This window comes from Argiope bruennichi, chromosome 3 (genome assembly GCF_947563725.1).
Source record: "Argiope bruennichi chromosome 3, qqArgBrue1.1, whole genome shotgun sequence".
In the NCBI taxonomy this organism is placed as follows: Eukaryota; Metazoa; Arthropoda; class Arachnida; order Araneae; family Araneidae; genus Argiope; species Argiope bruennichi.
In genome coordinates this window covers 126,630,651-126,702,739 of record NC_079153.1, presented here as the reverse complement: position 1 = coordinate 126,702,739, position 72,089 = coordinate 126,630,651, and the positions used below count along the sequence as shown (strand labels likewise).

The following is a 72,089-nucleotide window of genomic DNA, read 5'->3' as shown; positions in this document are numbered from 1 at the left end:
TCCGATAAAATATAGAATTATTTTGAATTTATAATGTTGTTTTGATATAAATGATTTGGAATGATTCATATTAACTCTATAAATAATGGAGAAATATAGATAAAATTTATTTAAAAAAAAGAAAAATTATAAAATTATTTGTCGATCTCGAGATTCGAACAGAAGACCAGCAAAATACAATGACACACCGTGCCGATCTAGCCACCAAGACTCGTACGTCGAGGGCTTCTGAATGGTCAAAGACTCTCATTACGACTCGGCAATAAGTTTTAAGAATTGTGTAAATCTGGGTTTAAAAGCACAATGCTAAGAATATTAATAGATTCTGCGCATGTGCGCGAACTTAACTCTTAAAATTCCGATAAAATATAGAAATATTTTAAATTTATAATGTTGTTTTGATATAAATGATTTGGAATGATTCATATTAACTCTATAAATAATGGAGAAATATAGATAAAATTTATTTAAAAAAAAGAAAAATTATAAAATTATTTGTCGATCTCGAGCTTCGAACAGAAGACCAGCAAAATACAATGACACACCGTGCCGACCTAGCCACCAAGACTCGTACCTCGAGAGCTTCTGAATGGTCAAAGACTCTCATTACGACTCGGCAATAAGTTTTAAGTATTGTGTAAATCTGGTTTTAAAAGCACAATGCTAAGAATATTAATAGATTCTGCGCATGTGCGCGAACTTGACTTAAAATTCCGATAAAATATAGAAATATTTTAAATTTATAATGTTGTTTTGATATATATGATTTGGAATGATTCATATTAACTCTATAAATAATGGAGAAATATAGATAAAATTTATTTAAAAAAAAGAAAAAGAATAAAATTATTTGTCGATCTCGAGCTTCGAACAGAAGACCAGCAAAATACAATGAAACACCCTGCCGACCTAGCCACCAAGACTCATACCTCGAGAGCTTCTGAATGGTCAAAGACTCTCATTACGACTCGGCAATAAGTTTTAAGTATTGTGTAAATCTGGGTTTAAAAGCACAATGCTAAGAATATTAATAGATTCTGCGCATGTGCGCGAACTTGACTCTTAAAATTCCGATAAAATATAGAAATATTTTGAATTTATAATATTGTTTTGAAATATATGATTTGGAATGATTCACAGTAACTCTATGAATAATTTAGAAATATAGATAAAATTTATTTAAAAAAAAGAAAAATTATAAATTATTTGTCGATCTCGAGATTCGAACAGAAGACCAGCAAAATACAACGACACACCGTGCCGATCTAGCCACCAAGACTCTTGCATCGAGATCTTCTGAAGGGTGAAAGACTCTCATTACGACTCGGCAATAAGTTTTAAGTATTGTGTAAATCTGGGTTTAAAAGCACAATGCTAAGAATATTAATAGATTCTGCGCATGTGCGCGAACTTGACTCTTAAAATTCCGATAAAATATAGAATTATTTTGAATTTATAATATTGTTTTGAAATATATGATTTAAAATGATTCACAGTAACTCTATGAATAATTTAGAAATATAGATAAAATTTATTTAAAAAAAAAGCAAAATTTTAAATTATTTGTCGATCTCGAGATTCGAACAGAAGACTAGCAAAATACAATGACACACCGTGCCGATCTAGCCACCAAGACTCGTACATCGAGGGCTTCTGAATGGTCAAAGACTCTCATTACGACTCGGCAATAAGTTTTAAGAATTGTGTAAATCTGGGTTTAAAAGCACAATGCTAAGAATATTAATAGATTCTGCGCATGTGCGCGAACTTGACTCTTAAAATTTCGATAAAATATAGAAATATTTTAAATTTATAATGTTGTTTTGATATATATGATTTGGAATGATTCATATTAACTCTATAAATAATGGAGAAATATAGATAAAATTTATTTAAAAAAAAGAAAAAGAATAAAATTATTTGTCGATCTCGAGCTTCGAACAGAAGACCAGCAAAATACAATGAAACACCTGCCGACCTAGCCACCAAGACTCATACCTCGAGAGCTTCTGAATGGTCAAAGACTCTCATTACGACTCGGCAATAAGTTTTAAGTATTGTGTAAATCTGGGTTTAAAAGCACAATGCTAAGAATATTAATAGATTCTGCGCATGTGCGCGAACTTGACTCTTAAAATTCCGATAAAATATAGAAATATTTTGAATTTATAATATTATTTTGAAATATATGATTTGGAATGATTCACAGTAACTCTATGAATAATTTAGAAATATAGATAAAATTTATTTAAAAAAAAGAAAAAGAATAAAATTATTTGTCGATCTCGAGCTTCGAACAGAAGACCAGCAAAATACAATGAAACACCCTGCCGACCTAGCCACCAAGACTCATACCTCGAGAGCTTCTGAATGGTCAAAGACTCTCATTACGACTCGGCAATAAGTTTTAAGTATTGTGTAAATCTGGGTTTAAAAGCACAATGCTAAGAATATTAATAGATTCTGCGCATGTGCGCGAACATGACTCTTAAAATTCCGATAAAATATAGAATTATTTTGAATTTATAATATTGTTTTGAAATATATGATTTGAAATGATTCACAGTAACTCTATGAATAATTTAGAAATATAGATAAAATTTATTTAAAAAAAAGAAAAATTTTAAATTATTTGTCGATCTCGAGATTCGAACAGAAGACCAGCAAAATACAATGACACACCGTGCCGATCTAGCCACCAAGACTCGTACATCGAGTGCTTCTGAATGGTCAAAGACTCTCATTACGACTCGGCAATAAGTTTTAAGTATTGTGTAAATCTGGGTTTAAAAGCACAATGCTAAGAATATTAATAGATTCTGCGCATGTGCGCGAACTTGACTCTTAAAATTCCGATAAAATATAGAAATATTTTGAATTTATAATATTATTTTGAAATATATGATTTGGAATGATTCACAGTAACTCTATGAATAATTTAGAAATATAGATAAAATTTATTTAAAAAAAAGAAAAAGAATAAAATTATTTGTCGATCTCGAGCTTCGAACAGAAGACCAGCAAAATACAATGAAACACCCTGCCGACCTAGCCACCAAGACTCATACCTCGAGAGCTTCTGAATGGTCAAAGACTCTCATTACGACTCGGCAATAAGTTTTAAGTATTGTGTAAATCTGGGTTTAAAAGCACAATGCTAAGAATATTAATAGATTCTGCGCATGTGCGCGAACATGACTCTTAAAATTCCGATAAAATATAGAATTATTTTGAATTTATAATATTGTTTTGAAATATATGATTTGAAATGATTCACAGTAACTCTATGAATAATTTAGAAATATAGATAAAATTTATTTAAAAAAAAGAAAAATTTTAAATTATTTGTCGATCTCGAGATTCGAACAGAAGACCAGCAAAATACAATGACACACCGTGCCGATCTAGCCACCAAGACTCGTACATCGAGTGCTTCTGAATGGTCAAAGACTCTCATTACGACTCGGCAATAAGTTTTAAGAATTGTGTAAATCTGGGTTTAAAAGCACAATGCTAAGAATATTAATAGATTCTGCGCATGTGCGCGAACTTAACTCTTAAAATTCCGATAAAATATAGAAATATTTTGAATTTATAATATTGTTTTGAAATATATGATTTGGAATGATTCACAGTAACTCTATGAATAATTTAGAAATATAGATAAAATTTATTTAAAAAAAGGAAAAATTATAAATTATTTGTCGATCTCGAGCTTCGAACAGAAGACCAGCAAAATACAATGAAACACCCTGCCGACCTAGCCACCAAGACTCATACCTCGAGAGCTTCTGAATGGTCAAAGACTCTCATTACGACTCGGCAATAAGTTTTAAGTATTGTGTAAATCTGGGTTTAAAAGCACAATTCTAAGAATATTAATAGATTCTGCGCATGTGCGCGAACATGACTCTTAAAATTCCGATAAAATATAGAATTATTTTGAATTTATAATGTTGTTTTGAAATATATGATTTGAAATGATTCACAGTAACTCTATGAATAATTTAGAAATATAGATAAAATTTATTTAAAAAAAAGAAAAATTTTAAATTATTTGTCGATCTCGAGATTCGAACAGAAGACCAGCAAAATACAATGACACACCCTGCCGACCTAGCCACAAAGACTCGTACCTCGAGAGCTTCTGAATGGTCAAAGACTCTCATTACGACTCGGCAATAAGTTTTAAGTATTGTGTAAATCTGGTTTTAAAAGCACAATGCTAAGAATATTAATAGTTTCTGCGCATGTGCGCGAACTTGACTCTTAAAATTCCGATAAAATATAGAAATATTTTAAATTTATAATGTTGTTTTGATATATATGATTTAGAATGATTCATATTAACTCTATAAATAATGGAGAAATATAGATAACATTTATTTAAAAAAAAGAAAAAGAATAAAATTATTTGTCGATCTCGAGCTTCGAACAGAAGACTAGCAAAATACAATGAAACACCCTGCCGACCTAGCCACCAAGACTCATACCTCGAGAGCTTCTGAATGGTCAAAGACTCTCATTACGACTCGGCAATAAGTTTTAAGTATTGTGTAAATCTGGGTTTAAAAGCACAATTCTAAGAATATTAATAGATTCTGCGCATGTGCGCGAACATGACTCTTAAAATTCCGATAAAATATAGAATTATTTTGAATTTATAATATTGTTTTGAAATATATGATTTGAAATGATTCACAGTAACTCTATGAATAATTTAGAAATATAGATAAAATTTATTTAAAAAAAAGAAAAATTTTAAATTATTTGTCGATCTCGAGATTCGAACAGAAGACCAGCAAAATACAATGACACACCGTGCCGATCTAGCCACCAAGACTCGTACATCGAGGGCTTCTGAATGGTCAAAGACTCTCATTACGACTCGGCAATAAGTTTTAAGAATTGTGTAAATCTGGGTTTAAAAGCACAATGCTAAGAATATTAATAGATTCTGCGCATGTGCGCGAACTTAACTCTTAAAATTCCGATAAAATATAGAAATATTTTGAATTTATAATATTGTTTTGAAATATATGATTTGGAATGATTCACAGTAACACTATGAATAATTTAGAAATATAGATAAAATTTATTTAAAAAAAAGAAAAAGAATAAGATTATTTGTCGATCTCGAGCTTCGAACAGAAGACCAGCAAAATACAATGAAACACCCTGCCGACCTAGCCACCAAGACTCATACCTCGAGAGCTTCTGAATGGTCAAAGACTCTCATTACGACTCGGCAATAAGTTTTAAGTATTGTGTAAATCTGGGTTTAAAAGCACAATGCTAAGAATATTAATAGATTCTGCGCATGTGCGCGAACTTGACTCTTAAAATTCCGATAAAATATAGAATTATTTTGAATTTATAATATTGTTTTGAAATATATGATTTGAAATGATTCACAGTAACTCTATGAATAATTTAGAAATATAGATAAAATTTATTTAAAAAAAAGAAAAATTTTAAATTATTTGTCGATCTCGAGATTCGAACAGAAGACCAGCAAAATACAATGACACACCGTGCCGATCTAGCCACCAAGACTCGTACATCGAGTGCTTCTGAATGGTCAAAGACTCTCATTACGACTCGGCAATAAGTTTTAAGAATTGTGTAAATCTGGGTTTAAAAGCACAATGCTAAGAATATTAATAGATTCTGCGCATGTGCGCGAACTTAACTCTTAAAATTCCGATAAAATATAGAAATATTTTGAATTTATAATATTGTTTTGAAATATATGATTTGGAATGATTCACAGTAACTCTATGAATAATTTAGAAATATAGATAAAATTTATTTAAAAAAAGGAAAAATTATAAATTATTTGTCGATCTCGAGCTTCGAACAGAAGACCAGCAAAATACAATGAAACACCCTGCCGACCTAGCCACCAAGACTCATACCTCGAGAGCTTCTGAATGGTCAAAGACTCTCATTACGACTCGGCAATAAGTTTTAAGTATTGTGTAAATCTGGGTTTAAAAGCACAATTCTAAGAATATTAATAGATTCTGCGCATGTGCGCGAACATGACTCTTAAAATTCCGATAAAATATAGAATTATTTTGAATTTATAATGTTGTTTTGAAATATATGATTTGAAATGATTCACAGTAACTCTATGAATAATTTAGAAATATAGATAAAATTTATTTAAAAAAAAGAAAAATTTTAAATTATTTGTCGATCTCGAGATTCGAACAGAAGACCAGCAAAATACAATGACACACCCTGCCGACCTAGCCACAAAGACTCGTACCTCGAGAGCTTCTGAATGGTCAAAGACTCTCATTACGACTCGGCAATAAGTTTTAAGTATTGTGTAAATCTGGTTTTAAAAGCACAATGCTAAGAATATTAATAGTTTCTGCGCATGTGCGCGAACTTGACTCTTAAAATTCCGATAAAATATAGAAATATTTTAAATTTATAATGTTGTTTTGATATATATGATTTAGAATGATTCATATTAACTCTATAAATAATGGAGAAATATAGATAACATTTATTTAAAAAAAAGAAAAAGAATAAAATTATTTGTCGATCTCGAGCTTCGAACAGAAGACTAGCAAAATACAATGAAACACCCTGCCGACCTAGCCACCAAGACTCATACCTCGAGAGCTTCTGAATGGTCAAAGACTCTCATTACGACTCGGCAATAAGTTTTAAGTATTGTGTAAATCTGGGTTAAAAGCACAATTCTAAGAATATTAATAGATTCTGCGCATGTGCGCGAACATGACTCTTAAAATTCCGATAAAATATAGAATTATTTTGAATTTATAATATTGTTTTGAAATATATGATTTGAAATGATTCACAGTAACTCTATGAATAATTTAGAAATATAGATAAAATTTATTTAAAAAAAAGAAAAATTTTAAATTATTTGTCGATCTCGAGATTCGAACAGAAGACCAGCAAAATACAATGACACACCGTGCCGATCTAGCCACCAAGACTCGTACATCGAGGGCTTCTGAATGGTCAAAGACTCTCATTACGACTCGGCAATAAGTTTTAAGAATTGTGTAAATCTGGGTTTAAAAGCACAATGCTAAGAATATTAATAGATTCTGCGCATGTGCGCGAACTTAACTCTTAAAATTCCGATAAAATATAGAAATATTTTGAATTTATAATATTGTTTTGAAATATATGATTTGGAATGATTCACAGTAACACTATGAATAATTTAGAAATATAGATAAAATTTATTTAAAAAAAAGAAAAAGAATAAAATTATTTGTCGATCTCGAGCTTCGAACAGAAGACCAGCAAAATACAATGAAACACCCTGCCGACCTAGCCACCAAGACTCATACCTCGAGAGCTTCTGAATGGTCAAAGACTCTCATTACGACTCGGCAATAAGTTTTAAGTATTGTGTAAATCTGGGTTTAAAAGCACAATGCTAAGAATATTAATAGATTCTGCGCATGTGCGCGAACTTGACTCTTAAAATTCCGATAAAATATAGAATTATTTTGAATTTATAATATTGTTTTGAAATATATGATTTGAAATGATTCACAGTAACTCTATGAATAATTTAGAAATATAGATAAAATTTATTTAAAAAAAAAGAAAAATTTTAAATTATTTGTCGATCTCGAGATTCGAACAGAAGACCAGCAAAATACAATGACACACCGTGCCGATCTAGCCACCAAGACTCGTACGTCGAGGGCTTCTGAATGGTCAAAGATTCTCATTACGACTCGGCAATAAGTTTTAAGAATTGTGTAAATCTGGGTTTAAAAGCACAATGCTAAGAATATTAATAGATTCTGCGCATGTGCGCGAACTTAACTCTTAAAATTCCGATAAAATATAGAAATATTTTAAATTTATAATGTTGTTTTGATATAAATGATTTGGAATGATTCATATTAACTCTATAAATAATGGAGAAATATAGATAAAATTTATTTAAAAAAAAGAAAAATTATAAAATTATTTGTCGATCTCGAGCTTCGAACAGAAGACCAGCAAAATACAATGACACACCGTGCCGACCTAGCCACCAAGACTCGTACCTCGAGAGCTTCTGAATGGTCAAAGACTCTCATTACGACTCGGCAATAAGTTTTAAGTATTGTGTAAATCTGGTTTTAAAAGCACAATTCTAAGAATATTAATAGATTCTGCGCATGTGCGCGAACTTGACTTAAAATTCCGATAAAATATAGAAATATTTTAAATTTATAATGTTGTTTTGATATATATGATTTGGAATGATTCATATTAACTCTATAAATAATGGAGAAATATAGATAATATTTATTTAAAAAAAAGAAAAAGAATAAAATTATTTGTCGATCTCGAGCTTCGAACAGAAGACCAGCAAAATACAATGACACACCGTGCCGACCTAGCCACCAAGACTCGTACCTCGAGAGTTTCTGAATGGTCAAAGACTCTCATTACGACTCGGCAATAAGTTTTAAGTATTGTGTAAATCTGGGTTTAAAAGCACAATGCTAAGAATATTAATAGATTCTGCGCATGTGCGCGAACTTGACTTAAAATTCCGATAAAATATAGAAATATTTTGAATTTATAATATTGTTTTGAAATATATGATTTGGAATGATTCACAGTAACTCTATGAATAATTTAGAAATATAGATAAAATTTATTTAAAAAAAAGAAAAATTATAAATTATTTGTCGATCTCGAGATTCGAACAGAAGACCAGCAAAATACAACGACACACCGTGCCGATCTAGCCACCAAGACTCTTGCATCGAGATCTTCTGAAGGGTGAAAGACTCTCATTACGACTCGGCAATAAGTTTTAAGTATTGTGTAAATCTGGTTTTAAAAGCACAATGCTAAGAATATTAATAGTTTCTGCGCATGTGCGCGAACTTGACTCTTAAAATTCCGATAAAATATAGAAATATTTTAAATTTATAATGTTGTTTTGATATATATGATTTGGAATGATTCATATTAACTCTATAAATAATGGAGAAATATAGATAAAATTTATTTAAAAAAAAGAAAAAGAATAAAATTATTTGTCGATCTCGAGCTTCGAACAGAAGACCAGCAAAATACAATGAAACACCCTGCCGACCTAGCCACCAAGACTCATACCTCGAGAGCTTCTGAATGGTCAAAGACTCTCATTACGACTCGGCAATAAGTTTTAAGTATTGTGTAAATCTGGGTTTAAAAGCACAATGCTAAGAATATTAATAGATTCTGCGCATGTGCGCGAACTTGACTCTTAAAATTCCGATAAAATATAGAAATATTTTGAATTTATAATATTGTTTTGAAATATATGATTTGGAATGATTCACAGTAACTCTATGAATAATTTAGAAATATAGATAAAATTTATTTAAAAAAAAGAAAATTTTTAAATTATTTGTCGATCTCGAGATTCGAACAGAAGACCAGCAAAATACAATGACACACCGTGCCGACCTAGCCACCAAGACTCATACCTCGAGAGCTTCTGAATGGTCAAAGACTCTCATTACGACTCGGCAATAAGTTTTAAGTATTGTGTAAATCTGGGTTTAAAAGCACAATGCTAAGAATATTAATAGATTCTGCGCATGTGCGCGAACTTGACTCTTAAAATTCCGATAAAATATAGAAATATTTTGAATTTATAATATTGTTTTGAAATATATGATTTGGAATGATTCACAGTAACTCTATGAATAATTTAGAAATATAGATAAAATTTATTTAAAAAAAAGAAAAAGAATAAAATTATTTGTCGATCTCGAGCTTCGAACAGAAGACCAGCAAAATACAATGAAACACCCTGCCGACCTAGCCACCAAGACTCATACCTCGAGAGCTTCTGAATGGTCAAAGACTCTCATTACGACTCGGCAATAAGTTTTAAGTATTGTGTAAATCTGGGTTTAAAAGCACAATTCTAAGAATATTAATAGATTCTGCGCATGTGCGCGAACATGACTCTTAAAATTCCGATAAAATATAGAATTATTTTGAATTTATAATATTGTTTTGAAATATATGATTTGAAATGATTCACAGTAACTCTATGAATAATTTAGAAATATAGATAAAATTTATTTAAAAAAAAGAAAAATTTTAAATTATTTGTCGATCTCGAGATTCGAACAGAAGACCAGCAAAATACAATGACACACCGTGCCGATCAAGCCACCAAGACTCGTACGTCGAGGGCTTCTGAATGGTCAAGGACTCTCATTACGACTCGGCCATAAGTTTTAAGAATTGTGTAAATCTGGGTTTAAAAGCACAATGCTAAGAATATTAATAGATTCTGCGCATGTGCGCGAACTTAACTCTTAAAATTCCGATAAAATATAGAAATATTTTGAATTTATAATATAGTTTTGAAATATATGATTTGGAATGATTCACAGTAACTCTATGAATAATTTAGAAATATAGATAAAATTTATTTAAAAAAAGGAAAAATTATAAATTATTTGTCGATCTCGAAATTCGAACAGAAGAACAGCAAAATACAATGACACACCGTGCCGATCTAGCCACCAAGACTCGTACATCGAGGGCTTCTGAATGGTCAAAGACTCTCATTACGACTCGGCAATAAGTTTTAAGTATTGTGTAAATCTGGTTTTAAAAGCACAATGCTAAGAATATTAATAGTTTCTGCGCATGTGCGCGAACTTGACTCTTAAAATTCCGATAAAATATAGAAATATTTTAAATTTATAATGTTGTTTTGATATAAATGATTTGGAATGATTCATATTAACTCTATAAATAATGGAGAAATATAGATAAAATTTATTTAAAAAAAAGAAAAATTATAAAATTATTTGTTGATCTCGAGCTTCGAACAGAAGACCAGCAAAATACAATGACATACCTTGCCGACCTAGCCACCAAGACTCGTACCTCGAGAGCTTCTGAATGGTCAAAGACTCTCATTACGACTCGGCAATAAGTTTTAAGTATTGTGTAAATCTGGTTTTAAAAGCACAATGCTAAGAATATTAATAGATTCTGCGCATGTGCGCGAACTTGACTCCTAAAATTCCGATAAAATATAGAAATATTTTGAATTTATAATATTGTTTTGAAATATATGATTTGGAATGATTCACAGTAACTCTATGAATAATTTAGAAATATAGATAAAATTTATTTAAAAAAAAGAGAAAATATAAATTATTTGTCGATCTCGAGATTCGAACAGAAGACCAGCAAAATACAACGACACACCGTGCCGATCTAGCCACCAAGACTCTTGCATCGAGATCTTCTGAAGGGTGAAAGACTCTCATTACGACTCGGCAATAAGTTTTAAGTATTGTGTAAATCTGGTTTTAAAAGCACAATGCTAAGAATATTAATAGTTTCTGCGCATGTGCGCGAACTTGACTCTTAAAATTCCGATAAAATATAGAAATATTTTAAATTTATAATGTTGTTTTGATATAAATGATTTGGAACGATTCATATTAACTCTATAAATAATGGAGAAATATAGATAAAATTTATTTAAAAAAAAGAAAAATTATAAAATTATTTGTTGATCTCGAGCTTCGAACAGAAGACCAGCAAAATACAATGACACACCTTGCCGACCTAGCCACCAAGACTCGTACCTCGAGAGCTTCTGAATGGTCAAAGACTCTCATTACGACTCGGCAATAAGTTTTAAGTATTGTGTAAATCTGGTTTTAAAAGCACAATGCTAAGAATATTAATAGATTCTGCGCATGTGCGCGAACTTGACTCCTAAAATTCCGATAAAATATAGAAATATTTTGAATTTATAATATTGTTTTGAAATATATGATTTGGAATGATTCACAGTAACTCTATGAATAATTTAGAAATATAGATAAAATTTATTTAAAAAAAAGAGAAAATATAAATTATTTGTCGATCTCGAGATTCGAACAGAAGACCAGCAAAATACAATGAAACACCGTGCCGATCTAGCCACCAAGACTCGTACCTCGAGTTCTTCTGAAGGGTCAAATATTCTCATAACGACTCGGCAATAAGTTTTAAGTATTGTGTAAATCTGGTTTTAAAAGCACAATGCTAAGAATATTAATAGATTCTGCGCATGTGCGCGAACTTGACTCTTAAAATTCCGATAAAATAAAGAAATATTTTGAATTTATAATATTGTTTTGAAATATATGATTTGGAATGATTCATAGTAACTCTATGAATAATTTAGAAATATAGATAAAATTTATTTAAAAAAAAGAAAAATTATAAATTATTTGTCGATCTCGAGATTCGAACAGAAGTCCAGCAAAATACAATGACACACCGTGCCGATCTAGCCACAAAGACTCGTACCTCGAGAGCTTCTGAATGGTCAAAGACTCTCATTACGATTCGGCAATAAGTTTTAAGTATTGTGTAAATCTAGTTTTAAAAGCACAATGCTAAGAATATTAATAGTTTCTGCGCATGTGCGCGAACTTGACTCTTAAAATTCCGATAAAATATAGAAATATTTTGAATTTATAATATTGTTTTGAAATATATGATTTGGAATGATTCACAGTAACTCTATGAATAATTTAGAAATATAGATAAAATTTATTTAAAAAAAAGAAAAAATATAAATTATTTGTCGATCTCGAGATTCGAACAGAAGACCAGCAAAATACAATGACACACCGTGCCGATCTAGCCACCAAGACTCGTACATCGAGGGCTTCTGAATGGTCAAAGACTCTCATTACGACTCGGCAATAAGTTTTAAGTATTGTGTAAATCTGGGTTTAAAAGCACAATGCTAAGATTAATAATAGATTCTGCTCATGTCCGCGAACTTGACTCTTAAAATTCCGATAAAATATATAAATATTTTGAATTTATAATATTGTTTTGAAATATATGATTTGGAATGATTCACAGTAACTCTATGAATAATTTAGAAATATAGATAAAATTTATTTAAAAAAAAGAAAAATTATAAACTATTTGTCGATCTCGAGATTCGAACAGAAGTCCAGCAAAATACAATGACACACTCTGCCGACCTAGCCACCAAGACTCGTACCTCGAGGGCTTCTGAATGGTCAAAGACTCTTATTACGACTCGGCAATAAGTTTTAAGTATTGTGTAAATCTGGTTTTAAAAGCACAATGCTAAGAATATTAATAGATTCTGCACATGTGCGCGAACTTGACTCTTAAAATTCCGATAAAATATAGAAATATTTTGAATTTATAATATTGTTTTGAAATATATGATTTGGAATGATTCATAGTAACTCTATGAATAATTTAGAAATATAGATAAAATTTATTTAAAAAAAAGAAAAATTATAAATTATTTGTCGATCTCGAGATTCGAACAGAAGTCCAGCAAAATACAATGACACACCGTGCCGATCTAGCCACAAAGACTAGTACCTCGAGAGCTTCTGAATGGTCAAAGACTCTCATTACGATTCGGCAATAAGTTTTAAGTATTGTGTAAATCTAGTTTTAAAAGCACAATGCTAAGAATATTAATAGTTTCTGCGCATGTGCGCGAACTTGACTCTTAAAATTCCGATAAAATATAGAAATATTTTAAATTTATAATGTTGTTTTGATATAAATGATTTGGAATGATTCATATTAACTCTATAAATAATGGAGAAATATAGATAAAATTTATTTAAAAAAAAGAAAAATTATAAAATTATTTGTCGATCTCGAGCTTCGAACAGAAGACCAGCAAAGTACAATGACACACCTTGCCGACCTAGCCACCAAGACTCGTACCTCGAGAGCTTCTGAATGGTCAAAGACTCTCATTACGACTCGGCAATAAGTTTTAAGTATTGTGTAAATCTGGTTTTAAAAGCACAATGCTAAGAATATTAATAGATTCTGCGCATGTGCGCGAACTTGACTCTTAAAATTCCGATAAAATATAGAAATATTTTGAATTTATAATATTGTTTTGAAATATATGATTTGGAATGATTCACAGTAACTCTATGAATAATTTAGAAATATAGATAAAATTTATTTAAAAAAAAGAAAAAATATAAATTATTTGTCGATCTCGAGATTCGAACAGAAGACCAGCAAAATACAATGACACACCGTGCCGATCTAGCCACCAAGACTCGTACATCGAGGGCTTCTGAATGGTCAAAGACTCTCATTACGACTCGGCAATAAGTTTTAAGTATTGTGTAAATCTGGGTTTAAAAGCACAATGCTAAGAATAATAATAGATTCTGCTCATGTCCGCGAACTTGACTCTTAAAATTCCGATAAAATATATAAATATTTTGAATTTATAATATTGTTTTGAAATATATGATTTGGAATGATTCACAGTAACTCTATGAATAATTTTGAAATATAGATAAAATTTATTTAAAAAAAAGAAAAATTATAAACTATTTGTCGATCTCGAGATTCGAACAGAAGTACAGCAAAATACAATGACACACTCCGCCGACCTAGCCACCAAGACTCGTACCTCGAGGGCTTCTGAATGGTCAAAGACTCTTATTACGACTCGGCAATAAGTTTTAAGTATTGTGTAAATCTGGTTTTAAAAGCACAATGCTAAGAATATTAATAGATTCTGCACATGTGCGCGAACTTGACTCTTAAAATTCCGATAAAATATAGAAATATTTTGAATTTATAATATTGTTTTGAAATATATGATTTCGAATGATTCATAGTAACTCGATGAATAATTTAGAAATATAGATAAAATTTATTAAAAAAAAAGAAAAATTATAAATTATTTGTCGAACTCGAGATTCGAACAGAAGTCCAGCAAAATACAATGACACACCCTGCCGACCTAGCCACCAAGACTCGTACCTCGAGGACTTCTGAATGGTCAAAGACTCTTATTACGACTCGGCAATAGGTTTTAAGTATTGTGTAAATCTGGTTTTAAATGCACAATGCTAAGAATATTAATAGATTCTGCGCATGTGCGCGAACTTGACTCTTAAAATTCCGATAAAATATAGAAATATTTTGAATTTATAATATTGTTTTGAAATATATGATTTGGAATGATTCATAGTAACTCTATGAATAATTTAGAAATATAGATAAAATTTATTTAAAAAAAAGAAAAATTATAAATTATTTGTCGATCTCGAGATTCGAACAGAAGACCAGCAAAATACAATGACACCCCCTGCCGACCTAGCCACTAAGACTCATACCTCGAGAGCTTCTGAATGGTCAAAGACTCTCATTACGACTCGGCAATAAGTTTTAAGTATTGTGTAAATCTGGTTTTAAAAGCACAATGCTAAGAATATTAATAGATTCTGCGCATGTGCGCGAACTTGACTCTTAAAATTCCGATAAAACATAGAATTATTTTAAATTTATAATGTTGTTTTGATATATATGATTTGGAATGATTCATATTAACTCTATAAATAATGGAGAAATATAGATAAAATTTATTTAAAAAAAAGAAAAATTACAAATTTATTTGTCGATCTCGAGCTTCGAACAGAAGACCAGCAAAATACAATGACACCCCCTGCCGACCTAGCCACTAAGACTCATACCTCGAGAGCTTCTGAATGGCCAAAGACTCTCATTACGACTCGGCAATAAGTTTTAAGTATTGTGTAAATCTGGTTTTAAAAGCACAATGCTAAGAATATTAATAGATTCTGCGCATGTGCGCGAACTTGACTCTTAAAATTGCGATAAAATATAGAAATATTTTAAATTTATAATGTTGTTTTGATATAAATGATTTGGAATGATTCATATTAACTCTATAAATAATGGAGAAATATAGATAAAATTTATTTAAAAAAAAGAAAAATTATAAAATTATTTGTTGATCTCGAGCTTCGAACAGAACACCAGCAAAATACAATGACACACCTTGCCGACCTAGCCACCAAGACTCGTACCTCGAGAGCTTCTGAATGGTCAAAGACTCTCATTACGACTCGGCAATAAGTTTTAAGTATTGTGTAAATCTGGTTTTAAAAGCACAATGCTAAGAATATTAATAGATTCTGCGCATGTGCGCGAACTTGACTCCTAAAATTCCGATAAAATATAGAAATATTTTGAATTTATAATATTGTTTTGAAATATATGATTTGGAATGATTCACAGTAACTCTATGAATAATTTAGAAATATAGATAAAATTTATTTAAAAAAAAGAGAAAATATAAATTATTTGTCGATCTCGAGATTCGAACAGAAGACCAGCAAAATACAACGACACACCGTGCCGATCTAGCCACCAAGACTCTTGCATCGAGATCTTCTGAAGGGTGAAAGACTCTCATTACGACTCGGCAATAAGTTTTAAGTATTGTGTAAATCTGGTTTTAAAAGCACAATGCTAAGAATATTAATAGATTCTGCGCATGTGCGCGAACTTGACTCTTAAAATTCCGATAAAATATATAAATATTTTGAATTTATAATATTGTTTTGAAATATATGATTTGGAATGATTCACAGTAACTCTATGAATAATTTAGAAATATAGATAAAATTTATTTAAAAAAAAGAAAAATTATAAATTATTTGTCGATCTCGAGATTCGAACAGAAGACCAGCAAAATACAATGACACACCCTGCCGACCTAGCCACTAAGACTCATACCTCGAGAGCTTCTGAATGGTCAAAGACTCTCATTACGACTCGGCAATAAGTTTTAAGTATTGTGTAAATCTGGTTTTAAAAGCACAATGCTAAGAATATTAATAGATTCTGCGCATGTGCGCGAACTTGACTCTTAAAATTCCGATAAAACATAGAATTATTTTAAATTTATAATGTTGTTTTGATATATATGATTTGGAATGATTCATATTAACTCTTTAAATAATGGAGAAATATAGATAAAATTTATTTAAAAAAAAGAAAAATTATAAAATTATTTGTCGATCTCGAGCTTCGAACAGAAGACCAGCAAAGTACAATGACACACCTTGCCGACCTAGCCACCAAGACTCGTACCTCGAGAGCTTCTGAATGGTCAAAGACTCTCATTACGACTCGGCAATAAGTTTTAAGTATTGTGTAAATCTGGTTTTAAAAGCACAATGCTAAGAATATTAATAGATTCTGCGCATGTGCGCGAACTTGACTCTTAAAATTCCGATAAAATATAGAAATATTTTGAATTTATAATATTGTTTTGAAATATATGATTTGGAATGATTCACAGTAACTCTATGAATAATTTAGAAATATAGATAAAATTTATTTAAAAAAAAGAAAAAATATAAATTATTTGTCGATCTCGAGATTCGAACAGAAGACCAGCAAAATACAATGACACACCGTGCCGATCTAGCCACCAAGACTCGTACATCGAGGGCTTCTGAATGGTCAAAGACTCTCATTACGACTCGACAATAAGTTTTAAGTATTGTGTAAATCTGGGTTTAAAAGCACAATGCTAAGAATAATAATAGATTCTGCTCATGTCCGCGAACTTGACTCTTAAAATTCCGATAAAATATATAAATATTTTGAATTTATAATATTGTTTTGAAATATATGATTTGGAATGATTCATAGTAACTCTATGAATAATTTAGAAATATAGATAAAATTTATTTAAAAAAAAGAAAAATTATAAATTATTTGTCGATCTCGAGATTCGAACAGAAGTCCAGCAAAATACAATGACACACCGTGCCGATCTAGCCACAAAGACTCGTACCTCGAGAGCTTCTGAATGGTCAAAGACTCTCATTACGATTCGGCAATAAGTTTTAAGTATTGTGTAAATCTAGTTTTAAAAGCACAATGCTAAGAATATTAATAGTTTCTGCGCATGTGCGCGAACTTGACTCTTAAAATTCCGATAAAATATAGAAATAATTTGAATTTATAATATTGTTTTGAAATATATGATTTGGAATGATTCATAGTAACTCGATGAATAATTTAGAAATATAGATAAAATTTATTAAAAAAAAAGAAAAATTATAAATTATTTGTCGAACTCGAGATTCGAACAGAAGTCCAGCAAAATACAATGACACACCCTGCCGACCTAGCCACCAAGACTCGTACCTCGAGGACTTCTGAATGGTCAAAGACTCTTATTACGACTCGGCAATAGGTTTTAAGTATTGTGTAAATCTGGTTTTAAATGCACAATGCTAAGAATATTAATAGATTCTGCGCATGTGCGCGAACTTGACTCTTAAAATTCCGATAAAATATAGAAATATTTTGAATTTATAATATTGTTTTGAAATATATGATTTGGAATGATTCATAGTAACTCTATGAATAATTTAGAAATATAGATAAAATTTATTTAAAAAAAAGAAAAATTATAAATTATTTGTCGATCTCGAGATTCGAACAGAAGACCAGCAAAATACAATGACACCCCCTGCCGACCTAGCCACTAAGACTCATACCTCGAGAGCTTCTGAATGGTCAAAGACTCTCATTACGACTCGGCAATAAGTTTTAAGTATTGTGTAAATCTGGTTTTAAAAGCACAATGCTAAGAATATTAATAGATTCTGCGCATGTGCGCGAACTTGACTCTTAAAATTCCGATAAAACATAGAATTATTTTAAATTTATAATGTTGTTTTGATATATATGATTTGGAATGATTCATATTAACTCTATAAATAATGGAGAAATATAGATAAAATTTATTTAAAAAAAAGAAAAATTACAAATTTATTTGTCGATCTCGAGCTTCGAACAGAAGACCAGCAAAATACAATGAAACACCGTGCCGATCTAGCCACCAAGACTCGTACCTCGAGATCTTCTGAAGGGTCAAATATTCTCATTACGACTCGGCAATAAGTTTTAAGTATTGTGTAAATCTGGTTTTAAAAGCACAATGCTAAGAATATTAATAGATTCTGCGCATGTGCGCGAACTTGACTCTTAAAATTCCGATAAAATATAGAAATATTTTGAATTTATAATATTGTTTTGAAATATATGATTTGGAATGATTCACAGTAACTCTATGAATAATTTAGAAATATAGATAAAATTTATTTAAAAAAAAGAAAAAATATAAATTATTTGTCGATCTCGAGATTCGAACAGAAGACCAGCAAAATACAATGACACACCGTGCCGATCTAGCCACCAAGACTCGTAGATCGAGGGCTTCTGAATGGTCAAAGACTCTCATTACGACTCGGCAATAAGTTTTAAGTATTGTGTAAATCTGGGTTTAAAAGCACAATGCTAAGAATAATAATAGATTCTGCTCATGTCCGCGAACTTGACTCTTAAAATTCCGATAAAATATATAAATATTTTGAATTTATAATATTGTTTTGAAATATATGATTTGGAATGATTCACAGTAACTCTATGAATAATTTAGAAATATAGATAAAATTTATTTAAAAAAAAGAAAAATTATAAACTATTTGTCGATCTCGAGATTCGAACAGAAGTCCAGCAAAATACAATGACACACTCTGCCGACCTAGCCACCAAGACTCGTACCTCGAGGGCTTCTGAATGGTCAAAGACTCTTATTACGACTCGGCAATAAGTTTTAAGTATTGTGTAAATCTGGTTTTAAAAGCACAATGCTAAGAATATTAATAGATTCTGCACATGTGCGCGAACTTGACTCTTAAAATTCCGATAAAATATAGAAATATTTTGAATTTATAATATTGTTTTGAAATATATGATTTCGAATGATTCATAGTAACTCGATGAATAATTTAGAAATATAGATAAAATTTATTAAAAAAAAAAGAAAAATTATAAATTATTTGTCGAACTCGAGATTCGAACAGAAGTCCAGCAAAATACAATGACACACCCTGCCGACCTAGCCACCAAGACTCATACCTCGAGAGCTTCTGAATGGTCAAAGACTCTCATTACGACTCGGCAATAAGTTTTAAGTATTGTGTAAATCTGGTTTTAAAAGCACAATGCTAAGAATATTAATAGATTCTGCGCATGTGCGCGAACTTGACTCTTAAAATTCCGATAAAACATAGAATTATTTTAAATTTATAATGTTGTTTTGATATATATGATTTGGAATGATTCATATTAACTCTATAAATAATGGAGAAATATAGATAAAATTTATTTAAAAAAAAGAAAAATTATAAAATTATTTGTCGATCTCGAGCTTCGAACAGAAGACCAGCAAAGTACAATGACACACCTTGCCGACCTAGCCACCAAGACTCGTACCTCGAGAGCTTCTGAATGGTCAAAGACTCTCATTACGACTCGGCAATAAGTTTTAAGTATTGTGTAAATCTGGTTTTAAAAGCACAATGCTAAGAATATTAATAGATTCTGCGCATGTGCGCGAACTTGACTCTTAAAATTCCGATAAAATATAGAAATATTTTGAATTTATAATATTGTTTTGAAATATATGATTTGGAATGATTCACAGTAACTCTATGAATAATTTAGAAATATAGATAAAATTTATTTAAAAAAAAGAAAAAATATAAATTATTTGTCGATCTCGAGATTCGAACAGAAGACCAGCAAAATACAATGACACACCGTGCCGATCTAGCCACCAAGACTCGTACATCGAGGGCTTCTGAATGGTCAAAGACTCTCATTACGACTCGGCAATAAGTTTTAAGTATTGTGTAAATCTGGGTTTAAAAGCACAATGCTAAGAATAATAATAGATTCTGCTCATGTCCGCGAACTTGACTCTTAAAATTCCGATAAAATATATAAATATTTTGAATTTATAATATTGTTTTGAAATATATGATTTGGAATGATTCATAGTAACTCTATGAATAATTTAGAAATATAGATAAAATTTATTTAAAAAAAAGAAAAATTATAAATTATTTGTCGATCTCGAGATTCGAACAGAAGTCCAGCAAAATACAATGACACACCGTGCCGATCTAGCCACAAAGACTCGTACCTCGAGAGCTTCTGAATGGTCAAAGACTCTCATTACGATTCGGCAATAAGTTTTAAGTATTGTGTAAATCTAGTTTTAAAAGCACAATGCTAAGAATATTAATAGTTTCTGCGCATGTGCGCGAACTTGACTCTTAAAATTCCGATAAAATATAGAAATATTTTGAATTTATAATATTGTTTTGAAATATATGATTTCGAATGATTCATAGTAACTCGATGAATAATTTAGAAATATAGATAAAATTTATTAAAAAAAAAGAAAAATTATAAATTATTTGTCGAACTCGAGATTCGAACAGAAGTCCAGCAAAATACAATGACACACCCTGCCGACCTAGCCACCAAGACTCGTACCTCGAGGACTTCTGAATGGTCAAAGACTCTTATTACGACTCGGCAATAGGTTTTAAGTATTGTGTAAATCTGGTTTTAAATGCACAATGCTAAGAATATTAATAGATTCTGCGCATGTGCGCGAACTTGACTCTTAAAATTCCGATAAAATATAGAAATATTTTGAATTTATAATATTGTTTTGAAATATATGATTTGGAATGATTCATAGTAACTCTATGAATAATTTAGAAATATAGATAAAATTTATTTAAAAAAAAGAAAAATTATAAATTATTTGTCGATCTCGAGATTCGAACAGAAGACCAGCAAAATACAATGACACCCCCTGCCGACCTAGCCACTAAGACTCATACCTCGAGAGCTTCTGAATGGTCAAAGACTCTCATTACGACTCGGCAATAAGTTTTAAGTATTGTGTAAATCTGGTTTTAAAAGCACAATGCTAAGAATATTAATAGATTCTGCGCATGTGCGCGAACTTGACTCTTAAAATTCCGATAAAACATAGAATTATTTTAAATTTATAATGTTGTTTTGATATATATGATTTGGAATGATTCATATTAACTCTATAAATAATGGAGAAATATAGATAAAATTTATTTAAAAAAAAGAAAAATTACAAATTTATTTGTCGATCTCGAGCTTCGAACAGAAGACCAGCAAAATACAATGAAACACCGTGCCGATCTAGCCACCAAGACTCGTACCTCGAGATCTTCTGAAGGGTCAAATATTCTCATTACGACTCGGCAATAAGTTTTAAGTATTGTGTAAATCTGGTTTTAAAAGCACAATGCTAAGAATATTAATAGATTCTGCGCATGTGCGCGAACTTGACTCTTAAAATTCCGATAAAATATAGAAATATTTTGAATTTATAATATTGTTTTGAAATATATGATTTGGAATGATTCACAGTAACTCTATGAATAATTTAGAAATATAGATAAAATTTATTTAAAAAAAAGAAAAAATATAAATTATTTGTCGATCTCGAGATTCGAACAGAAGACCAGCAAAATACAATGACACACCGTGCCGATCTAGCCACCAAGACTCGTACATCGAGGGCTTCTGAATGGTCAAAGACTCTCATTACGACTCGGCAATAAGTTTTAAGTATTGTGTAAATCTGGGTTTAAAAGCACAATGCTAAGAATAATAATAGATTCTGCTCATGTCCGCGAACTTGACTCTTAAAATTCCGATAAAATATATAAATATTTTGAATTTATAATATTGTTTTGAAATATATGATTTGGAATGATTCACAGTAACTCTATGAATAATTTAGAAATATAGATAAAATTTATTTAAAAAAAAGAAAAATTATAAACTATTTGTCGATCTCGAGATTCGAACAGAAGTCCAGCAAAATACAATGACACACTCTGCCGACCTAGCCACCAAGACTCGTACCTCGAGGGCTTCTGAATGGTCAAAGACTCTTATTACGACTCGGCAATAAGTTTTAAGTATTGTGTAAATCTGGTTTTAAAAGCACAATGCTAAGAATATTAATAGATTCTGCACATGTGCGCGAACTTGACTCTTAAAATTCCGATAAAATATAGAAATATTTTGAATTTATAATATTGTTTTGAAATATATGATTTCGAATGATTCATAGTAACTCGATGAATAATTTAGAAATATAGATAAAATTTATTAAAAAAAAAAGAAAAATTATAAATTATTTGTCGAACTCGAGATTCGAACAGAAGTCCAGCAAAATACAATGACACACCCTGCCGACCTAGCCACCAAGACTCGTACCTCGAGGACTTCTGAATGGTCAAAGACTCTTATTACGACTCGGCAATAGGTTTTAAGTATTGTGTAAATCTGGTTTTAAATGCACAATGCTAAGAATATTAATAGATTCTGCGCATGTGCGCGAACTTGACTCTTAAAATTCCGATAAAATATAGAAATATTTTGAATTTATAATATTGTTTTGAAATATATGATTTGGAATGATTCATAGTAACTCTATGAATAATTTAGAAATATAGATAAAATTTATTTAAAAAAAAGAAAAATTATAAATTATTTGCCGATCTCGAGATTCGAACAGAAGACCAGCAAAATACAATGACACCCCCTGCCGACCTAGCCACTAAGACTCATACCTCGAGAGCTTCTGAATGGTCAAAGACTCTCATTACGACTCGGCAATAAGTTTTAAGTATTGTGTAAATCTGGTTTTAAAAGCACAATGCTAAGAATATTAATAGATTCTGCGCATGTGCGCGAACTTGACTCTTAAAATTCCGATAAAACATAGAATTATTTTAAATTTATAATGTTGTTTTGATATATATGATTTGGAATGATTCATATTAACTCTATAAATAATGGGGAAATATAGATAAAATTTATTTAAAAAAAAGAAAAATTACAAATTTATTTGTCGATCTCGAGCTTCGAACAGAAGACCAGCAAAATACAATGAAACACCGTGCCGATCTAGCCACCAAGACTCGTACCTCGAGATCTTCTGAAGGGTCAAATATTCTCATTACGACTCGGCAATAAGTTTTAAGTATTGTGTAAATCTGGTTTTAAAAGCACAATGCTAAGAATATTAATAGATTCTGCGCATGTGCGCGAACTTGACTCTTAAAATTCCGATAAAATAAAGAAATAATTTGAATTTATAATATTGTTTTGAAATATATGATTTGGAATGATTCATAGTAACTCTATGAATAATTTAGAAATATAGATAAAATTTATTTAAAAAAAAGAAAAATTATAAATTATTTGTTGATCTCGAGATTCGAACAGAAGACCAGCAAAATACAATGACACCCCCTGCCGACCTAGCCACTAAGACTCATACCTCGAGGGCTTCTGAATGGTCAAAGACTCTCATTACGACTCGGCAATAAGTTTTAAGTATTGTGTAAATCTGGTTTTAAAAGCACAATGCTAAGAATATTAATAGATTCTGCGCATGTGCGCGAACTTGACTCTTAAAATTCCGATAAAACATAGAATTATTTTAAATTTATAATGTTGTTTTGATATATATGATTTGGAATGATTCATAGTAACTCTATGATTAATTTAGAAATATAGATAAAATTTATTTAAAAAAAAAGAAAAATTATAAATTATTTGTCGATCTCGAGATTCGAACAGAAGTCTAGCAAAATACAATGACACACCCTGCCGACCTAGCCACCAAGACTCGTACCTTGAGATCTTCTGAAGGGTCAAATATTCTCATTACGACTCGGCAATAAGTTTTAAGTATTGTGTAAATCTGGTTTTAAAAGCACAATGCTAAGAATATTAATAGTTTCTGCGCATGTGCGCGAACTTGACTCTTAAAATTCCGATAAAATATAGAATTATTTTAAATTTATAATGTTGTTTTGATATATATGATTTGGAATGATTCATATTATCTCTATAAATAATGGAGAAATATAGATAAAATTTATTTAAAAAAAAGAAAAATTACAAATTTATTTGTCGATCTCGAGCTTCGAACAGAAGACCAGCAAAATACAATGAAACACCGTGCCGATCTAGCCACCAAGACTCGTACCTCGAGATCTTCTGAAGGGTCAAATATTCTCATTACGACTCGGCAATAAGTTTTAAGTATTGTGTAAATCTGGTTTTAAAAGCACAATGCTAAGAATATTAATAGATTCTGCGCATGTGCGCGAACTTGACTCTTAAAATTCCGATAAAATAAAGAAATATTTTGAATTTATAATATTGTTTTGAAATATATGATTTGGAATGATTCATAGTAACTCTATGAATAATTTAGAAATATAGATAAAATTTGTTTAAAAAAAAGAAAAATTATAAATTATTTGTCGATCTCGAGATTCGAACAGAAGTCCAGCAAAATACAATGTTACACCCTGCCGACCTAGCCACAAAGACTCGTACCTGGAGAGCTTCTGAATGGTCAAAGACTCTCATTACGACTCGGCAATAAGTTTTAAGTATTGTGTAAATCTGGTTTTAAAAGCACAATGCTAAAAATATTAATAGATTCTGCGCATGTGCGCGAACTTGACTCTTAAAATTCCGATAAAACATAGAATTATTTTAAATTTATAATGTTGTTTTGATATATATGATTTGGAATGATTCATAGTAACTCTATGATTAATTTAGAAATATAGATAAAATTTAATTAAAAAAAAGAAAAATTACAAAATTATTTGTCGATCTCGAGCTTCGAACAGAAGAAACGCAAAATAAAATGACACACCCTGCCGACCTAGCCACCAAGACTCATACCTCGAGAGCTTCTGAATGGTCAAAGACTCTCATTACGACTCGGCAATAAGTTTTAAGAATTGTGTAAATCTGGTTTTAAAAGCACAATGCTAAGAATATTAATAGATTCTGCGCATGTGCGCGAACTTGACTCTTAAAATTCCGATAAAATATAGAATTATTTTAAATTTATAATGTTGTTTTGATATATATGATTTGGAATGATTCATATTAACTCTATAAATAATGGAGAAATATAGATAAAATTTATTTAAAAAAAAGAAAAATTACAAATTTATTTGTCGATCTCGAGCTTCGAACAGAAGACCAGCAAAATACAATGAAACACCGTGCCGATCTAGCCACCAAGACTCGTACCTCGAGATCTTCTGAAGGGTCAAATATTCTCATTACGACTCGGCAATAAGTTTTAAGTATTGTGTAAATCTGGTTTTAAAAGCACAATGCTAAGAATATTAATAGATTCTGCGCATGTGCGCGAACTTGACTCTTAAAATTCCGATAAAATAAAGAAATATTTTGAATTTATAATATTGTTTTGAAATATATGATTTGGAATGATTCATAGTAACTCTATGAATAATTTAGAAATATAGATAAAATTTATTTAAAAAAAAGAAAAATTATAAATTATTTGTCGATCTCGAGATTCGAACAGAAGTCTAGCAAAATACAATGACACACCCTGCCGACCTAGCCACCAAGATTCGTACCTCGAGATCTTCTGAAGGGTCAAATATTCTCATTACGACTCGGCAATAAGTTTTAAGTATTGTGTAAATCTGGTTTTAAAAGCACAATGCTAAGAATATTAATAGTTTCTGCGCATGTGCGCGAACTTGACTCTTAAAATTCCGATAAAATATAGAATTATTTTAAATTTATAATGTGGTTTTGATATATATGATTTGGAATGATTCATATTAACTCTATAAATAATGGAGAAATATAGATAAAATTTATTTAAAAAAAAGAAAAATTATAAATTATTTGTCGATCTCGAGATTCGAACAGAAGTCCAGCAAAATACAATGACACACCCTGCCGACCTAGCCACCAAGACTCGCACCTCGAGGGCTTCTGAATGGTCAAAGACTCTTATTACGACTCGGCAATAAGTTTTAAGTATTGTGTAAATCTGGTTTTAAAAGCACAATGCTAAGAATATTAATAGATTCTGCGCATGTGCGCGAACTTGACTCTTAAAATTCCGATAAAATATAGAAATATTTTGAATTTATAATATTGTTTTGAAATATATGATTTGGAATGATTCATAGTAACTCTATGAATAATTTAGAAATATAGATAAAATTTATTTTAAAAAAAGAAAAATTATAAATTATTTGTCGATCTCGAGATTCGAACAGAAGTCCAGCAAAATACAATGACACACCCTGCCGACCTAGCCACCAAGACTCGTACCTCGCGATTTTCTGAAGGGTCAAAGACTCTCATTACGACTCGGCAATAAGTTTTAAGTATTGTGTAAATCTGGTTTTAAAAGCACAATGCTAAGAATATTAATAGTTTCTGCGCATGTGCGCGAACTTGACTCTTAAAATTCCGATAAAATATAGAAATATTTTGAATTTGTAATATTGTTTTGAAATATATGATTTGAAATGATTCATAGTAACTCTATGAATAATTTAGAAATATAGATAAAATTTATTTAAAAAAAAGAAAAATTATAAAATTATTTTTCGATCTCGAGATTCGAACAGAAGACCTGGAAAATACAATGACACACCCTGCCGATCTAGCCACCAAGACTCGTACCTCAAGAGCTTCTGAAGGGTCAAAGATTCTCATTACGACTCGGCAATATGTTTTAAGTATTCTGTAAATCTGATTTTAAAAGCACAATGCTAAGAATATTAATAGATTCTGCGCATGTGCGCGAACTTGACTCTTAAAATTCGGATAAAATATAGAAATATTTTGAATTTATAATGTTGTTTTGATATATATGATTTGGAATGATTCATAGTAACTCTATGAATAATTTAGAAATATAGATAAAATTTATTTAAAAAAAAGAAAAATTATAAATTATTTGTCGATCTCGAGATTCGAACAGAAGTCCAGCAAAATACAGTGACACAGACTGCCGACCTAGCCAACAAGACTCGTACCTCGAGAGCTTCTGAATGGTCAAAGACTCTCATTACGACTCGGTAATAAGTTTTAAGTATTGTGTAAATCTGGTTTTAAAAGCACAATGCTAAGAATATTAATAGTTTCTGCGCATGTGCGCGAACTTGACTCTTAAAATTCCTATAAAATGAAGAATTATTTTAAATTTATAATGTTGTTTTGATATATATGATTTGGAATGATTCATAGTAACTCTATGAATAATTTAGAAATATAGATAAAATTTATTTAAAAAAAAGAAAAATTATAAATTATTTGTCGATCTCGAGCTTCGAACAGAAGACCAGCAAAATACAATGACACCCCCTGCCGACCTAGCCACCAAGACTCATACCTCGAGAGCTTCTGAATGGTCAAAGACTCTCATTACGACTCGGCAATAAGTTTTAAGTATTGTGTAAATCTGGTTTTAAAAGCACAATGCTAAGAATATTAATAGATTCTGCGCATGTGCGCGAACTTGACTCTTAAAATTCCGATAAAATATAGAAATATTTTAAATTTATAATGTTGTTTTGAAATATATGATTTAGAATGATTCATAGTAACTCTATGAATAATTTAGAAATATAGATAAAATTTATTTAAAAAAAAGAAAAATTATAAATTATTTGTCGATCTCGAGATTCGAACAGAAGACCTGCAAAATACATTGACACACCGTGCCGATCTAGCCACAAAGACTCGTACCTCGTGATCTTCTGAAGGTTCAAAGATTCTCATTGCGACTCGGCAATAAGTTTTAAGTATTGTGTAAATCTGGTTATAAAAGCACAATGATAAGAATATTAATAGATTCTGCGCATGTGCGCGAACTTGACTCTTAAAATTCCGATAAAATATATAAATATTTTAAATTTAAAATATGGTTTTGAAATATATGATTTGGAATGATTCATAGTATTTCTCCGAATAATTTAGAAATATAGATAATATTTATTTAAAAAAAAGAAAAATTATAAAATTATTTTTCGATCTCGAGATTCGAACAGAAGACCTGGAAAATACAATGACACACCCTGCCGATCTAGCCACCAAGACTCGTACCTCAAGAGCTTCTGAAGGGTCAAAGATTCTCATTACGACTCGGCAATATGTTTTAAGTATTCTGTAAATCTGATTTTAAAAGCACAATGCTAAGAATATTAATAGATTCTGCGCATGTGCGCGAACTTGACTCTTAAAATTCCGATAAAATATAGAAATATTTTAAATTTATAATATTGTTTTGAAATATATGATTTGGAATGATTCATAGTAACTCTATGAATAATGAAGAAATATAGATAAAATTTATTTAAAAAAAAGAAAAATTATAAATTATTTTTCGATCTCGAGATTCGAACAAAAGACCAGAAAAATATAATGACACACCCTGCCGATCTAGCGACCAAGACTCGTACCTCGAGAGCTTCTGAAGGGTCAAAGATTCTCATTACGACTCGGCAATAAGTTTTAAGTATTGTGTAAATCTGGTTTTAAAAGCACAATGCCAGGAATATTAATAGATTCTGCGCATGTGCGCGAACTTGACTCTTAAAATTTCGATTTAATATAGAAATATTTAACCTTAAAATATGGTTTTGAAATATATGATTTATAATAATTCATAGTAACTGTATGAAGAATGGAGAAATATAGATACAATTTATTTAAAAAAATGTGGAAAAGTTCTGGAATTGTTAGCCGTTTTCCATATTCGAACCAGAAGAAAACCTGAAAAACTTAATGACACACCCTGCCTATCTAGCCACCATTCCTCGTTCCTGGAGTGAGTTGAATGGTATAAGATTTTTATAACGACTCGGCAATAACTTTTATGTACGGTGTAAATCTGGTTTTAAAAGCACAATGCAATGAATTGGAATAGATTTTGCGCATGTGCACGATTTTGACTCTTGAAATTCCGATTAAATATAGAAATATTTTGAAATTTAAATATATTTTTGAAATATATGATTTGGAATAATTTATTGTAATTTAATGAATAATGGAGAAATATAGATAAAATTTATTTTAAAAAAAAGGAAAACTATTTTTCATTCTCCAGATTCGAACAAAATACCTGGAAATTATAATGACAGACCCTTTCGATGTAGCCACCAAGCCTCGTACCTGGTGAGCGTCTGAGGGTTGCCGAGTCGTTATGATTCTCACAACGACTCGGCAATATGTTTTAAATACAGGTGTAAATCTGGTTTTAAAAGCACAAAGCTAAGAATAGGAATAGATTTTGCGCATATGCCTCGAACTAGGCTCTTAACGACCTCTACACTTCCTTTTTGAAATCGTATTTTGCAGATATAGTTACAGAAAGAAAAAAAAAAGAGATTTTAACGATTTTAGTTTTTATGTGTGTACTTGTGCCCGATAACCAAATAAATAAAATATGATATGGCCTTTGGGATCTAAACTTTTGATTAGCATAAGATTTCGAAGAAGTGTTAATGTAAATATGTATAGCATTTCGTTTATACATACTTTCTTTCATTATATACTATGAAAATAATTAACTATTTAACTATATTCTATTTTTAAAATCTGAAGATAAATAAGACTGGGATATATGAACTAAAACATTTGCTCTTCATGTATCAAATATATTTATGTGCTAACCATCGTGTCTAACCAAATATATTTGTTTACCGCCACAGTTACCAGTAATTGACTTACTTCAGAGAATACTTTTATCTTTATATTAGGAATCATCCGTGACGGATATCTAAATAAAAATCAATTAAAAATTGTGAAACCCAAGAACAATAGCGCGATAATAAACTGGATCTATAGAAAGGATATTTTTTGACAATGGAAAATAAATCGATAGATCCCAAACAATTGATGCGTAAAAAAACATTAAAATTAGGAAACAAATAAATAAAAAAAAAATAATGAAAATCCCCAAACGTAACTTTGGATACTTTTAGAGGGCTGAGATTTACTGACCCCAGACGAACATGTTTAAACGCAAAATAAACATTCGTAGACTTTTTTGACCTCGAATTGTCAGAGACATCTTTTTGAGTGGAGATTGAAAATCGAATCGTTACCGCTTTTATAACTGACATTAAATATAATGAATTTCTTTACAAGATACGTGTGGATAACCTTCAATCTCTTCACCATCAGGAACAAGGATGCTCGCCTGCAATCTGCGAATTTCCTAAAACGTAGGAAATCCTCCGACGTGAAATCATGAAGCAAGACAGGGCGATTTCCTCTTCTGTTAGCTATTTTAAACCGGTCTCATTTAATAATCGTCATTTCAGAAGAGTGTTTGGTGTGCCTGGCTTTGATTTAACGCTTGAAAATGAAATGGAGTTCGAGTATTGGGAAAATTCTCCTGTTGTTGGTACCGGTCCTTTTAGTGGAGCAAATAATCGCCCAAAGTGAGCACTATTTGAAATGCTTTTTATTTCAAAGCAGTTTAATTTACAGACATTTTAAGACATCAGAATTTGTTTGCATCTGTTGTATCTTTAATTTTAATATGAAATTCACAAAATCGTATATTTAGTATGCCGCGTTGTATTTGTTTCTTGAAACAGAAATGCACAATAGTAATTTTATCGGCTTAAAGCGATCAAGGATTTTAAATAAATATTATTTACATTTTCTATTTTTGAAACTGAAATTTTGCAGGCATTAAGAGGAAAACTACAAAAGATAGCATATAAAATCTCATCTCGAATTATACTTTTTCTTGAAAAGGAAATACATAATAGTAATTTTATTCGCTTAAAGTGATCAAGGATCTTAAATAAATAAATAATTATCATTTAAATTTTCAACTTTTGCAATTGAAACTTTTCAAATTCTTAAAAGATTAAGAGGAACACTACAAAAGATAACGCACTAAATCACATTGCAATTTGTTTGTTTTACAGATATGGGATTAATTGTAATAATTTATAACAATGGTCCTTAATGAGATACATTCTATATAATCTAAAATTATTGGAAAGCTTTCTAACTTTTTATATTTGTCACTATAACCATTTTCACGCAAGAGCTGGAACGAAATTTTTTTTGTTTTGTTTCAGAAGAGAACTTCATAATGAATAAAGTTATAATAATGCGAAATTATTGTTTTGGGAAAAAATATGCCCAACATTTTATATGAAGGGAAATATATTTACAAATATAATTCAAATAAATTCCTATATTTCAAAATAACTTCTACGTGTATGTCAAAATCTCATCCCTATGAATTTCTATATATTTATATCAAATTTAAGCAGTTTGAAAACTTCTTAGCCTTTGGAAGATAGAAGTTTCCTTCCCACTTTTCTTGTTTCGTGATCGTTGAGTCTTTATAAAATAATTATTTATAAATTTAAATAACAGTAATAAGATAATAAAATGTTTTCTTCATGTATTTAAATTCTTTGCATGTATTTAAAGCATAACATGTACATTTCTGCAGAAAAATTCTAATGAAAATATAATTTTAAATATGATTATAATTTTGTAATAAAAATGAGCTTTAAATCATAAAAATTCTGAATTTTATTACAAAAATATATTAAAAATTAATAAATAAGGATTTATTTCAAATTTAAATACTATTATAGTAATAAAAATATTTTTTATATTAATGAGCCATTTAAAATTTTTTAACTGTTAAATAATGGATATAGCATTTAGTTTACAAATTTTAATTGATCATAACTTGGCCCAAAAGTTTTATTTTCAAAATTTTAATATTGATGCCCTCTAAAGTTCAATTTTAAAAAAATTGCTTTTTTTTAAATTCAAAAATGGCTTGGAGGAATCTTTTTGGTCGCTTGATATTACTTTACCGCCTAATGTTGCTATCTAAAATAAGTCTCTAAGTTTCCACCTGGATATGTTTTCAGATAATGGGTTGAGTGCAAGATTTTACTCTGGCTTTTCACGTTTAAATGGAAAGCTATTGACTTGACGAAAGAACTCTAAATTAAAAAAATGTATACATATAAAATGAGTTGCTGAATGTTATGATAGCTTTATTAGTACAAGAGTTAAGTTTAAAAAAATGCAAATTAAAAAATATATATATTTTTTCTTATATATATATTTTTTAATTGAACAAAGGTTTTATTTTAATGAGGTATTATTGTGTGAAATAAATGGTAAACCTTTTTGGGTTAAATATCTGCAATATTTTTGGTGAAAAATGGCAGAGTTTGAAAAATGCCCACAAGAACTACTTTTCCATCGGTCAGAATCTGTGAATCCAAAAAGAAATTCTTCTTCTGGAAACGTTATTTTCCAATTTTACATTATATTCTGTTTTCGATTTTTAAAGAAAATGGTGAAATTAAATTTTTAAAGGAAGAAAAAGTCTCACAAAAATTCTCGGGAACGGGAATCGCGGAAAATGAATTCAGGCTTGAGAATTAAAGTAGTATAACGTTAACTTCAAATTGAATTTTCGCCACTTTTTTTTAAATCAACAATTATGACACATTTTAAAATCGCAGAATAAAGCATTAATAATAATTTTTTTTTTCAAGTTCGCAAATTCTGATACATAGAAAAGTACTTAAAAGACATTTTACAACAATTTTAATTTTTTTCTAAAATGTCGAATTTTTTCAAAAGAAACGCATTTATTGACTTGAACATTTTACTAATTTTTCTTTCTTTGTAACACGTTTACCAAGTGGAATTCCAAAAAAAATTCTTAAATAAAAAGAAGAAAATATTTTTTGAAATTTTCATTTTTTTTAAAAAGTAACTCCTGATCCAATTGAGCTATCATAACAATTGTAAGCTTATTTAACTTATCTTTTTAATACTTATAAGTTCTTAAGTCTAAAGTCTTTTTCGAAGGTTAATGGTCTTTTACTTAAGTGGAAAAACTTGGTATAAAATCTTCCACAGCCCTTGCACCCCTCTTATCTGATAGCATATTTGGATACAAATTCAGAGGCCTATTTTGAATAGCCAACTCAACAACTTAAGCCAATAAAGTTGCAGGTACGCCCTCTCCACATTTAGTTATTTTTCATGATAGTTTTATGAACTATTTACAATAAACGATTATAATACTTTTTTATTGTATATTTATAATATGAGAAATAAGACGGGGAAGGAATCCTAAAGATTCAACTTTACGAATATTTTAAGCAGTAAAGTTTATAATCAGTATTAAGGGTTTGTAATTAGTAAGCCATTTTTCTCTTTCTCTCGATATTGTTAAGACAATCGTTCAACAAGAGTACGATGAAAAGAAAGTCAGCTTTTGATGTGAAACGACGTCTTATTTCTCAGATATTCTAGATAACACAGACAATTAAAACAGAGACAATGAGTATAAAAAGAATAGTACTTGTAGGCATTAACAATACAGTCAGCAACAAATCACTAAATAGAAAACAACAAAAGCGCTCTGCTCAAACAACCAGGGACTGAGTACGTTTTCTAATCAACACTTCAAAAGAAGAATGACTGAATCGTTTAAGCCTATCGATAGGACGTGGCATCACATGAAATTCTCTAGAAAGACCTCTAGATTTCGATTTCTAATAGAGATAGGGTCATCATCCTTACTTTTTGTAGAACTTTATTTTTGTCACCAAATTCATCGCCAAATCGCTAAATAGTGGATAAAGTTGGGTCATTGACTTGAATAACCTTTCGGGCATCTGATAAAATTTCCTGTAAATGTCTCTTTTCAAAGTTGAGCCTAATATTTGGCTGAGAAACGCAATTACAGATTCGTGACAATATTCTCATCTAATGTATTGCTTATAATTTAGGCGCTCAGTGTGACAGTTTTTACCAATTAGATTTTCTCACATAAATCTTGAACTCAAAATCTCTGGGTATTAATTTTGAATAAAAATTTGAAATGTGCCATATCTTATATTAGTGAGTCAGGAACTGAAAGCATCCAAGAATTTCAGATGCTGCTACCAGTAGCCTAATCAAAATTATTTTAAGAGTGAAATAAGTTTTTTAAAAATGTAAAAAATTTTATATAAATATATAAAATCTGTTAGATACAAATATGATTTGCAGATAAAAATTTCATACGATATTTAAATCGTAAATATCCATGGATTAATCATTTTGAAAAATGAAAGGTAACTTCTGTTCTAATTGTTTTGAAGACAATTACTGCTTTAATTTTTCTTCGTAATAAGTGATTGGCCCCTTTCTTCTCTATTTAATCCATTTTTCAGTTTTAAATACTTATTTATATGCTTTCTAAATATCTTTGATGCCAATGTTATATAATTAAATTTTAGAGTTGCCTTTTATAAGAACAACAAAGAAATTCTATTATGCAATTTATTAATGGATAATTAAACCAAGATAATAGGTAATTTACTGCAATCAAGAATTATGAGAATGAAAAACAAGAGTTCATAACTGCAATGATATTTTATTTATTTTCTGCGATATCATTTTAATCCTTAATCACAAGATTAATGGCGTTTGCAAGAAATTTGCAAATTACTTTATTACTGACTACTGTACGCAAGCGCAGTTGAACGGTCTAGATCTAAAAAATCTAGTTGGGGTTGTCTGCTGTATAACCGATAGTTCCGTAATAATGTACTATGATTTCTGAATCTTTAAAACCGAATGATCAGAATTTAAATTACAAATAATTTAACGTTAGTGAAATATTTTTAGTACTTTTTTTTTATAATCACGATATACTTTTTTTTCAAGGACCAATTCGTTTTCCTGGAGATAGCAGTACCGATCGCAATTGCCCAAGTGGAACTAGATGCATGGAGTTCAGCAGATGCCGTCCCAGAATTCTAAGTATGATGACAGAGGAGCCAGTAGAATGTGGTTATACCTACAACTGGAGAAGAAGGATATGTTGTCCTAATCGAAGCCCAGTCCCGCAACAGGGACCTCGAACAATACCACCGCGACCTACACCTAGACCGGTACCTGATGCACCGATACCAAGACCTCAAGCACCAGCACCGGTACCGGATACACCGATACCCAGACCTCCAGCACCAGCTCCGGTACCAGAGAGACCGAGAACTAGACCTGTAGTGCCGGCACCTATCTCTAACAGACCAAGACCTGTACCTGTTGCAGCGGCTCCGGTATCTATACCTGATACTGAAAGTAAGAAAGATTAATATATTTTTCCATAAAGGTTGTTTAGTTAATTAATTTAAAGAATACAGTAACAGTACTGATTGTATATCTAATTAATTTTTTCCCAATTGGGAGCTCGATTTGATACGAAAAAGCTCACGTATGTACCTATATAATATCTCGTATGTACCTAAGTATGTATCGATATTTATCTCTACCAATATCTATCTCGTATGTACATAAGTTATGTACCAATATTTATCTCTACCTATATCTATCTCGTATGTACCTATATACCTATAAAATAATGTAATAATAGCTTACCCATAATTGATAGGATATTAATCGGAACAATTGTTTGATGAAATAAAAAAAACGAACTTTATGATAATTCCCTAAAAGAAATGAGTTCTGCATCTTTTAATTCTAGGTACTTGATTTTTTAATACTTCAGAGAAATAATATTTTAGAAGCTTGGAGATAGCATTTTTTTGCAGTATTTGAGTTTAAGTTAATTAAAAATTGCCGGAACTGGATTGATACAAATTTGTAAATATTTTGTATTTTTATTATATTTCTGTGTAATTGTTTCAGACGAATCAGATTTTATGCGTTGGTGCCCGCTAGCGGAGAATCGGTTCCTCCGTTTGTAGAGTTGCCCCTTAGCGACCAATTTGGTAACTTTACCACCGACTTGACGTGATTTTTGTCCATCTTGGCAACATTCCATAAGACCTCAAAAGTTCGAGAATTGAAGTTTTGGCACTAATACTTCTGGACTTAAGGAATTTTTCTGGAAATCAGTGGTATAATGTTTACATCATATCTCGCCTAGGCAGGGTATAAATAGGACGTGTCATAGGGTAAAATGGTGACGAATTCACTGACAACATTTTCGCGTGTGATCTGATCGTCTGAGAGTTTTTGAAATCTGTTATTAAATACTACTGATAAAAGCTGTACTCAAGTGCGTAATTATAGTATTTGTTTCGTGTAAAATCCTGAATTTGCTGGAATTTTCTGAAATAAATCTTTTAGACTTTTAAAGGACTGTTTCTTCATCGAATTCATAACAATATGAAACAAAGTTATTTTCATCTTAAATTTTGAGCCTTTAGTTTGAAGTATTTATTATATTATATGCATTATAAGTTAGACTCGTTCTACGCTATTTCATCAATATCTGTATTCTGTGTGAAGCAATTTTTAATTAACAAAATTTGCAGAAAAAAGCTATTTTAAAAACATTATTATGTTATTAAAAGTAAAAGTCAAAATTCTGCTGTAAAGCTAACACCCAAAGAAAACAATTATACTTTTATTATCAATTAATCATTGTTAACATGACGCGAGTGAACACTTTATGAAATCACAAAACTGATTTGAATTTTGTTATACAAATTTCAAAAAAATTACAAAAGGTATTAAATTTACAGAAAAATTGTACGAAAATAAATTAATTCGATTGAGAAGCTAATTTTAGGAATTTTAATAGTTTTGACACTATAATAAGCTCAAATGTTATTGGAAAAACTATTAAAATTTCATTAATTTTTGGTTGATGAAAAGTCTAAAAAAATTTTGAAAAATCTATCTGTATGACTGTCTCTTAGCCAAGAAGAAACTATGTATGAAATTTGGAAGCTCTAAGTATAACAACATATCCAGTAGAATTTTTCATTCTATGTTCTACGACTAAATGGCTTTTAACATGATAACCATATTATGATTTGTATTCTAGTGTTTTATATTGCCTTTTTCATTTGTAATTTAAATAATACGTTTGCTGCAACATGTTGATTCTGTTTTCTAACAAAAGACATTGACATACAATGAAAATCTAAGAGAGCAAATGAAAGCATATGACGATAACTTAAAAATACCTAAGAACTCGTTTATGTGTTTCTTTTTATGATAATTTGACATTACAATCATTGCTTATTTTAGAATATATTATCCTTTAATTATTATCAATTGAAAGATATAAAATATTTTCTGAACCTACAAATTTGTGATTTTTTAAAATTTTGTAAGCATTGTAAATCATAAATGTATTTAAATTTACAAATCTTCAACCCAGATTATAAAATTAGTCAAATTTATGGAAGAATTTTTCAAACAATGTTACAATAAAATTTGTTTGATATAAATTACTTCTATTTAGAAAGAAAAATGTATTCCCAAGATACATAATTTAAAAATTTTATGTAATCAAGAATATTTAAAAATAATCTTCGAACTTGAAAGTAGTTAAAAATATTTGGACCGTAGAGAATATTTGAAGTAGTGAGGGATATTTAAGAATATTGTTTTGAATTATGGTTGTGTTTTTTTTCTCCTGAATTCTCAATGAAGGCTTTGAAGGTTTTTCTCTAAAAGTTACATCATGTATTATTTATTATCTTTTAGATTGTGGCGTGTCAAATCGATTGCAAGGTTTCGTTGTAGGGGGAGATTTGGCCAATCCAGGAGCTTGGCCTTGGTTGGTAAGTGACATTAATTCAGAATTTTGTCTTGCATCCTGTTCTGTCAAGTTACACGGGGAGGGCGGGGGGGGGGAGCACCACGTAATTGACGATGAGAAGCTTCCGACATGGAGGTTGGCTCTCGCCACCCTTGTGGGTATACTAAAGGGTGGAGGTTGGCTACCTCCCATCGATGACGGGACGTATTTCCTTAGAGAAGGTTTGGACCATGACCGGTGATGACCCATAGGTCTCAACCACAGTTCCCGCCAGTGTTGCTGTCACTGCAATCCGGTCATTCAAGTTTCCCCGTGAGCTTTCTGGAGGTCGGAGTAGTCAGTTTATGATAACCCCGTTCTGTTAAAGATGAATAGGTTTTTAACTAAGAATGTAAAAGCTTATGTGATGTAAGAGGTTTCTTCTTAAATGTAAGCAGTTTAAAAATGCTAAGGCTGTAGAAGGACAGCGACTTATGATAATACTTGATGTTTGAGACAAATGTTTGCTTTTTAGTCACTTTATCTGAAATTGCAAAAAAAAAAAAAAAAAAAAAAAGATTGAGTTTGCAGCGGTAAAGTTAGTGCTTGCCTTGATATGTATCTTAAAGTTTTGAGACTACGTTCGGGATGAATTTTTTGAAAAAATTTTGAAAGTGGTTATATTTGTGAATATTTGCATAGAAAAGACTGAAAAAACATCTGCAAAACAAAAATATACCTTACTAAGTGGCAAGAGAGTCTTATTCGGCGTTGTAATTCGCCTTATTCGGCTTCTGTGCTGTAACGTCTACTCACATTACTATCGTCTTGGAATCGTTGTCAAAGCCTGGAGATGACACTCTGGACGATTCCACGTTCCTCGGATACTTCCAGCTGGGTACGCTCACATTCCAGACGGCTGATGATTCTACCATGTAAAAAATCATCCAAATGTGTCCTTTGTGACATAACTATGCGGTTATTGCACTGAAAGGCTTATAAAGCGCTTGCGAACAATTTCACTTCTTTGCCTGTATTCCTTATACATCACTCTCTTACACTCTCGTCGTTGTTACGTACTATCGGTGTCATCTGGTGGCTTCCTGCAATTTGCATATGATTTTTGAAGATTTGTGTAGTCATTTTACTGGTGATATATGTATTTTAGAGCGTGACTCTGAATTATCCTTAATTTATGGACACGAGTGTAGATAAACAAAGCAGATGATGTAAGGAGAGAAAAGAATCAAAAAGTTTTTATTGAAAAGGACTAATAAAATTTATTTAATTGAGTCTAATTCACGTATCATATTCAGAATGAAACATAATGATTCCAAAAGATTAAAATTATATCACTGTATAATTCTGTTTCAGTGTGAATAACCAAAACGTTTTATCCCTATATACTTACTTTGTTTTATAGGTTTCAGTAGCTATGAGAAGCCGATCTGGATTATTCAGTGGTTGGTGCACAGGTTCTATGATTACTAGAAGACATGTTGTTTCAGCTGCTCACTGCTTTGAGAATAGAGAGTAAATATCAATTTTATTGGTTCGTTCAATAGCTATCATAATAAATGAATTCAATGGTTATCGAACAGATATTACGTTTTCTTCCTGAAACTTTCAGACATTAATCATGCTATTCAACTCGTCATATAAAAGTTATTTAAAACACAGAACTATAATTGCATTAATTGGATTAAATATAATATATATGAACTTTTTTTATAATTCAGGAATTTTAACTGTATAATTTGAAAGTGTCAAGGCCAATAAGATAAAAGATAAGCTAATATAAAATTTCTATAAGTTCCCTTATCTTTATAAGGATACTTTGAGCTCAATACAGTTTTTAAATTATATAAATACTGCGCTTCAGTTAGGTATGATTAGTAATTTCAGTAAAATATGCCAATGTATATACAGGGTTATTCAAAATTTATCCTTCAAATTTCATAGGGATGTAGGAGAATACACGTTATGAAAACGATTTCACACAGAAAAGTATGGCCGCAAATGTCATCTGCATGGACAAAATAAACAAGTAAAGTGAACATAAGTAAACAGTACAGTTAAGTGGTAACCAATGTGACCTTTACTCCAGCAAGATAAAGTACATTCGTTACCAGTAGGTGCTCAAAATTTCAACCATTTACACGAAAATGGGATTCACAGTGTCGTTCCATCTACCACCGAACATTTTCAAAACCGCCTGGCATATCCGCCGAGATATGTGGTATCAACATGATGGGGCTCCGGCCCATAGCACAAGTGTTGCGCTTGATTATCTGAACCGAACATTCGGCAGAGGTGGACCGATCGCTTGGCCAATCAGGTCATCGGATTTATCAGCCATGGATTTCTTTTTGTGCTGGGCCATGAAAGACCATGTGTACGAGACCTCCATCGGTGGTGAAATGGACCTTGCTGCACTAACAGTGGCTGCCGCAGGCATTATCCGTGATATGCCAGGCGTTTTTGAAAATGTTCGGCGATCAACGCAACGGCACTGTGAATCCTGTGTTCGTGTAAATGGTCCCAATTTTGAGCACCTACTGGTAACGAATGTAATTTACCTTGTTGGTATAAATGTCACATTCGTTACCACTTACCTGTACCGTTTACTTATGTTCACTTTACGTGTTCATTTTGTCCATGCAGATGACATTTGCGGACATACTTTCCTGTGGGAAATCGTTTTCCTGACGTGGCTTTCCCTACATCCCTACGAAATTCGAAGGATATATTTTGAATCACCCTGTATTGCAGACCGCTCAGGTTTAGATCTCGAAGGAATGGGAGTAATAAGCTTTAAGAAAGATTATTTATTTTACTATGCATTATATTTCCTGAAGTCTAAAATATTCCTTTTTATTTGTTTTTTTATTGCATCTACATTTTTGCATCATTTATTTTCTACATCGTTTCGAATTTTACGAAATGTGGTAAAAATGCTTAACGTTTATTCAATTTTAGAATCAAATAAATGTTTGTTTTCTGGTCATTTTTCTATTTTGATTTCCATGTGATCCATATAAACTTATCAAAGTAATAATGAATTTTTCAAAACACACTTTTCAAAATGTTTTAAAATAATAATAGAAATACAAAGTATAGACAATTCAAACAATGATTTGAATGGAATTAATTTAAAACGTACATTTTAAGAAGAAAAAAAAGTTAGACTAAACTCATAATTTCAATTTTAGTTTAATTAATAATTTATTTTGAAACAGAGCATCTTTAATTCTAGATCTTAAATATTATTTATTCTAAGATGGATAAATGTTTCGGGGAAAAAACAACAATAATAAGAATTAACAAGAAAAATAGATATGGCTACGTTTAGATAAATATAAAAATTCATGTTCTAAGGTTATTTAACCTCCTTTTATTTAGAATAATAATTAATGAGTGAAAAAATTCTCCTTAAGAATTGATAATAAAGCTCTATAATAAAAGAACTACAATTATCCACAAAGAAATTTGTTTTAGAATGTTGTCTTACTAAAGAGTTTTTTTATCCTTTTCCAGAAAAGGTTTGACTTTTTATTTTATTTTTTTTCTAATAGTCCATCCTTATATGTGGCAAGAGTCGGTCATGTTAATCAAAGCCAAGCCCAAGAGTATACGATAAGTCGAATTGTGACTCCAGAGACTTACGTCCGTGGTCGATTTTATGATGACATAGCTATTCTCACTCTGTCGGAATCTGTGAACACAGAGAATTTCAATCCCATATGCTTACCTCCGACTCGTAATTTCGTAAATTTGACGGGACAGGGCACCGCTGTTGCTGGCTGGGGATCCACCGAACCAGGTAAGTGGCATTTAACTGCCAATTTTTTTTTTTTTAAATTGGGCAAAAAGAAACCCTAGTACATCGCAAACATGTCACGTGGGATAGGGCAAGACGGCAGACAGATTGGAGTAACCTTAACCGTAAACTCGCTGCTCCAACCCCCCCGGAAGGCATGCGGAAAAATCTGAAGGACCAGACCGCTGCAACAGCAACACGCATGGGAACCGTGGTTTAGTACCATCACCGGCCACTGTACAACCCTTCCCTTGGGAAGTACGTCCCGTCATAGATGGGAGAACCCAGAATCCCCACCTTTTTGTGTACCTACCAGGGTGACGAGAACTAACTATCATGTAACACGCTTCTCATCCATAATTGCGAAGTGCCCCTCCCTCATGGGGACAGAGAAAGAGAAAGATTGGAATAATGACGATTAATTTGTTTTAAGCTCTTTTACAAATAAATCTACATTTCATATCAAAAAGCCATTTTTTTTTGTCGTGTGACTATTTTAAGCCAAATTTTTGCGCAGTAGCTTCTAAGGGTGAAGACTCCTGAGCACCCGAGGGCAGAAGTCTGCCTTCTATCTCAAAGGAAGATAGCACACACACACTCGCTTGCACAATCCCTTTTTACATGGGGCTGCACCTCACGCACTTCAAGAGAACAACCAGGACTGGATCCTGGAAAGCCTAGATCACGGTAAAGACGAGCTACCCCTAGGCCAGGTCGCTGGCATCAAACAGCCATATCTTCTTTTTAATAGATACACAGACAACGAAAATTGCTATGGTGATTTCCAATCTCTGTCATCATAAAATTGTTTAATGAAGGTTTCATTACTATTGTGAATCGTTACTTCGTAAATTTGATGGGCAGAATTGTCGCTCTTTCTGGTAAGATATGGCTGATTAATGATTAATGAGTCGAGTAGTTTTTTACAGTAAATCATCTAAAAGTATGAAGAAGAACACAGACAATCAAATTACCTAACAATGTAGTAAGTGTTAACAGCTTAACTGTTTTGCCCGTATGGCTCACGTGCATCGATTTATCAAATTTTGATAGTTGTAAGCAAAAAATAAACCATTCACAACGAATATAATTCAATATTAAAATTATTTCGATTACATAGATAAGTCAAGTATTCAACGAATTTCTATTTGAATCAAAATAAGAAAATATTCCCAAAATAAAAGGTGTCATCTTGTTTAAACATTTAAGTGGTTAAAAAGTGCAAAACCTATATAATGAAATAAAAGTGATCCATTGCTTTTAGATGTTCTTATAAGTCAATTTAAATTTCATATCAGACCAACACAGCTCCATTTAACAAAAATATTCGCTTAGCGTAGTATATATATCGATCCTCAAATATAGATATGGTAAGTTTGCAATCTCTTCCATTTCAAAAAACAAACAAATTGTGTAAGGAAGATTTCACTACTATTGTGAATCACTCATTAGTAAATTTGATGGATAAAATTATCACAGCTTCTGGTTAGGTATCGACTCATGAGACAAACAGTTTTAACAGTAAATCATCTAAAAATATGAAGAAAAACAACAATAAAAAACACCTGACATTGTAGCTAAGTGTAAAAAGCGCGTAATGAAGCAAAGGTGATCATTTGCTTTTAGATGCTTTTATAACTCAATTTAAATTTCATATCAGAGTATCATAGCTACCATTTATTAAAAATATTCGCTCTGTGTTGTATATTATAATTCTCAAATTTAAATATACCAAGTTTCCAGTCTCTGTCATTTCAAAAGGAAATCAAAATTACGTAAGAATGATTGCTCTTCCTGTTTTAAGACAAGATCGTGTAGTAATGCTAATCCGGAATTTTTAAAAATAAATTATGGTTTTAAAAATGATTTTGGTAAAAAGAAGCGTTAAATTTGTTTCCGTTATCTTTTAAATGCTATTTTATGTCATTTTTCAGAGTTTACAAATGTTACTTATCTAGCTGTGCTTAGAATTTAATTTTGATGTAACATACATTTAAGAAAGACTTCATAATCCTTTTCATTACATTGGAAAGTCGAATTTTGGTGAAAATATCAAATTTATTTCACGCAATAATTATATTTTTAAATAATTTTACTTAAAAAAAATTTCGAATTTTGTTTTTGCATTTATTTTTTGGGAAGTTATTTTCATTTTTATATTTACACTATTTGATATACTCGTCTTTGCCCGGGATGTGCGTATATATAATACACGTGTAAGGACTCGTACGTAGTCCTTACACATGAATTTTTTTATCGTAAAATTCATTTTCTTTAAAACATGTTATTACAATTCTTTTACAGTCAATATTTTTGCAGTATTATATCTATTTATTTGCAGTAAAATTGTAACAAAATATTTTTGTTGTCTGATATGTTTATTTATTAAAAACAAAATATCAATTAAAGCGGATAAATTTAAGAAACACTGATTGCTGATTTTCTCTAAGTTTAATAAATTAGTCATAAGAGTACTACAAATTTTGTTTACAAATACTGAAGTATAAGAAAAAGTTTGAAAGGCATTTGAGAGACAATAATTAAATAGTTAATTTTTCATTAATGTAAAGCTTGAAAATAAACTAAATCAATAGTTAACCTATACATATTGTTAATCATCTCTGCTTCTGAAGGTTTTCCTTGGAATTTGACTCATCTGCTTTGATAAAATCTTCTAACAAAAATGTTACAAATTAAAATCTATTACATTTTTTTTTAAATTTAGAATAATAAATTCAACATATTCTCTATATACCTGAGCTATAGAATAAGATATCTGTTTATTTAAAAAGATTTTTTAATTGTTGCAGCCTTTATAATGTGAAAAAAATTGCAAATGTTTTGCGGTCTACCAGTTAAATCCCAATATTTAAATAATAAATTAAAACAAATTTTCTTTGTTCTAGAGCAATGCAATACATTTTTTATCTGCAACATTTTTGGACAAATTCTTTGATAAACTTTTAAACTAAAAGGTTTTTCTTTTTATCCTTTTTTTTCGCCGAAAAGATACAGATCTATTCCAATTTTTCAAAAGACGTTTTGGGTTTTGATGGATACATTTTTCATAGGTGTTTTTTCATTCTATTTCATGCAAAAATACAAAAATATAAGTATTTTATATAATTTTCCAAAAATTCCATCTCGAAATAAATCCCATATCTTAATATTGCTATGCAATATAAGGTGTAGAACTATTTTATATTGCATAGCAATATAAGGTAAATGAAATTGAAATTGAAGTCTCCCTATGGTATGGAACTTCAATTTCAAATATATCAGAAGTATTTGTTTGAAAACATTCTAAACTAAACTTCATTACAATAATTTTGCTTTTCACACTGCAGGTGGTCCTCTGAGCGACAGCTTAAGGCAACTTACAGGTCTACCAGTAATGTCCAACACACGGTGTGATACAGAGCTCACTGCAAGAGTGACCGGTTTTAGAGGTCAGTTCAATAGGGGTATTTCAGAGGGGCTTATCTGCGCAGCGTTTATGGAAGGTGGAAGAGATACTTGTGCGGTAGGTGAAAAAATTATATCTTATTAATAAAAAAAATGTGTTAATCATTGTCCCCAGAGAAATATGTTCCATATCTTCCGGTGCATCTCGGCCTTCCATACTCGATGGATGTGTATCTGAAATATTTATTAAACATTATCATTTCTCACTTACGCCGGCAAATGTAACATTCAGTATGCACAACTGGTGTATGTTGGATAAAAATGTTTTATTATTACGTGAGACAAAACTGAAACTTTTAAAAACTATAATTTATTATTAAAAATATTACAATGTGCATGAAAATAGAAGAAAACGTAACAGCTCATGTAAATAAGCTTTTTAGCTTCAAACGAACAGTACTTTTTAAATGAAAAATAAAAGCAATTCTAACAATAAACTTAGAAATAAAGTGATTCATGTTATACAATTTTATTTATTGCTAAATTTTAAATTAATAAATTCGCCTATCCTGCTGTGTTTTCTCGGCTTCTCATTTCATTTATCAGCAGAACGTATCTATGATTTCTGATAGGGTTTAAACATATAAGAATAAACCCAAATATTCGCTATTTCACCAATCTATTCGGTATGTATCTACATTTAATGACCAATGTCGAATTTCAGGCTTTCTTGATAAAATATATCTGATTGTTACAGATCAAATTAAATTTTCTAAAAATTCAAACAAGTTTAATTTCACATTTAGAATAAAGTGTTACAGAAACGCCTGCAGCAGAGTACGGCTCAAGCCAATAATAAAACACATAACAGCCGTTGCCAAGAACATAATACAAATTGAACATTAAATTGGTTGCCAGATACAATATCATACATTTAAATGATAATAATAATTTTAAAAAAACAGAGAAAACAAAAACACACGCGAACAGAACTAATAAAATAAATACAATTATAATTAAAATTACAAATACATCCAACAACCTCAAATCAAACTTTGGTCAAAAAAATCCCATTTAATAATTTCAGTGTAAAACGTTCATTGAAGTTAGTAAGTTAATAACTTGCAACAAATAACTGCATTAAAGTACACTGCAAATAGAAAAAAAACATTTGCTTGAAATATTTGTATTGAACTGATTTGAATGGAGAGAAATAATAATTAAATAAAATCAATTTTCACATATCTTTGAAGAATCGTTTAAATTAAATGGACGAAACTAATGAACTATATGAAAAGTGGAAAAATTATCTATTAAAAATTATATGAAAAGTGGATTTTTTCCCCTTTATAATACGTTTTCTGGTCACATGAAGGTTAATCACAAAATCAGTAGCTATTTTCGGAATTTCCAAAATACCGAACGATTTGTTCTATTATTTCATTTTTGTATCAGCAAAAATTGCTAAAGCACTTTAATAAAGAAAAATTGCAGATTTGGTGTATGAACATTTATAATTATTACATTATTACACTTAAGGTATTACATTTTTAACTGTAAGGATTTTAATAAACTATTCTATTCTATGCATTATGTCTAATTTAAAATACATTAAAATTTTTACAGCTATTATATATCAGTAGCTATGTACAATTATACAGATAATAATATAAAGCATTAAATATGGGATAGAAAAATACCGAAGTTTTTACAGCCTTTTAATAGATTTGACGTGATTCTTAAATTATAGCTCATGAATATTATAATTGCAGACAAGATTTGGCTATGTTAGAAGCATTTTCACAAAAATGATTGCAAGTAAAAAAGTTCTTGTTGCAAATATTGTTATAATGTTAAGGACAAAGGAATAAGAAATAAATAATTATAAATTACTATTTCATAATTATTGCTTTTAACAAGAATTATCACTGGACTTATTTTTTTAAAAATTTTTAAGTGCTTTTCTGTGAATTGTGAAGATTTCTCCTACAAAATCTATAAAAAAAATCATGAAAAAATGGTTTATCTTTTAGGAATTTGACCCGAATGAACACTATTATTTTATTGCAGAGTATTATGTTATCAATAATCGATCTATTGATCTGATAGAACACAAACATAAAATATTTCATGAAGTATTGCAAATCTTTCAATAATTTATCATTTCATTCGGTAAAGACTTTGAAAAAATTAAAATTCTCAAACATTGTTCTTTTTGACTGAAATTTTCTTTGCCTTATCGACAGGAGATACTAAGAGAATATTCTAATTTAAAATGTACTTTTCATCTTAAATTTCTTAATAAAGAATATACAAGTTTTCAAAATTCGTCTTTCATGGATTACTTTCTGTTTTTGATGAATATTTTCTATCTAAAAATAATAATTTATGAATATTTGCTTATGAATATATATAAAATGATGAATATTTTGTTATCTTTTTTTCAATATTTTAGGGTGATTCTGGAGGTCCTATGATGTTTCTGCATGATGATGATAGATGGTATCTTGTAGGAGTTGTTTCTTTTGGCATCTCTTGCGCAGAACCTGGTTTTCCGGCAGGATACACAAGAGTCACAGAATATCTGGACTGGATTCGAAGCAATATAAGAGACTGATAACTCAAGAGCTTCGCTACTATTTCAGTTTTAAAATTGCTGGGCATTATTTCAGCACTTATTTATAATCCATCAATTTTTAACTTCAAAATTATCATGTTTCTACATAAACTGTGTGTGTATTAATTTATGCATTAAAGCTGTCGTTGTGATTTTTGTTTATTTTTTTTTTTTACATAATAATCTCCTGAGATGCAAACAGTGGGAAAATACTGATGTAATTCGTATTATTATGTTATGGCAGACGTCTACAAGACATTTTTTTTCGAAAGAAATTCTCTACTGATTAAATAAAGTACCCAGTCATCGGTCATTAATAGCTGGTTGAGTTTTTCTTTTGATATATATATATATGCATTATGATTCAATGAATTATCTGACTGGATAAGATTATTTTCCAGCAAACATTTATTTAAAAGAACAATAATTATAACAATTTACGGAACTTAAATATTAGCCACGTACCACTGGTAAACTTAAACTAAACAACATGTCGTTGGCAAACATTGTAAAATGTTACCTACGATTAATATGACATTGGCTAGTAATTACTAGTTCCAATAATCATAACCTCTTTGGCATATTATTTGGCGATAATTAACTTAAACTAAACAACATGTCGTTGGCAAACATTGTCAAATGTTACCTACGATTAACATGACATTGGCTAGTAATTACTAGTTCCAATAAGCATAACTTCTTTGGCGTATTATTTGGCGATAATTTGTTGTCATGTGATAAATAGACAAGAATCCCGCTTGATTCATTTACTCAATTAGTTTAATTCAGTTTATACTACGTTCAGTTTAATTAATACTTAAAAGTATACATTGTTGTATCAACATCAAAAGAGGTAAAGTTTTATCGCTTATTAAAGAACTTGAAAATTAACTAAAAAATCATACATGCATAAGATTTATTTATTTATTACAAATGGCCAGAAGATTGGCTACGACGCCAGTAGATTTCTAGAATTCCAATATCTCTGAACTTTACAATTTAAAAACAGCAGGGCATGAGTTTTTAAACTGCAATTCACGAGTCAAGATGAGCAGCATCAAAAATTGTTCGCACAGAGGACATAAGGGGGATTCACAAATCCCGCGTCAATACAAGTATGGCGGCAAATAGTCAAGGCCTGTAGTAAGGCGGAAAAGTATACAGCTACACTTCTAGGAAAGTCTAGGATCAATTAATTGTGTGACCTCAAGCAGTGAGGCCCTTGGCTTACTGGCAGAGTCAGACAATGCTCTCTGCCTGATCTTGGAGGAGTATCTTCTTTTTATCAGGAGTTTGATTGATTGAAAAGAGAGATTTTTCAAAGGTCTCTGGAGGACTCTTGCACCCCTTTTGGTCAAAAAGTCGTCAGCCTCGTTCCCAGGAATCCCACAGTGAGCTGAGATCCTCTCAGAAACAGGAAAGAAACAGAGATTGACATTGAGAGCTTTCTGCAATCCAGTATACGAGTATTATCAGTGTATTGTCTATTTGTAAGAGATTGAAGAGCAGACAGGAAATCTGACAAAATAACCACTCTTCAGAATGACGAGGAGCTGCTACGGCTTTGCCTCCTTCCTTGTGTCGCTGACATTTTACATGCATAAGATAAAGGCAAAGGAATTAGAATTGAGCATATTTAAAAATGTAATTTTCAAAGAGGGAAAAATAATATAAATAATTAATTAGGATAACATTTAGAATTCATTGTTCGATTAAGACTATCATTTAAAATAATTCAAAAATAATATTCCTTAAATTCAGTTAAAAATGTTTTATATAGATCGAGTTTTTTTAAAAAATATGAGCTAATAAGATTAATTTAGTTATATTAACTCCCCATTTTAAAGCAACAATAGGGATACTTTGGGGCGGACTTCTTAATTTTGAACGCGGTCAGATGACGAGGACGACACCTGAGCTGGCACCAACCTCTCTAAACTTCCATGCCACACCAGTAGGAGGATGATTGGCTCTGAAGGATTTAGCCTGCACCAGACCTGCTTATGCAACAGTTCTTGGGTGGAATCGGGTCTCGAATCTGAGCACTCCAGTTCGGAAGCCGAGACCTTACCACAAGACCACCACGGTCTATGAGCTAATGAGAATCGTTGCTTGAATGAAAAATATTTTCAATTCATCCACTGCACATTTTCGGTTTCAGAACCACTCTTCACACTTTTCTGTTTAGACACACATCTTTAAATTCTTCGTTGTAAGAATTAACGTTTGGAATCCAGAATGCAGAATTTAAACGCAACCATTACATATTAAGTAATCTTCTAGATGAAAGATAAAGAAATGTTTTCGCATTGTCACAATACAAATATCACTAATTTAGTAGACTCAAAAGTATTATTGATTCAATGTGGAATTTTATTTCTGAACTGCACATATAGCTTAAAACCATTTCTTGCGAATATGTGGGAGAATGGTCCAAAGAAATGTACAATACACTCTCGAATATCCTTTTCGCGACCATCCGGCTTTCTTATTACCCGGCCTAGTTTTCTTATATCGTAGTTAAAGAAGAAAGTCAGGGCATTGCATTGGAAATATTGCCAAGGCATTGAATGTGGGCGTCTGCTAAGATCATCCTACATGTCATGTACATAATACAAGTTGTGACAGGAACAGAGCAGCATTTTGTTCGTTGTCCAGTGTCCATTGTTTCGTCAGTGTGTAATAGACCTCAATCGTTGCTGCTGTTGTTTATTATAATTTCCCAATACGCACATATTCGTAAATTGCTCTTGGGGAATACTTAAAGATTTTTTAAGTGACCAAAGTAAATATTTCAAAATGGTGATAAATGAAAAAAGTTGTAGTGACTATGGAAGAGAAAACTATGCATTATAGAGCGACTAGACTCGGGTGTAAATGCCTATACAAAGAATTGTGCTTTTAGACCAGATTGACACCGTTTTAAATCTTTTATTGGATAGTCATAATACGAATCTTGGACCATTCAGACGCTCTCGGATACGGGGCTTGGTGGCTAGGTCGACAGGGCTTGATGTTCAGGTTTGCAGTTCGAGTCTCGAATCCGACAAATATATATATATATATATATATATATATTTCTCCATTATTATTATAGTTACTATGAATTATTTCAAATCATACACTTAAAAAATAAAATTTAATTTCTAAATATTTCTATATTTAATCAAAATTTTAAGAATCAAGTTCAAGCAATTGCGCAGAATTCATTCCTATACAAAGCATTGTGCTTTTAGACCAGATTGACATCGTATTTCAAACTCTTATTTGATAGTCGTAATGAGAATCTTAGACACTTCAGATGTATGCGGGATACGATGCTTGGTGGCTAGATCGGCAGGGCGTACCGCTTTGCTTTGCATGTCTTCAGTTCGAGTCCGACCACAGCTTATATATATTTTTCTTCCTTTTAAATTTATTTTACTGTCTTTTTTTCCTGCAGTTACTATGAATTATTCCAAATCATATATTTCAAAAATAAAATTTAACGTCAAAATATTTCTATATTTAGTCGAAATTTTAAGATTCAGGTTCACGCACATGCGCAGAGTTCATTCCTATACAAATTATTATGCTTTTAGACCAGATTGACACCGTGTTTAAAACTTTTAGTGGATAGTCATAATGAGAATCTTTGAGCCTTCAGACGCTGTCGGATTACGAGGCTTGGTGGCTATATCGACAGGGCGTGCCATTGCTTTTGCCGGTTTTCAGTTCTAATCTCGAAAACGAGAAATATTTTTATATAATTTTCTTTTTTTTTTTTTTTTTTTTTTTTTTATTCTTTGCGCTTCTAGTCAAAAATATAGCTTCGGATTTAGGAATTGGGAAAAGTACAGTGGGGTAGTGGAAAAAACATCGAGCAGAAATGGATAAATGGTGCTTTGCACAAACTAGTGAAGTGGAATAACAATAAGAAAACCATGCTGAAAGGCAAGCATAAAGAATTGAGGAAGCTTTATTTTTGTCACATGAACATTTGAAAAGAAAAGGTGTATCTGTAACTACACCAATATTCAGAGTTTATTGCCAGTGATTAATAGCTAAAAACTTTCTCTTCTTTTATTGGTGGCAAAGAAATGAGTTCATATAACTCCAGCCTATCCGGCTTTTTTGTTATCCGGCCCGATCTCCCACCGCATTAGGCCAGATACTCGGGAGTGTACTGTATTAAACTTCAAGGCAGTTTAGAGCAAAAATCATTACTTTATGGACATAGACATTTTCAAGAGAATTTGAAACATAGTTACACCCGGATTAATATTTCACGCAAATTTTTTTCGTCGATCGCAACAATAGTTATGATATAAAATAATTTATTCCTGTTTACTTTCCCATAAATAAGATAATAATTCAAATGATACAATATATTCATTTATAGAATTTTATATAGTAAATTGAATTATACGAATATTTTTTTTTAAATCAGTGTTATTAATCTCCCGAAACTTTCAGATACTTTCTAATAATCCAAGCAACCCATCCCACATAAAAAGGCGAAGCTTGGGAATGACGCAAGGACTCAATTTTTTTTCATAAATCTCCCACATAAGAAATTTATGCTTCGTACCATATCAGAGGAAATTGATCTTATGGGTTAATTGCGTGGCATTGGCGAATATAAGTTACGATAAATAGATCTTTGGTTTGAATCTAGTGTGTGATCTTTGATGAGTCATCACTGGCATGTGGTTAGCATGGAATATATATTTTAAAAGACACTTTGTTCCGAATAGTTGCAAACAAAATCTCACATAGAATTACAATTGTAATCAAAAAATCACATACCAAATTTCATTTATTAAAATTGTTTCCTTTTGTTAAGCTCATTATTCTGACCAGCAGATCGTAAATGCTTTCAAGATGGGGAGAGAAATGTTTTTATATAATGTTTTCAGTGAATCAGTCTCAATATTTCTACGCATAGATGTCAAGATCTTGGAAGAAGTATGCTGCTGTTTAGTTTAAAGAATTAGATCAAGATGTCTTTTTCAAGAATGAATCACACGCGTAAAATACAAAAAAATTGCTGAAGGAATAAAATTTATTATTTTTCTTCTTAAAAATATATAACTTCAAAAATGCATCATTTTTCTTGGAAGGTATCCGATTACATTCATTTTGGTTTAAAAAAATATAAGTTATATTTGAAGCAATTATTTTTTTCAAATCACATTTAAAAAAAACCTTAATAAAGTATGCAAAATCATTTTATAATTCATTTAAAAAACATTTGAGAAAATTAATTAAAAAAGTTAAATTTTATCTTTGTTCAAAAACTCGCAATCAAGAACAATTGATTGCAAAGGGATCGCCCCTATATTGGGTAGTGAACCAAAAATTCGGTAATAATTCGAAATTATTTTAAGGCTTTTGAAATAACGCTCTTTTTAAAAAAGAGCGACCTAAGGAGGTAAGGAAATAAACATTCTTAATTTAAAACTTCATGCGTAAAAATTAATTAATTAATTGTTGATTAAATGAAATTTATTAATTTTAGTAAGTCAGTTAATATAAAATAATCAACTGGAATAAATTAAATTAATAAATTGAAATAAGTTAATTAATAGAAAATAAATTAATCAACTGGAATAAATTAAATGAATCAATTAAAACAAAATAAATTAATCAATTAAGAGGAATTTATCAATCAAAATCATATAAAATAATCTATTTAAAGTAATCCAATTTATCAATTAATAAATAAATTAATTAAAATAAATTTAATTCATTCATACGCAGAGGTTCAATACAAACGTTTTTTGCACACAAGTAATTTAGATACAGTATTACATGTGCATAAAATAAAATTGATAGTAAAAAGCGGATGAACAAAATATAATGTAAGATAAAAAAATGTTTGTAGCGCTATAATCATATTTTTATCGTTATTTTCTAATTTAAGTTTGAGTAAAATCTAAGTGCACAAAATGCCCGTAAAATGTATAACAAGAAAATAAATGCAATGATAAAAATAACAAAAAAAAATCATGGATTTTGCATAAAAATTTGAAATAAATCTATAGCTAGTGATCTAGTTCTTCTAGTGATATAACTATACGCTAAGTTACATCAGTTTAATAACTTGATTATGTTATGCTATAATGTTCACATGGATAAGAAAGAACAAACGCAAATTTTAAATAGAAGAATTTCATCCAAAATTTGACGGAAATTTGAAAATTTGGTAAAATAGCCACATTTTAAATTCATGATCGAAGCTCTAGGTAATTTTGAATTATCTTGTTCACGAATTAACCAAAAAAAAGACAGATATTTTTCAAAAAAAATCTTTTTTTAGGACTTAGAGAGATCTAAAACGTACAGATTGACCAACATCTCGAGATGAAATTTTTGTCTATTAAAATACTTTCTCTCTTTGTAAAGAAATAATTGAGCAATGTGTATGTGTGTGTGTTAAGAGGCAATCAATTTTTGAAACGTGATAGAAATAATCAAATATAAATGTTTGTGAAAATGATATTTCGTTTACATACAAATGAAAATAAAAAAGGCTTTCATTAGCGATATCGAAGGTAATTGACATTTTTGTTCTTTTAGAGGAAAAAGGGTGACCATACCCAAATGGACGAATTTCCGAAATCATAGGAAATCCTCTAACGGTGATCTCATGTCACAAAACCGGTTGATTTCCTCTTTATCTTGCTATTTTCATCAGACTGGATTGACTTGTTTTCATTTGTTTTTTTTAATGCTTAAGGTATCCGAATACGTTGAAATGGCTATTTTTTTCAAAAAATCGTATTTTTAGTTTTTGGTTTTATTGAATAAAGCAGTTATTTAGCTTTACAAAACAGCTTGTACTTTGTTTCTACGTCAATTACAAGCCGAGATATTAGCAAATTAGTAAAGCTCGGTAAACCGGAAGTGGGTGTTCAAGTAACCGGAAGTAAGCATTTAAATGCCCATAAAACTGTCAAATTTGATTGAAATTCCGCGATTTTTTTAAAAAATAATTTTAGTATATTATTAATTTAATATTTAAAATAATTCTGCACCTTAAGGATATGTGGCAACGTAAAATTTAAGGAAATCTGGCAACATTAGTTTGTTTACATTTGTAGCGTGCGTTGCGATTTTGTTGTGATCTTCTTGTTTAGTTTTTACAAAAATAATAGTAATCTGCATTAATTTGATAGATTATTAGTGAAATTTTAGAAAGTGTTAGTGTTTTTAACAGTGCTAGTAATGGGTAATAATAAAAACAAGTGTTACTCTCGCAAACGGAAATTCGGAGGGAACAGATACTCCAGTAAAGCTACAAAAAGTAGTAAGTTAGATGCTTCACTGTTAACAGTCAGTGAAACAAAATTAAAACAATCTTCGAAACCTTCAGATATTCCTATAAACAACGAAAAGAATGTGCTTATTAATTTCCAAATCCTCAATGACATTATTTCATCATTATGTTGTCCTGTGTGTTTTAAAAGTGGAGTTAGCATTATCCAGGAGTCTGTATTTGGCTTAGCGATGAATATGACATTAAAGTGTAAAAATTGTGACTATTCAATATCTTTCTGCACCTCTCAAAAGGTAAATAAAATGCATACCATAAATCTTGCATTTGTTTTTGGTATGAGAGTTATTGGCAGGGGACATTCTGCAGCGAAAAAACTGTGTTCTGCGATGAATGTGAATGTGCCTTCGAAAAAGTCATTTGGCTATCTCGAAAAAAAACTGGAAGCTGCTGCTAGTAACGTGGCATCCAAAACAATTAAGGAAGCTGCATTAGAAATTAGAGGTGACTCAGTAACTGAAGAAATAGCTCAGTGCGGTGTGTCAGTTGATGGCACATGGCAACGAAGAGGGTATTCATCTCTGAATGGATGTGTCACGGTCATTTCAATAGACACTGGAAAGGTGTTAGACATTGAAGTGATGTCGAAAGTGTGTAGAATTTGTGACAAAAAAAACAGCGAAGCAATAAACTCTAGTCATACCTGTACAAAACATACAGGTTCGTCTGGTGCTATGGAACCTCTTGGTGCTTATCGTATTTTTGAAAGGTCTGCTGACATGAGGAAACTACAATATATAAAATTCTATGGCGACGGGGATTCAAAAGGATATGATGCTGTGAAAGATGTTTATGGGAAGGATAGCGTTACAAAATATGAGTGTATTGGACATATACAGAAGCGTGTTGGCACAAGGCTAAGAAAATTAAAATCGAAGCAAAAAGGTCTTGGAGGTCGAGGAAAACTTACAGACACCTTCATCGATAAATTGCAAAATTACTACGGAATTGCTATCCGTAGTAATGTGAATGATTTGGAAGGCATGCAAAAGGCAGTAATTGCAGCATTTTTTCACTGCTGTTCCAGTGCAAAACAACCAATGCATGGTCAATGTCCAGTTGGGCCCGAGAGCTGGTGTAGATATCAGCAAGCCATATCGAACGGAAAAAAATACAAGGAAAAATCAAAAGGGCTTCCAAAAAATGTCCTCAATAGCATCAAGCCTGTATACATGCAATTATGTGACAAAAATTTGCTACAAAAATGCTTGCATGGGAAAACCCAAAATGCAAATGAATCGTTCAATGGAATTCTTTGGAAATTTATTCCAAAAGAAATTTTCGTTGAGTTGTCAACATTGCGGTTGGGTGCATACATGGCAGTGATTCAATTTAATAAAGGATTTGAAGGACTGCTAGATATTTTAAGGCATTTTGGTGTAAGTTTGGGGGTGTTTACCCTCAAAGGTTTTGCTGAACTCGACGAAGTGCGAGTTAACGAATCCAAGCGACATTCTTTGCCCGGAGTTAAAGTTGCCAGAAAAAAAAATCGGGCAGCTAAAAAGAAAAAATTAGTTAAAAATGAGCAAGCAGAAGGTTTAACTTATAAATCTGGGACATTTTAGGTTAGTAGTCACATGTATATAGCATATATGTGGTAAGTTGTAATAAAAATGCATTTTTCTCAAAATCACTTTTTTTGCATATTTTGCCAGCGATAAAAATGATAACTTGAATTATTCTAAAGCAATTGCTTTGAAACTTGGTATAATCTTTCCTTATAATGTTTTCTAGAGCGTGACCTAAAAGAATGTTCATAATAGGAATATTTTTTAAATTATGGTATGTTATTTGAATAATGGTGTTATAAAATATGCAAAATACCCTGTGATGGTTCTTCGACTAGCTCTAGAAGTTTTATTTATTGGGGTAGCCTTAAAATTTTAGGTCATTCCCTAGGTAATTGCATAAGGATTATTTAAATACTAAATTTATTGAATTTGGTTAAATAGAATTTCGTGTACCATTTTTGAAGTTTTCCTAAAATTTCTTCAAAATTCACCATATATCTACCAATTTTCTAAAACTAAAAAAAATTATTGCAAATTTTAACTTATAATAGCTTATGTACACATAAACTGAAGTCAAAAAACATGTTAATTTGTTTCTATATGATAATTTTCAAAAAAAGTGCTCCGAACGTATTCGGATACCTTAATGCGTAAAAATGAAATGCATTTCCTGCTTAGGAAAGATTTTGACTTTACTGTTGAGTTTATATTTAGTGGATGTAAGCTTCGCTCAGAGTAAGTGTTGTTCAAATTTATTATTAGCCAATGTTATATTTCCGTGAAATAATATTTTCCCCCCTTTTATTCGATTTGTATATCTCTGATCTTGTACTATGAAATATCGTATTACTTTAATTATTTCCACTTGTATATACTTGCTGTTTTAAACCAATCAATTTGGCGTATTATAAGTTATTTTTTACTTTTACCGTAATATAGAAATGAAATATGCTTAGAGTTTACAGTGGTTTAATTATTACTTTTATTTTCAGTGACTTAAAACTTCCACACAAAAATATTCTTGCAAAGTAATTATAGTAATTCATGATGATTGGATTAATCTTCATGTTGTAATTTTTTTTTAAAAACTGATTTGGGTTCGTTGCCTTAAAACAATAAACAAAATAGCATATTATTTTAACTTATTGATTGAAATTTTATGTTTAGTAAATAATGTTTACTATTTATGATTTTTGTTTTTAAAACATCATTAGTGTTTTTAAACATCGTTAGTTTCTTTTTCAGTTTTTCTTTAACAAAATGTCATTTTTTTTGTTGTTGTTGTGCGTTTGCCGAGTTTAAATTTTAATCTAAACCAGATAAATCATTTATTTTTTGAAAAAAGAAAGCTGGATATTAAAAAATTTTTAGCATAACTCAGTTTTACTGAAATTAATGGCATTTAAATGATTATTTATATCATTCTATTACATCATTTCGAATTAAATTTTTAAAACAGATAAAAAAAATTCAGAAAAATGCATTTTCAGGGTTAAACTGAAATTATCATTGAAATAGATCAAGAAGTAAAACGCTTTTGAGAATTCCTTATTTGAATTAGCTATAAATTTATAAAAAAATCATCACGTAGTGAGACTTAAATGAATAGAATGATAGATAAGGATTGAATTTTTTTTCTTTTAAATGTCATTTTAAAGTGCTTTTTATTCAGTATATGTATATTTATTTTCACGCATTTCATATAGTTCATAAAAGTATATTTCGTATAGTTTAAAAGGCATTCAGAAAGTTTAAGGACTTTTTTGAAAAGAATTTAGTCATGATTAATCAATTTTCGTAGAAAAATTCCTTAAGTTTATAGTTTTGTTTCATTATTTGGAGTACATTTATTTATTTATTTATTGGAATGTTCTCAAAAACATTTATTTTTATAAGATAGAGTCTTGGTGAGTTTATCATTACAAACCTTTCCCATTTAAATAGATAAATTATAATTTGTATTTCTGATATATTATCATTTTTTTAAAACTTTTTAACTTCTTATAAAGATGTTATACAAAGCGATAAATTATTACTACATAAAAAGGATTTTTACATAATCTTCATCTTAAGAAATATCTTTTCAATGATACCAGCTTTTTTTGCCGTATATTTTTTTATTCCTATTTAGTTTCCAAAAAATATTTTGAATACTTTTCAGAAAAAAGTATATTTTATTGTTGAAATGAAACAGAAATAGTTTTCTTTGTTACTTCTATCATTTCAGCTTTGCTTTTTACGACAGTTAACAATAAAAATATGAAGATTTGGCACACTTTTTCTTGTTGTGTAGGTTTTAGTATAAGTACGTTTTTAATAAAATTTTTAACATTTTGTTGTGCTAGCAAGGTAAATACAACAAAATTAAGGTTTTAATGAAGTTTTAGCTTCAGAATCAAGCCGTGGAGAAAAATATTTGGAAACGTGCACATTTTTAAATATTGTTGTCTTTTTTCTTTGATGTAACTGGATGTATAAATATATGGGCAAAAAAAATACATGTGCGTGACGTATCAAATAAGTTATCAATAAAGAAAGACAGATTTGTGTTAATAATAAACTAAACTTCTGCGAAAAAGGTAAACTTTATACAGTCCACCAAATAAAATAAAAAGTAAGCAATTAAAGCTTATATTTAAAAAAATATGCGAGGTAATTTAGAAATATATCCTTTTTAAAAAATAATCAAATTGCATTCACATAAGGGTTGCTCTATGTATAGATATTTGTATAATCCTTAACTTTTTAAACCGCAGTTTCCAATTTTTCTCTTTTAAATGATTCTGAAAAACGAATAAGGAGAAATTGGAAATCTCAAATGGAAAATTTTAAATAAACCTTTTCAAAACCACTGGGGATATACAAGAAAAAAAAAAGACATACGCCAAAGTAGAAAATAAGTTAATATATTAATACTTTCATTCATTCAGGCTTTCAATTTAGTCATTAATATGGTAACTTTGTTTTTCAAAAAAAAATTTTTTGTTTTTGATAAGTTCACCGTTAAGGGCGATGAATGTTTTTATTAGCATATTTAATTGCAGAAAATAATATATGGTTAAATAGTATTCTCGTGGTATATTGTGGAACATTATTACACTTTCTGAATGATTTTAGCTATTAATATTGATAAAAAATAAGTCAAATAAAATTATTTTTTGGAGATCAAAAATAAAAGACAACTACTCATTTTGTAGACTTCCTTTTAAAATTGACACATAAATCGCATAATACTGTTTAGGTTTACATATTCAAGCTTCCAATTCCTTAAACGATACTTTAAATCTTTTTTAAGAATATTTTATATTTAATATCTTTTTCGCAGAAGATTATTAAATAAGAACAATTGATTTACTGAACCATTTTTAAGTTTCCTTTTCAATTTTTTAAAAAAAGAATATTTTGTCAAAGTTCAACGACACAGCATTACCCACATACAAGGAATTCTCTTATATTTTATTTATTCATACATTTAACGCTATATAGTTTCGTATTTTGCTTCTAAGCTTTTTCCATTAATCAAAGATCTCAGAAATTATTTCTACAGCTGTTATCATCTCTTATTTGTTTCAAAAAAGAAATCTGTTTCAAATAAATCAATTTTTTCCCACCTTGGAATTTTTATACTAATTTAAAAAAAGCAAAGAAAAAAGCCAAATCAACGTTGGAGGATAAGATTTTTTTCAATACATTATATTTAGTGAGTTTTTTTAATTCCTATCATAGAATTCTTTTGTTAAGATGAGATATCTCTCTTCTGGTGGTGGTGGTGGTGGTTGTGAGTTTTAGTGGCGCAACTCTCTTCTGAAAGAAGAGAAAACAGTGTCAATCTAAAACATTTTGATTTTTGCTACATGTTTTAAAGAAATCTAAAAAAAATATCTATCTAAAAGAAATATCTTTTTTTTTTCTTTTGGACATCAATATCTTTTTTTCCCATCTAATTTGGCAATAGGTACATCTCATTTGGTGCCATCAACAGTCCACGATTAAGGCAAAAGACTCCTTCCCTCTTTTTATTCTGTCCCTTTATAAGTTAATGAATTTAAAAATTCGTAAACAGCATAGTCAGAAGTGTGAAATACTGACAGGATAATGATGTTTAAACTGAACAACAAGAAAATGCATGCAATCTTTACAAGTATTGCTAAATTTTATCAATTATTTACATTGGAGATTATGAACAAAATATTTTGCGGCTTCATGAGTACCTTTTTTGCATAAATCTGTTAAGAGTTTTGCCTAGATTCTATCTGCAGAAATTATTGTCCAGGAAATATTTTTCGAAAAATCTGAAACAATCACATAATTTTCTCAGATGTGCCTACTGTTATTCAATTACATTTAGACAGTATAGGAAAACATCTGAGAAAGCAATTAAAATATATTTTTTTCTATTTGCAGGAATTCACTGAATGAATAGGGTGCTTTGAATGTTGCATAGAAAAAGGTATTAAATATTGTATACAAAAACATGTAGATACGCCCTCATTTCGCAGTTTTGTTCATAAATTATGTGGTATATTTAATACGAAATAAAAATCAACAACAACAAAAAAAAACCTTTTTTAAAAAGGGAAAGAAAAGAGTTAATGTTCAAAAGTTTCGTATGTATTTAGTGACTATTACAGACATTTTCATAGTAATTAGATTAGTAAATACATATTTATATCAACAATTTCTATTTTCAACCATAGGAGGGAATCGTCATGCTAGGCAAAGCCATAATGATCGAAATTGTCCAGATAGCACTAAATGCGTGGAGTTCAGCAGATGCCGCCCGGGTCTTCTGAGACATTTGGGACATCCACCCATAAACTGTGGTTTCACGTACCATGGGAAGCAAAGAGTATGCTGTCCTGAGAGATCATCCAGTTCTCCTCGTACAGCGAGACCTACAGCATCTAGACCAATTACTCAAGAGGTGCTGGTTACAGCTTCTATCGGACCAAGGAATGGACAACAAGGTGAATAAAGCTGCTTGATTTACTGAAGAATGTGTGTAATGTAATTATCTAAACTTATGTGAAACATAAGTCCTTGAGAATTGCTTATCAGAACATCAGTATTCCTTTTGCTGTCTGAATTTGCCACCCTCGACAATAATTCATATTTTATTCAATATCATCAGAAATCTACGATGAAGCTAAAAGTGTTCTTCCCGCTTTTTATTCTATCCTTTTATAAGTTTATGAATGAAATAATCCATCAAATATTTCTATGAGAATTTCTCTGTGATGTACATTCCATCTTAGTAACACTAGGTAAGTAAGCCTAATTTATTTAAACTGTTTTTCCGATTTTAATAATGATTTTTTTTTGTGTATAATCAGTCAACTGAGGAGAGTGGGAAACTAAACAATGATACTTAAATTGAGCTATAAGAAACTGAAAACAATAATTGCTTACCTTTTTAAGAAATACTAAAATTTATCGTAAATGTTGCAAATACGTTCCTATTTCATGATTTTGCTGAGTATTTAATATCAAAAATCCAACTAATAAGTAAACATTTTTAAGGGTGTGGAATTCTTTATAAATATTACAATTGCAATCAGACTTGTAAGCACTTATTTAAACACATGTTTGTTAAAAAGAGGCTGAATATATGTGATTTTCCAGAGCGAGATCATTTGAGACTAAGCCATCAAGATTGCCCAAACGGCACCAAATGCGTGGAGTTCAGCAGATGCCCTCCTGCACGTCTGAGAGATTTGGAACATCCACCCAAAAATTGTGGTTTCACATACCATGGGAAGCAAAGAGTATGTTGTCCTGAGAAAAGACCATCCCCTCCACCATTTACATCGAGGTCTACACCATCTGGCTCAGTAACTCAAGAAGCGTCAATTGAAACTTTTACCACACCAAAAAATGGACAGCAAGGTGAAAAAAAAAATAACTTGTTCTTTCAGTAAAGTTGCTTGATTTCGTAATGAATATGATAATATAATTATCTATCGCTATATAAAACACTAAAGTGCAATAATATACGTGATGAATGGTAGGTGATCTAGGCGTTCCGGGTTCGAGTCCTGGTTCGGGCATGGTTGTTCTCTTGAGGTGTGTGAAGGAGCCTCCCTGTAAAAAGAAGCTGTGCAAGCGAGTGTGTGGTGTACTATCTTCATTTGAGCTAGAAGTCAGACTTCTGCCCTCGTGTGCTCAGGGGTCTTTACCATCAGAAGCTACAGCGCAAAAATTTGGCTTAAAATAGTTACACGACAAAAAAAAGTGCGTGAATATATTCCTTTGAAGGCATGATGATTGGATCATTTATTTCTAGACAAATATGACAGTTTTCTGTATTGAATAAATATGCATTCCTGAATGAATGCTTCCGTGAATAGTCCCTCTAAATTTAAAAATAAGTATATCTATCCGAATTTTTTTTGTAAAGAAATGCGAAACATTGTAGACAAATGAAAGCGAAATAATTTACTAATTGATACTTTAACACTATAAGAAAAATATAAAAAAATAACTTTCTGCTATTAACCTCATCACAAACCAACTATCTTTACTCAATTGCCGATCTTATTTAATCAAACACTGTAATTTATGCCTATTGTGCTATATATTTAAGGAAATGAAAGGTTGCTCCATTTTTTTGGGACGAATTATGTATGTAATGTCCGTATGGCATTTAAATGTAATAATAACATTTAAATCCATATCCAAAAAGCTCAAGAAATAAATATAGAGCTATATTGAATTAAATGGTTTGAAAATTAATCCTTTTATGGATTATGTGAAAGCAATTCACGCTTGTTGTTTCAAAAAGTACGTCCGATTGATACGAAATATAATATTGTCCTGTCGAAGTATTTTATTTGTGCCTGGTTTTTAAAATAAATATTTTTAGTCTGACTTCTTTGATTTATTTCAATAGCAAATCTTAATCGACATAGGAAATATCTACATCTAAATAAAATTTCTTGCTTAATAAAAATTTGTAAAATTTAATTGAATTAAAAGGGCATATATTTGTAATGATATTTTAAAATCTAATTTCAACTCTAAATAATTTCTAAAGTTTTATCTTAATTTAGCCCATATCAAAATCATTCTAAAATGTTCTCTTATTTCTTGATCCCATTCCACTTTTTCTATTTAACTAATGCAACAAAAGTTCTGTGAAAATGCTTTCGTCAGCGGTTCCCACTTTCTGCGTGAAAGGATAGAAAAATGTCCAGTAAGCACATTCATTTAAAAAAGATCCCTGTGTTTCCCTTGCCTGATTCGCGAGCGTGTAGAAAAAATCCCTATCTAAATATCATTGTATATTAACACTGGGAAACATATTTTCCCTATCAAAGTATGGTACTTAAGACGAGGGATAGTTAATTTCTCTCTCTTCCCTCACTTCTATTGCCTAATCTGTTGCTGTGAGCGGACGTGCTTTGTCCGCATACAAATTATATTTCTAAGTTGAAAAATTATGTAAATGGTCTCATCTCAATATAATTTCTTATACAATTGTAAATTCTGTAAAAAGTTATTTTTGTTTCGTTTTCCTACTGTAAATATTTTGTTAATTAAATAAAATTCCCGTAACATGCCCACCAAACCGTTCAGTGACCAGAATGGTCACGGATACGGGGGTATGAGATGGCGTTCTGTTCTGTAAATAAATCATGCCTGCCTTCTCGGGAGAGAATAAAACGAACTTTAAAAAAAATCAAAGTCTCTTCACCGTCATAGAAACTGTCTTCTGCTTTCTAAAAATAGAATGCTTACATTATATATATATATATATATATATATATATATATATATATATAATCTTTTTTTAAAAATAATGAATTTGAAGTTTGCAATAAGATATCCTAATTATAATAAAGTCCTAATAAAATATGTATTATATATAAAATCCTAAAAATAAACTAACCATGAGAAAATAAGAAGTTAAATTTGTTCAAATTTAGTTCATTCATTATGAGACTTTTTTTTAACTGCTATTAATATTTAAAGGCGTTTTATTTGCCTAATAGAAATATCTTCCATTAATACATTAAGAAGCACATCTTACCTCTTTCTTACAGAATGTGGTAAAGTCAGTGCATTACAAGGTCTCGAAACAGCAATGAAAACGGAAAGACAAGGGGCTTGGCCTTGGATGGTAAGTCCCACTAATAAAGAAGTTATAACTTTTTCTTTGCATTTTCAAAGTTCTGTTTTCCTTAATTTTGGATTATGAAAATTTATTAATATTCGGGTGTTGTTTTTTTTGCAGGTGGCAATTTTTATGCGGGATAGATATGGATTATTCGAACATAAATGTTCAGCTTCCATGATCACTAGAAGACATGTGCTATCCGCTGCTCATTGCTTCAAAAGAAGAGAGTATGATTCAAAGATAATAGAATTTATAGATTATTATAAAACTCATATTACTATTTCAGCTGCTAACAAATGTACTACCTCAAGGTATTTGATCATCGAAATTAAACGAAAGCTAGTTCAAACGTCAGGATTTGATTAAAGACAAATTATTATTAGCAAAGAAAATGCGAAAAGATAATAAATTCAATCGTAATGCTATTACATTTATTAGTCTTTTAAAAATCCACTTTTTAACAATTTTAAATCATTATCAATATAAATGATTATTTTTTGTGTATCCTTGAGCTAAAATTTTTATGTTAGTTTTTACCAGCAGTCACAAATTTTTTAAGAGTCAGAATATTTAGCTTAGTTAAAAGTACTAATATATTATTCATTCAAAATATTTGTTTTTGTATTTATCATTATATCCAGTAGGTGTTGTAACTTTAACAGATAATCCACCGTGAACATTCTATTTTCAATTTTACTTGAGTTTCGATTTTTCTTATAATGTACATTTGTAGCCTTTCAAATAAGAATGATAATCAATAGTGATTTACTATGACATTTAGTTTTTACACTTTAAATATTTTAATCCTTCAACAATATATCAATTAAGGTTTCAGTGTCATTGTGTTAGGGATTGATTCCAGCTTAAAACTTTTTTCTCTCTTCTAGAAGAGATTTCGATTAGAAAAAAGAGCTCACCATTTTTCTCATTGTCTATCATCATGAAAAGATTTACTTACATAATGCAGTTAAGATGATAAAACCTAGCTTCAATACTAATGAGGTGGAGAGGAAGATGTATTGACCTCAAGTGTCATCCTCAATTTTGCCACTAGAGGAAAATCTCAGATTTATTTCACAATTTAAAAGTATACAATTCATCTCTTAGTATAGAATGCATGTTCCTTACACTAAAGTTATGTATATATTATCTTTTTTTCTTCTCTCTCTTTTAATTATGAGCTAAATGGCGATCTTCTAATGGTTGGTCAGTAAATGGAAGAATAATAGTAGGGATTTTAAGATCGATAATTAGATGTAAAAATGTTAACGCTATTCAATATTTATAACAATTAAATAGTTTAAAAATTCAAATAATCAAAATGAAAATACTAACTAAACCAAATACTTCAAAACTGTAATGAATTCTTTTTTTTTATAGTCCGTCTCTGTATGTAGCAAAGATAGGACATGTTGATCGGAATCTAGGTTATAGATATGGCATCCATCGGATATATGTACCGGATACATACAGGCGAGATCAATTTTATGATGATATAGCTGTCCTAACTTTATCAAGAGATGTATGGCTCGAAAATGTCAGCCCTATCTGCTTGCCTTTGAGTTCTGAATTCATAAATTTAGCGGGAAGAGAAGCTACAGCTGTTGGTTGGGGATCTACAGAATCAGGTAATTTCTTAAGAATATTCAATAGGTTTAAAAAAGTGCAGCTGACAGGGTAGTTTTTCCATGTATTTTATAATCAAATTTCTGACGGGCCAGAGATCAGATTTCAAACCGTTAGCTGTTATAAGACGCTGTAAGTCCAAAAGGTATGATTTCCTTAAACGAAACTGCATATAACAATGCACGAAAAAGACAATTTTGCAGATCTTCCCACTTTATAAAATTTAAGAAGATTCTATTAATAAATCAGACCATACTGTTATCTAGCATTACACGGTTTCTATGTCAAAAAGAAACATAGTTAGGACAGAAGGAAAAAAAACTCGTTATGTATCTGTTATATAATGTGTTAAAATCTGAGTTTTATTCAGAAGGAAACTGTGACTGTGTAATAGATGAGTCATTTACTATTCTCAGTTTTTCAAAATAGGGCACATGCGAACAAGGTAAAAATTATTTTTTTATTTCCTCGTACAGATGGTCCATCCAGTGACTTATTAAGAAAGCTTCACGCCATTCCCATCATCTCTAACTGGGAGTGTGATGCTTTGTTGAATGACAGAGTGCTCGGGTTCCGACTGCAATTCCCAAGGGGCATTACGGATGGATTTATATGCGCAGGGTTTTTAGAAGGTGGGAAGGACACTTGCGGGGTGAGTATATGAATTGGTTTCTAATTAATGTGAAAAAGAAAAAAAATACAAAACAATTGGTGAATTGCTTTGGAATTAAACATGAACAAACTGCTTTATTCTCTAATCAATTGGCAGTAATGAAAAAATAAAATTGAGCAACGGAATAATTTTCATTTGAAATGAAATATTCTTTTAGTTGATTTACCTTAGATCAGAGGTTCAGAGATCTTGCCTATATATATATGGGCCAAACGTCAAGAGTAGATAAAATACATATAAGGAAGCATTTTTTTTGTATCGAAATATGGTGTCGGAAATGAAAAATGTAGATGGAATAAGTAGGTGTAAGTAAGTGCAAGGGCGGAAAAAAGTAGTGTCTACCAGACTTCCAATGACACTGATAAAAACTTTATTGCAAAACTTTCAGTTGCAGCTGCAATTGTTCACGGAATACCAGCCATCTTCGAAAAAATATACACTAATTACTTGCTAGATGCTACTGGACCTGTATCGTTGTTGGTGGTGCACACTTGTGCACTTACTGAAATATTATATAAGTAAATAGTTTACTCTTCATTTCCTCAGCATTTCTTGCTTATTCGCAGAAACTTTTCCTTTTCGACTCCACATTGCTATGCAAAAAATGCTTCTTATATATATATATATATATATATATATATATATATATATATATATATATATATATATATATATATATATATATATATATATATATATATATATAATGTTAATTTAATATAAAAAACACTTTTTTTGCTTGGAGCTGAAATTTCTCATAAATCTCAAAACAATAGTTTAACATTCAAGAAACTTTGTTGTGAACGCTTGCCCCAAAAATCAGATCTAGGAAATAGAGGGTATAAAATCTAATTCTTGATTCCATCTCAAAAGATTTTCATGCTCAGTATATTTAATTCAATTTTATCTTTGACGGCAGCTTAATATTTTCCATTACTCATTTTGCAGGGTGATTCCGGCGGACCTCTGATGGATCTACAAGATGATCGTTGGTATGTCGTTGGAGTGGTTTCGTTTGGAGTGGAATGCGCAAAACCAGGTTTTCCGGGAGGTTACACAAGAGTATCCAAATATCTCAAATGGATACAACAGCGCATTAGAACGGGATTGCCCAGGAAATTGTAGGATACATCACTGGACTTCATTTCAACATTTATTTATGATTCATCTATTTATTGAAAAAGAAAAACCATTTTATCATCAGTTCTGTAGATATATTTGCATAATAAAATTATAAATGAGTTACATTGTTTCCTCATTTTAACGTAGCGCTTAGAAATGAACGACATATATGTTATACTTATATATTAATATTTTGAATTTTTTAATAAATGATGTCGGTTTTATATTCATTGATGGATTTTAAGATATCTAAAAGGGTATCTGAATTCTATTAATTCTTGCTTTCCTTCTCTCTCTCTCTCTCTCTCTCTCTTTCTATATATATATATATATATATATATAGCTTAATACTTATTTTAAAGTATTGCAAATATTTAATAAAATTCTAAATATGTAAAGAAGACGTAATATTGATAATTTTTTATTTTAAATATATTTAATATAATGAGAATAATAATAATAAATTAGAATAAATAATCTAGGAACAAAAAGAATAAACTGCATTAGTCGAGAATAAGTTTCTTCTGAAAAACGAATTTACATTTATAAATCTAAATTGACTGCCTTCAAAATTCAGTAAAAATATTAACTGAATAATATCTTGCCATTCAAAAGCTGTAATAACTTAGTATTCACTTCCATAATTCGAGTCACTTAATGCTGTTCTTACAAAACAAGGTCATAACTCTTGGAGGGGGACGTCAACGTCACGCATTTTTTTTTCTTTCCGCATTTAAAAGCGGCAAACTTTACTTGAAACGCAAAACTTTTACCCTGCGGTTATATTTAAATGCATATTTGCTTTATTGCACAGGGAAAGTTTGTCAAGGCTATTCATTTTTTAGACATCTTTCTGTGTAATAAAGCAATAATAATAAAATAATGCCGTAACAAAACAATGTTGATCGAATCGAAAAAAAAATCGAAAGAACGATGTTATGAATTTAAAACATAAAATTATTTTAATTAAAATGAGTTGGAATACATTCTTTATAGATTTTAACTCTGATCTTGTAAATGCAACGTCTTATTTGGAGCAACTAGTGCAATTGGCTATGTGTTTCCTCTAAAGAATGTTTAAAAATCAATTTGACAGTTTAGTGTAATCAATAATACATTTATGGCAGCAGGATTCGGATTGTTATTTTGACAATGGAATGAATTAAAATATCGTAATCCCAACACACAACATGAATATTCAATAGCAGTGATTTTTAAGAATTTGAAATATTTCCTAAATTTTCACATTTCATTACTGCAGTGCCAATGCTCAATTAGCATTCATTTGAATATATATATTTCGATAAGTACACAGAGTCAGAGTAATATCTGAATTGCTGTTATTTGAATATATTTATTTTCTTTGCAAATATATTTTTCATTATTTTTTTTCATCCTGCATTTGTTATGTTGCAATTAAAATAACATAAAACGCAAATATTTTATAAATTCCCAATATATTTAATGTTATTTACACACTGAAGGTGCAATACAGAAATAAGATTTCTGATCATAAAGGGGAGATATATAATTTTTAAAGCAATTTATAACCGAAATCATTCTTTTATCAACGGCACCATTATCGCACTAATCTCACGTATCATGGGGCCCACCTCAATATTATTAAAAAATCCTTCAGGGATCACTATAATTTATAAAATATAGAACATTTCTTCCATTATGAGCGTTCAGGAAATAAAATTTATTACTATTTACTCTTTTCTTTTGAAATGCTAAAAAGACTGCCAAAATCTTCCTTAAACAAGATTAGATGACTGAAAAACTTATTATAAGTCTTCTTACATTTATAAATATTAATTACGAGTCACTATGCACCCATTTACTAGCAGTTATTAAATATATTGTTCAAGATTCTGAAAATGAAGAATTTTTAAGTTTTAGATTGTGAGAGATATTAAATCCATGCCATTTTGATGGCCATATATCTATTTTTTTCGGGATGTATATCTTCTAATTCCACACTGTCTTTTACGGCATACACACGGAAAGTTTTCCCTCGAAACAAGAAAAGAATTCTTCGTATAACCATGACTGTAAAAGTTGGAGACAACAATTTGATAATCTGACAATTCCAAATGAGCAGATCATCGTTGCAATTTTTATTTACTTTTCGACAATCAGTTGATGTTTGCATTTTCGTGGTTTTTCATTCCCACTTCTGGAATTATATACTGTGCGATGCCCCGACTTAGCCAGAGGTCATTCGGGAAACTTGATGGGGCCGCCGAAGAGCAACCCCATCTAGATAGTTTTATATTTATTTATGGAATTATATAATCTTCGTTAGAATTTTGAATTCAAAGAGACTTTTATTTTGTAGAGAATATGAGGATATAAAGCTATCTGCTATTAAATTTCCATGCATTAGTAGAAAACTTCATTGTGTCAATAAACTGATCAATGTATGCAAAAAACATCCTAAAGTTTAACTAAAATGTTCACCAAGGAATGAGAAAGAATGTCATGAATTAGTATGAATGGAAAAAAAAATATTTTAACTCTACCTATTACCCATAAAATGAAAATAGATTAATTTGAAATAATACAGAATATGAATTTTTTGTTTGTAAAAAAAAAAGACATTTTTTCTAATGGATTTGAATTTCATAAAATCACTAAATACTATATTACATGTTACATTAGCATTTGTTTTTACATTGGTGCATATATTTTACTTCGTATTATGCTACACAATTCTTACAACTGCTCGACAGTTTTTAATTGAATAACACTTCAAAAAGGATGCTTTCTAATTCCACGATAAACGATTCAATCATATTTTGATAATTGTGAAGCTTTATTATGAGTTTTTTTAAAAAATTAATATTTTTTCCATATAATACTTCCATGTAGATTTCAATTTTATATATAACTACTGGAATACTTTTTTATTAGCTGAATAGTCTATTTTTTACTCATTTTAGATTGTTTTTATTTTTGCCTGAAATTAATAAATATAAATGCATTCAACTAGGATCCAGATCTTAAAAGTTCCACACCCTTTCGTTAAATGGATTTTTTTTTCAAATATCAAGTTAGAAAAACAACATGATAACGGTAAAAAAAGAAGATATCTGTAACTTAGTAAGTTAACAATGGTGAGAATGAATACAAATGAACACTGCATACTTTATCACATAAAACGCATTTCAGACAAAATTTGTGATTTTTATGTATTTAGTTTCTTTTAATTTTTTATATATTTTAAAATTAAACTAAAAAGCTCTCGTGTGAATTTATATAACATACATATTTTTTGAAGATCTAAATTCAGATTGAAAAGTATTCTTGGATTTTCACGCCAACGATGTCGTCATTCAAATAGAAAATTCAAGAATTTCGATGAGCTTTTTGTAGCTCTTGTAGAAGTTTTCTTCATCCGTTTCAGCAATAAGAAACAGATTTTGACGAACAAAAACTCGTTTCTCTTTTGCCACTTCGAAGAAAATTTGTCTTTGAAAATTTCACTCTTCACTTTCTTATTCCCCATGTAAAGCTTCCAGTTAATTAAAGTCATCGTTCCTCTTCAACTTACACAACGGAAAGAATAATGCAATTAAATAATTGAAGGAATAATGAAAATGATTTAAACTTCACAGCAGCATTGAAAATTATGTAAAAACAGTTTTTTTAATAAAAAGGAATTACAAAATATTAGGAAAAAATAGCATTACATTAAATGGA

At 30.3% G+C, this 72,089-nt stretch overlaps 3 protein-coding genes across 3 annotated transcripts; all 3 read left to right on the top strand.

The window, feature by feature from the left end:
* Positions 1-30,904: 30,904 nt before the first annotated feature.
* Positions 30,905-48,170, top strand: LOC129964204 (venom protease-like). Its single transcript, XM_056078924.1, has 7 exons — positions 30,905-31,064; positions 35,344-35,760; positions 38,143-38,219; positions 39,600-39,709; positions 41,752-41,999; positions 45,344-45,519; positions 47,857-48,170. Exons 1-7 carry the CDS (start codon positions 30,986-30,988, stop codon positions 48,016-48,018), a joined length of 1,269 nt encoding a protein of 422 aa, XP_055934899.1. The 5' UTR covers positions 30,905-30,985; the 3' UTR covers positions 48,019-48,170.
* Positions 48,171-55,614: 7,444 nt separating this feature from the next.
* Positions 55,615-57,082, top strand: LOC129962961 (uncharacterized). The gene is made up of 2 exons (XM_056076964.1): positions 55,615-56,808; positions 57,071-57,082. Exons 1-2 carry the CDS (start codon positions 55,615-55,617, stop codon positions 57,080-57,082), a joined length of 1,206 nt encoding a protein of 401 aa, XP_055932939.1.
* Positions 57,083-57,503: 421 nt separating this feature from the next.
* LOC129962960 (clotting factor B-like) lies at positions 57,504-68,498 on the top strand. The gene is made up of 8 exons (XM_056076963.1): positions 57,504-57,582; positions 61,545-61,814; positions 62,470-62,733; positions 64,890-64,966; positions 65,081-65,190; positions 66,344-66,591; positions 67,066-67,241; positions 68,211-68,498. Exons 1-8 carry the CDS (start codon positions 57,504-57,506, stop codon positions 68,385-68,387), a joined length of 1,401 nt encoding a protein of 466 aa, XP_055932938.1. The 3' UTR covers positions 68,388-68,498.
* The last annotated feature ends 3,591 nt before the right edge of the window (positions 68,499-72,089 follow it).

Excerpts from the sequence above, each read along its gene's own strand:
- LOC129964204 (XM_056078924.1), top strand. The coding sequence starts at position 30,986 with ATGAAATGGAGTTCGAGTATTGGGAAAATTCTCCTGTTGTTGGTACCG. Across the intron at positions 31,065-35,343 it reads GGAGCAAATAATCGCCCAAA|GACCAATTCGTTTTCCTGGA; the intron begins GTGAGCACTATT and ends TTTTTTTTCAAG. Across the intron at positions 45,520-47,856 it reads GTGGAAGAGATACTTGTGCG|GGTGATTCTGGAGGTCCTAT; the intron begins GTAGGTGAAAAA and ends TCAATATTTTAG.
- LOC129962960 (XM_056076963.1), top strand. The coding sequence starts at position 57,504 with ATGAAATGCATTTCCTGCTTAGGAAAGATTTTGACTTTACTGTTGAGT. Across the intron at positions 64,967-65,080 it reads AAGGGGCTTGGCCTTGGATG|GTGGCAATTTTTATGCGGGA; the intron begins GTAAGTCCCACT and ends TTTTTTTTGCAG. Across the intron at positions 65,191-66,343 it reads CATTGCTTCAAAAGAAGAGA|TCCGTCTCTGTATGTAGCAA; the intron begins GTATGATTCAAA and ends TTTTTTTTATAG.
- LOC129962961 (XM_056076964.1), top strand. The coding sequence starts at position 55,615 with ATGAGAGTTATTGGCAGGGGACATTCTGCAGCGAAAAAACTGTGTTCT.